Below are 72,089 nucleotides of genomic sequence, written 5' to 3' on the forward strand. Positions count from 1 at the left end.
GGAGAACTCTCCACTGAAACCGGGGAGAAGGCCCTACACAATTGGTAATGGGTATACTAAAGGCAAAACGTTTGCAATCATCAGGATGCAAAGGTATGGAGAAAAAGCAATCTTTTAGATCAATTACTAATTTGACATACCCTTTAGGGATGGCTATTGGAGAGGGAATTCCCGGTTGTAATGCGCCCATAGAGACCATAGTCTTATTAACCGCCCTGAGGTCTTGTAGGAGCCTCCACTTGCCTGATTTCTTTTGGATTACAAAGATTGGGGTGTTCCAAGGGGATGTAGAAGGTTCAATATGTCCAGCAGCCAGCTGTTCCTGCACTAACTCTATGGCTGCATTTAATTTTGTAGTGGTAAGGGGCCATTGATCGATCCAGACAGGAACATCACTTTTCCAAGTAATCTTGTCTGCCTGGAGTGCAGGAGGAGCAACGGCCCTTACGAAAAATGTTTTTCAAACCCTAAACCTGAGCGGTCTATCTTAGGCGTGGCCAGTATCGGGTTGGGATCTCCCTGTTTTAGTTTGCCCAACCCCTGACCAGGGAGGTAACCCTGTGAAAGCATCTGCTGTGTTACAACTTCACTAGGGCTACACATGATGACCTTCATTTGAGAAAGGATATCTCTTCCCCAAAGATTTACCGGCAACCCAGGAACTACGAAGGGTTGAATGAATCCGGTATTTCCTTCTTCATCTTCCCAGTTTAATAACTGTGAGCTCTGTAAGGTGTTTCTTGACTGCCCAATTCCTTGTAGATGGGTCAAGGAAGCGTGTAAGGGCCAGCTGGAGGGCCATGAAGCCTGAGATATGACCGTAGAGTCGGCCCCCGAATCTAAAATTCCTTCAAATACTTTTCCTTGGATCTTAAGTTTAAGAGTGGGGCGTTCTTTAGTAATAGCTTGGATCCAATATAAGTCTGAAGAACCTGGGGTAGAGGAGCCTCGCTGCTTATGAATAGCAGGGTGAGATGTACTTAAAGGGAGGGGGAGCGCCTGCGCAAGGCGCTGACCTTTCATAATGCTGACAGGGCACTGGGGGGCACTAGCAAGAATTTTTATTTCTCCAGTATAGTCATTGTCAACTAAGGAAGGGTGGACAATAAGGCCGTTTATTGTGGTGGAAGCTCGCCCTAAAATTAGAAAATAAGTATCTTTGGGAGGTGGGCCATAAATTCCTGTGGAAATAATTGTAATTCCCTCTTCAGGCGTTAATATTGTTGAGGAGGAGGCACAGAGGTCAAGTCCTGCACTCCCGGGTGTGGCCCGATAGAGGGCGGGAGTGCTACAGCTAGGCTGTTCCCCGAGGCCGGCTGAAATGGAATTGGCTGGGGGGCCCGGGGCTGGCCCCTCAGCCCGTTTCCCTGAAAAGGGGGGGTGAAAGGATTTGTGGTACTGTAAAAAGGATTTGTTGGATTGTTACGGCACTCTTTGGCCCAGTGCCGCCCCTTATGGCAGCGAGGGCAAATACCGGGGACTGACCCAACTCTAGGAGGAGGAGCTGTGGTAGGGCATTGGCGAGCGAAATGGCCTGGCTGTCCACATTTAAAGCAGTTACGCATAGGCGGTGCGCCCCTGGGGAAGGAAGGAGGATAAGAAGCCGGGGGAGTTTGAACAGCGGCACCTACAGCTAAAAGGGCTTGGACTTTGGATGTAAAAGGATCGACATCTCTACACATTCTCAGCATTTCATCAAGAGTTTTGTCTCGAGTCTTACCGCGGAGGACGGCTCGACATGCCGAATTGGCGTTTTCATAGGCTAGCTGTTTTACAATCTTATCATTGGCAGCCGCGGAACCAAGGGTCCTTTCGGCGGCCTCTAACAGTCTGCTAACAAATTCGCTATAGTCTTCTTGCGAGCTTTGAGTGATCTTAGTTAGAGGAGTGTTAGCAGTCCCGGAAGCAGGGAGTGATATCCAAGCGCCCAAAGCGGCATCTTTCACTTGAGATAAAAGACCAAGGGGAAGGCGCTGCTGCCTGGTTTCAGAGATATATCTGCCCTGTCCCGTAAGCTTATCAAAAGTCCAGGACGCTGTTGGGGAATGAGGGTCTTTTACATTGGCAGCAGCGATGGTCTGACAGCGGTCAGCAAAATCTGCCTTCCAAGTTAAAAACTGACCACGGGTAAGCACAGCCTGGACTATACGCAGCCATTCACCTGGGAGTAAATGTCCTCCTCGAGACAGCGAATCAAGAACAGAAAGGGTAAAAGGGGCATTGGGGCCATAAGCTTTAACGGCCGCGTTCAGCTCTTTTAAGCTTTTGAAATGGATTTTGTGAAATTCTCTAGGGCCATCAGCAGGCTCGGCCGGCTCTGGCTCAGCCTGCTCCTCTCCCTCACTTTCTATTTCCTGAGCAGCAGGGGCGTCTTCGCCGTCGCTTTCAAGATCGCCCTCCTCCGGGCTATGTGTTGTGGAGGTGGGGCCAGAGCGGGCGGAGGCCCGGGTAAGAACAGGAAAGAGCAGTTTTTTAGGTTGTTTTTTAGGTTTTGTGGCTGTAAGCGGTTTCTTAGAGAGGCCCCTTTGCGAATATAATGCGGGATGAACTGGTTGGGAGACAACTAATTTTTGGAGATGGCAAGTTATTCTTTGTTCTACTATCTGTGCTATTAGGTCTTCAGTGCTGGTAGGGGGGCTAACAGGACCGGGAGCCGGAGGGGGTAGCGGAGGGGCCGACGGGGGCAAAAAGGCCGGGGCGCAAACATTGGGAGGCTGAATAGAGGGAGTGTAAGAGGCTCTTTTCAAAACTGGGGGTGTGTAAGAAGGGGGGTTAAGCGACGGGGCGGCAAGAGGCCAATCTGGGTTGTGATACTTGGCCGCTTCGTCTTCTAGTTCAGCCGCGTCTCCCGGATCTAAAGGCTCGCCATTTTGGCTCTTAGTCACGACTGGAAAAACCTTTTGTGTATCGACAAAGTCCGAATCTCGAGGGAGAGGCGGATAAATGCAACATTTGGGAGGGGTATCATGGAGGGCACCGAGCAAAGATGGTGTCGGGCTAGGGGAGGGGGATTTAGCTGATTTTGGGGCAGGGGGATCACTCGAAAGAGACGATTTTGAGGCCGCCCGAGATAGGGGGCGGAGGCAATATTCTGCCACTGACAAGAGTTGACGTTTATCAGGGTCAGTATTTTCAACAATATCTCTGATAAGACCCCAATAGGAAAATACTGAAACAGGAACAGAGTCAGGGCCGTTTTTGATAAGATAATCATTTAAATCTCTACCTACTTTCTGCCATTTTTTAGGATGAATTTCGGGGCCATTAATGATAAACCACGGACAGACTTCATCAACAAAAATAAAAAACTTTACCAAGTCTTTCTTTTTAACTCGAACTCCTCTCTCCCTAAGTGAACTTTTTAGGTCTCTTATGAAGACCGCTTCTTTACTTAATTTAGTTCCCATTTTCTTGTAAGGCGGCCGGTACTCACCAGGGACGACGACCTCCGTGAGCGGCGAAAGGCGTCTCCTATTGTTTCATCAAGAAGGGGTCTGGCCAGACGATATCTTACTCGGGGGTCCGCCTGCGAAGGATCCGCGCCTCGAGCCCCACGTTGGGCGCCACTTGTCCCGTCCAGCGGGACCTAGTTATTTGTGGGGACGAGGGGGATCCGACCTGAAAGAAAATGGGGGCGAGAGAAGAGCGAAGGCAAGACAGTATTCTGATCAAGCCCTCAAATTTTATTGTAAGACGGGGGTAGATATACACCAGTGTTCAGGGGCAGAGTGGGCCATAGGATACTTGTAAGCAGGGGATTGGCTGCATAGCAGGGATGGCGCAGCGAGTTACATTCTGATTGGTATATGATAATGGGGAAGGAGGGGGAGAAGAGTATCTCTTGGCGCGCGCGGGCTTTCTTGTTGGCGCGCGCGGGCTCGCAGCTAATCTCCAGGAAGTGAAGCAGGAACCTCATGAACTGTGGCCATCTTGTTGTCTTTGTGTGGCTCCCAACAATTTGCTTTGCTCGTTGGTCCACTCACCCTTCTCTGAGGCGCCTTCCTGAGCAATCCTTCCGAACGGGGTCCACAGGTACTGCTTCAGGGTAAGAAGCTCTATGGCATCCGCGTCCACTAGTTTCTCCTCTGGGTGGTTGGAGAAAAACTCCCGGGTTTCGGCACCAGATACCGCGTTCGCCCCTTGTGGCAGTGAGGACAGCGATACGTACACAGACCTGGTTCACTTCAGTTCTTTATTGTTGCTCGGAAGGCCGGGAGAAGGTGAGTGAGAAGAAGCAACAGCCGGGGGGAGCGAATGAGAAGAAGAATGAGGGGAGAGAGGGAGACAGAGATTGAGAGAGTGGGAAAGAGAGTGAGTGCTTCTTTCCTGCTTATGCCTTATATAAAGGAAGCTGGCCTATGGTGATCAAGCCTATAGGAGCAACTTCCTTATGCTAATGCCACCAAACCAGGCAGGGTGGCGCCCAGGAAGCGTGCGCCATCTTAGGGCATTGGTCAACTACAGTGGAAGGGCGGTGTTTAGCCATAGTGGGACTCAGCCTCGGCCGTAGGCCGGCCCCTACACTAATGCCCCCAGTGGAGATCTCTCCACCCAATTACACTGAAAAGGAAGATTGGGCCATGGCTGAAGGAGCCACCCTAACCAAGAAAGGGTGGTGGATGCTGCCCAACGGATGCATCTTTGTCCCAACTGCAACCAGAAGGCGTCTAGTCAGCAAGTACCATCAGCTCACCCACCTAGAAAAGACTGCCCTAGTAGCCCTCCTCAAGAAGCAATACTACATCAGCCAGTTGCCAGCACTGGGCTGGGCAACAAGTGAGCAGTGCATGACTTGTACCAGGAATAATGCTTGATCTGCATGGTGACCCCTGCCAGGTGTCCAAAGGGCAGGAGTTGCCCCCTTTAAAGATCTAGAAGTGGACTTCACAGATGACCAGCCAAGCAGAGGATTCAGATACTTCCTTGTGATAGTGTGTACATACTCTGGGTGGGTCGAAGCCTTCCTGACCAGGACAGAACAAAGTTGAGAGGTAGCCAGAGTTATCCTGAGGGAGATCATACCCTGGTTTGGCCTACCATCTACAATCCACAGTGATAACAGACCTACATTTGTAGCAGACACAGTGCAGATTTTAACCAAATCTCTCAACATCACCTGGAAACTCCACACCCCCCACAGGCCCCAGAGTTCAGGGAAAGTAGAGCGAATGAATTGTACCCTCAAAGGAACCCTGGCCAAGTTCTGTCAGGAAACCAGCCTCCTGTGGCCAGATCTACTACCCCATTGCACACCTGGAGCACAAGGGTTTTCCCCTTTCAAACTAGTGCATGGATGCCCCCCTCCCCCATGTCTGGGGAACCTTCCAGGGAACCTACATCAAATAGGGGATAAGGGAGTAAGAGAACAGCTCCAAGCCTTAGGAGTCACCTTAAGTGAGCTACAACAACACACCATAGAAAGAGCCCCATCTCCTTGGGAACCCCAGTACATTCTTTCCAGGTAGGGGACTCAGTCTGGGTCAAAGATTGGAGAAAAGACCCCTCAAGCCTCAGTGTACTGGGCCCCACATTGTTGTTCTAACCACTCTTACTGCCCTCAAGCTTTCAGGCATCACTCTGTGGGTCCATCACTCCATACTGAAGAAGGCCCATCACCCTGACCTGACGAAGAAACACATCAGTGGAGAGCCTAGCTAGACCACAAGAATCCCCCCACCTCCATGTCCAACGAGAACCCACTGACTGATACACATCTGTGTGCCATGGTTCCTGGCCCTCGTCAGTGTGGGATCCCTCATCCTGGGGACCAGACTCTCCACTGTTGCCCCTTCTGATTGGACTATCCCCACAGAGTTGCCATTGCCATTACTCATTGGGTGGCTGTAGGATGCGTTGTTGTGTTTACTTGCTTACATACCTTCTTTCCCTTCCCTTCCTCCCCCTCACTCCTGGGGAACCTCAGTGTGCCTGCATAAAGTCAGACCAATGGGGAACCAGGTTCAGTCCTATATCTACATGCCCACCACATGTTATAATAAGAACAGAGAATACCATTTGCCTTTAAGATGGGAAAGTGTACGGGACTGGAACAATAAGTAAACAGGACTCAGACTGTGCAATTAGGGGAAGAAAGGGATCCACTGTCTGCTGGACCTACTTCACCCACATTGGTATGTCTAATGAGGGGGGAGTCCAGGAACAGGCATGAAGGGACAAGGATGAAAAAATCGAGCAGTCCCTAAAGGCACTAACTAAAAGAGCCACCTTACCACAATACTGACCTCTCAGGACTCCTACAACTAACTCAGACCCTGGCCCCTACCCACCAGGTCAAGCAGGTCATTACAGCAGCCTATGAGTTAATTCAAAACATCAGCAATCAAATAGAAGCCTGCTGGCTTTGCTTGTCCTTAACCCACAGGGCCTATATTGGAACCCCAGTGCCCCTATATGGGAGCTCAACTCAGGCAACCGAAAATAATACAGCCCAGATCCAGACGGAACTAACGGTCTGGTAGCCTACAACATCCAGCTCCAACCCACTGCAGACAACATAACAGGCCTAACCAACTCAAAAGCAGGTAACACTAGCTATGGCTCTGTCCCAACCCAGTTGTGTTCCAAAAACTACATCACCAATCAGTCAGAAACTTATTGTGTCCCCCCCAGGAATTTTTCCTATGTACAGAAGTACTGCCTTCTGATGCCTCCAGATAAACTGGACAAGTTTATTCATGCCAGTCTTCCTCACCCCCGACATGTCTATCTGATCTAACCAAAGAAGCTGAGCAAGCTCTTGGCCCCTTTCTAAGGATACAAAAGCAGGCAGCTCTAAGCAGGTTATGTTGGGCGTGGGAACACTTGCAGGAATTGGAGCAGGGGCAGCTTGCTTAGGCTCTTCACTCCACTTTATCACAAACTTTCTCAAGAACTAAATGAGGACATGGAAAAGGTCACAGACTCCCTCCTTTCCCTGCAAGGTCAGATTAATTCACTTACAGCAGTCATGCTCCAAAACCGACAAGCCCTAGACCTGCTCACAGCTGAAAAGGGAGGAGCCTGTGCAGCAGGGGAGGAGTGCTGTTATTATGTGAACCAATCATGAATAGTAGCCACAAAAATCAAACAACTATAAGAAAGAATATTAAAAAGAAGAAAGGAATTAGAGACAGGGGAGATGTGGGAACTTAGCCAGTGGTCCTCCTGGTAGCTCCCACTGGCTGTGTTAGGCAGAAAGACAGAAATGAGCAGGATGAAAAGGAGAAAAGGCCCTCCAAAGTTGACTCAGGGAGCTGATCAAATAGAATCAGAAAGCCAGAAATGACTCAGAGAGTTAATCAGATGAAGCCACAGGGTCCAAGAGTGATTCAGGAAATGTAAAAGTTCCCCCCAGATAAGAAACATCAGAAGCACAGGCACAGCACAGCCTCTGTCCCCATTTCACCAATCAGAACAAGCCTAGAAAGCTGACAGCTGTCAATCGAGGACGTCTCTGCCCTGCCAAAACCACATAAAAAAAGCCTTAGAATGAGCATCCGGGTCTGTCTTATCCTAGGCAAGCCCGCTCTGTTACTCTATGCAGGGTGTATTCAAACTTACTTTACTTCCTTGACTTTGGTCTCTGGTCTCACTATATCTGACTTCCCTGCGACACAAAGCTGAGTCCTTTCCTTCCTAACAGCTGGGCCCTTACCTCTATCCTCCTCATTACTTTTGGCCCCTGTGTACTAATTGACCTCATAAAGGTCATAGAAAACACTGTTACAAATTGAACCACCACTCGTATATTGGCTCTGCAAGGCTATCAGTCTATCATAGATCAGGATGATGCCCCCTAAAAACAAAATGTTTAAGATGAGCATCAGAGGGGGGAGTGATAAGAAAAATTACATTTCTCAAACATGACAGACAGGGCCAAGAGGAGAATCTCAGCTCCCTTCCCAACCTTGGGACCCTTTCAGGTTCTTCTTCTGCCCTGCTTGCCGCATGTTCCAAACTGCCACATATACAGAAGTAGAAAAGTATAAATTTCACCCCTTACCTTTTCTTGGGGCTCAGACCTTTGGAGATCACTCTCCTCTGAGCCCTCTGGTGTGAAATAAATCTCCCACCCTCCAAAACCTCCCAGTGCCACTTGGTTCTTCCATCAGGTGATCCAGATCAGGTTCCATAACAGATCTGTTACTGAGACAGGTTCTTGGTCTTATTGAGAGAAAGCATTCAAGAACAGACATGAGCATTAAGAGTTTATTTGGAGAATAAAGTTCAGATAAAGACAAGGGTACATGCCTGAGAGTTAGGGTGCAGGCAGACCCAGAGCGGGTTGCACAGAGAGCAATGGGGAGCTTTTTTTATATGAAGGGAGATGAAATTTCACTAGGTGATATCAGTTTTCAAAGGGAGCGAAGTCTTTCTGGAGTCAGGCTTGCTTCACCCTCATGTTGGGTTGTTAGGCAGAAAAATAGATATGAGCAGGGTGGGAAGATAATAAGGCCAGGAAAGCCCAGCATTAATCAGTTAAAGCTCAAAAAGCTAGGAGCAACTTGGCCTGGAATGTTTGAATATTCCCCAGATAAAGGAGGGTACCTCAGCATAGCCCATGTCTTTATTGTGTTAATCATGCAGGTCTAGCTTATTTTTTAACTTTACCTATATGCTGTTTTTTTTCTCCTCCAGCCCCAATCAAGTAGTTTGCAACCAAGGCAAGTAATTTAGCATGCAGGCCCAACCATGAACAACATAGTAAAAGTCAGGAAGGATTCCATCTTAAAGATTGCATTTGAATACCCAGGAAGTTGAAAAGTAAGATTTTTAACTTACTCTTTAGCAAACAGATAATAACTCAGCCCACCTTGGGGGCTGGGCAGGCAGTCTTGTTTGATATGCTCCCAGACCAAGACACCGGTATCACAGGGAGAAATCAGAGCAGGAAGTTCCTTGTGTTAAGTTAATTCTAAATATTCAGAGACCACTTGACAAGTCTGCACCCCCAACTCCAGTCACATTCCTAAAGAATCCTTAAAAGGGGGAACCCCCAACCTTTTAGGACACTCCTCTCTCTGAGGTCTCCCACACTTTATAAGTGTGTAACCTTTTAACTTTAAACTCTCTTTTCAACTTTTTAGGGTGCTCCTCTCTCTCTCTGAGGTCGCCTGCACTTTTTCTCTGAGTAACTTTAAAAAAAACTTTTACTCTGCTTCACTACTGTGTCTCTGCCCTTCAATTCTTTGTTGTGGTGGGGTCAAGGACTGAGGAAAATACACAATGCTCCCCAAACAGGATGTGAGTTTTTTTTACTATATTTGGTTCTCTTTGTAACTGCCTTGGTTGGAGAGACATGAATTTTACTATGTTAGTGAGACAGGGACCATGAGTGTAGTCAGAATAGGGTGAGGGCCTCTGGAAAAAAGCAAGGCAAGATAATTACAGTCAGAGCAGTATAACAACATACAAAGAAAACCCCTACCAAAACTAAATTAAACATTAAGTTCTAGAGTCATTCTTTAGTGAGCTCAGTTGATATTCCCCAGATAAAGGAAAATAACCCATGTTTTTTATTATGCTAATCATTTGTAATCATGTGTAAGATTCACTTTAGCATGCTAAAAGGCCCAGGCCTATGTGCTGTTTTTCCTCCTTCAGACCTGATGGGATGATTTGCAATCTGGGCAATTAATAATGGTAAGCAAGCCCTGCCATAAACAACATAGTAAAAGACAGAAAAGATTCTACCTTAAAAATAAGATTGCATGTTAATACCCAGGAAGTTAAGAAGTAAAATTATTAACTTACTCTTTAGCAAACAGACAATAGCTCAGCTCACCTTGGGGGCTGGGCAGGCAGTCTTGTTTGATATGCTCCTTGACCAAGACACTGGTATCTCAGAGAGAAATCGGAGCAATAAATTTCCGGTGTTGAGTTAATTTTAAATATTCAGGGACCAGTTAACAAATTCACACCCCTAAGCCCTTTATCACATTCCAGAAAATCCTCAATTGCCCATAAAATCCCTAGACAATGCATAACTGAGGGCTCTCTTCTCCCCTCCCGGCATAAGCCAGGAGCTCTGTCCTCTCACTTTGTCTTTAAGTAAAAGCCTTTCCCTGGGTCTCCTACCTTAAGTGTTTGTTAAATTCATTCTTCAACTCTGCAAACAAGAACCCTGGCATCATTAGTGAGTGTAGAATATACTTGAGGGTGAAGTTCAGGTCAGCTTCTCCTCCATGTTGGAACCAGCCAGTTTGGGCTGGTCTAGTATCTATAGCCTCCCTCCCCATCCCAATGAAACATTAAAATGTGAGTAGAAATGAAAGGTAACAGCCTTACAGGCAGCTGAAAGCAGAAAAGTGCAGTGGGAGGGAGAAGGAGCTCACTGACCTTCTCAGCATAGTAAAGTCTCACTCCTCAGCTCCTAAAGCCAGGGTCACTTGGCATCTCATCTCTTCTTGGATCTGCATGGCATGGGGACTAGCCTCTACTACTTCAGGATCTGGGGGGTCATGCAGCATTGGATGGAGTGAGATTACACTCTGAGAACTTCCCAAAGAAGTGAGATTTTTAGGCAGGCTATTGCAGCTGTGATTCTCTCTGGGTCACTTAGGTGATGGGAACTCATAGGCTTAGATCAGAGCTCTCAGCAGCCCCTCCGTTCTTATCAGGACTAAAATAGACACTAAGTGAAGACTTGTAAATAGAATGAAATAGCTAAGAATTAAAGACACTTACTACTGGAAAAGCACAAAGAGACAAAATACAATTAAGTTGAGCAGTGAGAAAGCTTTATTTAAGGGTATGCACTTAAAGAAAAAGTATGGGCATCCTCAGAAAGGAGGCCCACTAAAAGGCTGGGTTTTCTGTCTTCTAAGCATCTTTCAGGAATGTGACAAAGGGCCAGGGGGTGTAGACTTGTCAAATGGTCTCAAGGTGCTTATCTCTGGTGAGAAACACTATGTCTCTTCTCTATTATCAGTCCTCCAGCTAATTCTGCAAAATAAACTTAGCACAAGGAATTTACTGATCTGATTCCTTCCTGTGAGTAAAATTGTAATATTTCCAGAATATCTCGCTTGGCTTTAGTTCATTTGCATATCCTTAGGGGTGGAGAGAAGTTCATCTCCATATCAGTGGGTAATTACCTGGGCAACTGAGGGCTTATCTGAACCTGAGAAGTTAGGGGTGGTCCTTCCTTGCTTGCTTCTGCCCGAGTTGGAAAGAGATGGCCCCAGACTGCAGTAAGCAATAAATGAGTTTTAAACTTTATTTCTCTCTTTGACTGATTTTGGTTTTAGAGATATTTTGCCCTTGGATTTCCTCTCACCAGACTTATACTCCCCAAGACAGTAACTTCTCTCTAAGAATGTATATCAGTTAAGATTTTTGTCTTGTTTTAAAGTTAATTAAGTTACTGTATGTTTACTAAAGAATACATTTAAAATCTTACCTCCTAACTTCATAGTTTTTTTAATAAAATCTTAACCTTAAAACAGAATCCCTCTTGTTCTTACTAAACTGTTTATATCTCAGCTTTTTAGAAAATTAATCATAATGCTTGTCTCTTGTCTCTGCTCTATCTCACTCACTCACTCCTTCCCTCTCTCCCTTCCTCTCTCTCTTTCCTTTCTGTTTTCTTTTTCTCTTTTTATTTTGCCTGTAACAGATCTGATTCTCCAGCTGAGTAGGGATGTGTGGGTAAAATTGTAATATTTCCAGATTTTAGTGCATTTGCATATCCTCAGGGGTGGAGAGAAGTTTATCTCCATATCAATGGGTAATTACCTGGGCAACCGAGGGCTTATCTGAACCTGAGAAGTTAGGGGGAGGTCCTTGCTTGCTTGCTTCTGCTGAATCAGGAGAGAGTTACCCTAGACTGCAGTTTGTAAGCAATAAATGGGTTTTAAACTTTATTTCTCCCTTTGACTGATTTTGGTTTTAGAGGTATCTTGCCCCGAGATTTCCCCACCCCGGACTTGCAGGATGTCACTGGTGAGAACTGCCAGCTTGGACAAGGCAGTAGAGCAGCCTGGACTCTATTGCCACAAGGGCAGGTGTTGAGAAAGCAGTGCAGGATGCAGATAAGGGCAGTGTTGGAGGAGGGATGCTGCCCACTGGGTATTCCTGGAGTCCTTTCAAGTTTCCAGAACTGGACTTGCCCTGAGCAAATGTGAGTGCATGTGTTTTGGGTTGGAAAGAGGATAAGGTCTCTTTGGAGAAAGGTCTTGATTACGTTTTTTATTTTCTTTAAAAGATTATTCAACTTTGATTCCTGAAAGACATTTTGTCACCATTGTTTTCTCTGCTTTTTTTATCTTCACTTCTTTGGTATTTTGAAAAGTATTGTTTAAAAATTGGGAGGGTCTCTTGCAAGTCCTTTTGCAGAGACAAGTACATTTGCATATCCTCAAGGGTGGAGAGGTCTTTTCCTTACCAAAAAGACCTCCTGGGCATGCTCGCTAGGTTGGGATTCTTGAATGTGGGGGGAAATCAGCTCTTTCATGGTTAATGCTGGTAGCTGTGGGGTCAGATTTTGAAACTCTCAGTAAGTAAAATGGGCTTTTTTAAATTAAGCCAAGAGAATTGTGGTCCTGAAGCTCTGTAGTCTAAACTGGATCCTGCCCTAATGCCACCCCCACTTCCCACTGCCAGAAAGCACTTTGCACTGGGAGTGATGAAATAGTTTTTCTTTTTTTTTAACCCACGTGGCCAGTGCACAAGGGTTTAATAGTCCCTTTATTCCTTCCTACTTGCTGCATTTCTGATCCTGTGGAGAACAGAGAAAGTAAAATTCCAAAGGCAGTTAAACAAGAAGTGTTGAAATCCACAAGAAATCCTCAGGTAACATTTTTTCTTTCTCTTTGTGGAATTTTATGTATTGATATGAAATGAAGTATGGTAATTTTTAAAAATGCCATTACAAGTCATCACATGCTGGAGTATTGCTAATTTTCTCCCATGTGGCAGAGGAATTGAGTCAGCTTTTGAAATGAGGCTGAGATTGGAGAATCTGTTAAGCTTTATTCTTGGACAAATGTAGCATCTTCAGAAAGAGTTTGAGGTAGCCTAAATAAAAGCACCTATACAGCAGGGTTATTAAAATGCAAAAAGAAGTTTAAAAAAAAGAAAGACAAATCAAGTAATAAAAGAGAAAAGAGAAGAAAAAATGCTACCTAAAAGGGCTAATAGGAATACCAAGAGTGTATTAAATTTGGCCCCCAACTTCTAAGATAATGTGAAGAACTAGATAATTTTTTAATAATAAATAGTATACTCTTTACTCAGAAAAGACAAATTGTCCCCCAGGTACTAAATGCAGGACAGGGCTTACCATGTGGTATCTTGCCCAGTGTACAAGTGCAGTGTTCTTAGTAATGATGCCGGGGTTCTTGTTTGTGAAGTCAAAGAATGAACTTAGTAAACACCCAAGATAGGAGAGCCAGAGAGAGGCTTTTATTGAGAGATACAGTGAGAGAACAGAACTCCTGGCTCATGCCAGGAGGGGACAAGAGAGCCTGCAATGGTGTGTTGTCTAGGGGATTTATAGTCAGTTGAGGATTTTCAGGAATGTGGCTAAGGGCTAAGGTTGCAGACTTGTACCACCTGCCCTGCCCCCAAGGTGGGCTGGGTTGTGGTGTGTGTTTGCTAGGGCTGTTTATAGTTGAGATACAGTGAAGTCATGGGTTATGCTGAGATACCCTTTTTTATTTGTGGAACACTCAAACATTTCAGGCCAAGTTGCTCCTGGCCTTTTGAGCTTTAACTGATCTCACTGAAGATGTCTATATTCCTAGTCTGGTATCTTTACCCTAGAGAATTAGTGTGACCTTGACTTTGCATAATGCTTAACAGTTTCAATAGGGACTTCTTTGCACATTGTTACATTGTTCTGTCTATAATTATTTTGCTTTGCTTTATCCAGAGGCCCTCACCCTACTCTGACTACACCCACGATCCCTGTCTCGGTAAAAATTTTATTCCAAATGCAATTTTCCTCAGACTGTTTCGTTCCATTTTCTTCTCTTTCTTTTTTTTTTATCAGATGAGTGTTTTTATTTTACTAATTTGAGTCAAAAACACAGATCATAAGTGGACAGTTCAATGAATTTTCACAAAATTAACACATCTGTTAAAGCCACACAGGTCCAGAAACAACATCACCAGCACTACGACAACCCCTAGAATCTCCTTCAGGCATTGACCCCTTCCCATTCCCAAAGGTAAACACTAATCCGACCTGTAGCAACAGAGATTAGTTTTGTAAAACCTTGTATAAATGTAATCATATAGTGTGTGTTCATTTGTTTCACAATATTATGTTTGTGAGATTCATTCCTCTAATTGTATACAACTGTTAGGAAGGAAGGAACTCGGCTCGGTGTTGCAGGGAAGTCAGATATAGTGAGACAAGAAACCAAAGTCAAGAAAGCAAAGCAAATTTTAATACACTGCATAGAGTAACAGAGTGGGCCTGCCTAAGATAAGACAGGCAGGCATGGATGCTCATTCTGAGGTTTCTTTTATGTGGTTTTGGCTGGGCAGAGAGGTCCTTGATTGACAGCTGTCAGCTCTTGAGGCTTGTTCTGGCTGGTGAAATGGGGACAGGGCTGAGCTGTGCTGTGCCTGTGCTTCTGATGTTTCTTATCTGGGGGGACCCTGAACATTTCCTGAATTACTCTTGGACCCTATGGCTTCATCTGATTAACTCTGAGTCATTTCTGGCTTTCTGGTTCTATTTGATCAGCTCCCTGAGTCATCTTTGGGGGGCCCTTTCTCCTTTCCATCCCAGTCACTTCTGTCTTTCTGCCTAACATTCCCCCGTCAAGCAGTTGGGACCCAAATCATTGGGATGAGGGGCAATGACCACTCTGGCTGCTTCCTGCTAGTGAGGGATAGTGTGGTCATTTGGGTCCCTCTACTTGCTGACTCTTGGGATGGTGGAGAGTAGGACAGTAAGGGTGCCCATCTAGGGATTCCAGGAAGACAGCTGATTCATCAGTTGGCAAGGGTTTGAACCCTCATGACAACGGGACTTGGACCTCGATGGACCTTAGTCTGGAAGAAACAAATTTAATTAAGAGATTTAGTAAGCATGGTCCAAACAGTAGGGCTAGGAGAAGCATCAGTACGGGTCCTACCACGGGAAGCAACGAGGATGTCCAGCTCCAAATCTGGGACCAGTTGCCCCAGGATTCTTATAGTTGTTGTCGGATTCTGGAAGCATGTTCAGAAAACTTTTGGACAGTGTCTCTAACTAGGCCAGACTGGTTAGCATAAAAGCAACATTCCTCATCTAGAAAGAGGCATATGCCTCCCTTTTCAGCAGTCAGGAGGTCCAATCCTCTTTCATTTTGAAGAGTGACTGCTGCTAAGGAGTCTGTTTGATTTTGAACAGTTATAATACTTTGGGCAATTTGTTCTAGGCTGTCAGAAAAATCTTTGGACAGGCTTTGATAATAGGACAGTGAGATAGTCCAGCTATGCCAGTGCTTCTTTAGTCCTATGGTGATTCCTAAGCCTATTAAGAGAGGGGTGACTGTAGGTCATTTAGCTCTTAGTGGTAAGACAGAGGAATGGTCAGTGATTGTTTATTGGAGACTATGTCAATGTCTGGGGCCAGGTGGACTAGGGTACAAGTCCCAGTCCAATTAGCTGGGAGGCACAAGTAGGTATTTAATCTGCATAAGCAAAAGACTCCTTGGTTTTTGAGACAGAAATTAGTTTCAATGGAAAACAAGCAGGTGAGTTTGTTGTTTTCATTTTCCCAGGCAGATAGGGTCCCTGCTAATACAGCTCCAGTTAAGGGTTGCAAAGGGCCCTGAGGCGTGTAGCGGATTGCTCCAGAAGTTTTGTTTTCCCATTGTATGAAATTCCTTTTGGTATCTATTAGAACCCACTCGGAAGAATTTTCATAAGTGGGGACTAGTAAGCATTCATGTTGAGTAGGCTAGGAACATATTTCCTGAGGGAAAATATTTATACAAGAGACAGATCTGCTTTGGCTATATCCTGTTAGGCCTAGGAAAGCCCTGAGTTGTTTGTGGGTAGTAGATTGGGGAAGGATGGGGAAATAATGGCCTAAACTCAGTCTAGCGAAAGGCCTCTTTTTCCAGGAGTAAGGATTATTCCCAGGTAAGTGACCTTTTGTTTTACTAACTAAGCTTTGGCCCTTGAAACTGTATATCCCTGCTCAGCTAAGAAATTAAGGGTTTGAATGGTATGATTGCTGGAGTCTTGTTTTGTGGAGGAACAGATTAAGATCATCTACATATTGTACAAGTGTGCCCCCATTGTTCAGGTGCAGGTGGGCCAAGTCTTGGGACAAGGCTTGTCCAAATAGATGAGGATGGTCTCTAAACCCCTGGGGGAGGACAGTCCAGGTTAGCTGACCAGAGGTGTTTTCTGGAGTGGTCCATTCAAAAGCAAATTGTCACTGTGACTGTTTTTCTAAGAGGATGCACAAGAAAGCATCTTCAAGATCTAGAGTTGTAAACCACGGTGTCAGGTGGAATAGTTCCTAATAGAGTATATGGGTTAGGATCTGCCTCACTGCCAATTCTTAGATCATGTACTGGGCAATAAGTCTGGTCTTTCTTTCTGATGGCCAGGCCTGGAGTATTATATGGTGAATTAGTTGGAACTAGCAGCCCATGTTTGAGGTATTTGGAAATCAGAGGCTGGAGGCCTTTACGAGCCCGGGCTTTATAGGATATTGTTTTTGGCTGGGAAACTTAGTTGGATCTTTGAGCTGGTTGACTACTGGGGTGGCATGCTTAGCCCTTCCTGGGATTCCCTCATCCCAAATGTCAGGATTAACAAACTATTCCCAGTCCTGAAAAGCTGAACATGGGGTTTTGTTCGGGAACAACCAGAAGTTGGAGAGGAGTTTGACTAGCTGGGGGAAAGCTAAAAATCATCCTGGTGTGTAATTTTTCTAGTATGTCTCATCCCAAGAGGGAAATAGGGCATTCTTTTACAACTAAAAATGGATGTGAAAAATAAAGGCTATGGAGGAGACATCCTAGGGTGGAGAGAAGGGCTGAGTAGTAGGGGTCCCTGTCACTCTGAGTGCTATACAAGTTCAAGAGGATAGGGTTCCAGAATAGGAACTGAGGACAGAGTAGGAGGCCTCAGTGTCAATTAAAAAGAATATTGTTCTACCTGCCATGTCCATGGTTACCCTAGACTCAAGTCCAGTGATGTCGATGTCATGGATTGGGGCTGACCGGCCAGGGCCTCTTCCTTCCTGTGAAAGGAGCTCAAGGACCATGGGCAGCTCCAATAGCCCAGGGACCCTGCAGCCTATGGAGCAAAGGGCAGCCCAGTGACCCATTTCCTTACATTTGTAGCAGGGAGGTTGTGGAGGCTTATCTCTATTAGGACAGCTCTTAGCCCAATGCCCAGTCTCACGATAGATGTTACACTTATTATCTTTCTTAGAATTCTGGTCAAGACCTGGTGAGCCTCTGGACATGGACTGAGCCACAGGGGTGGCTAATAGCTGAGTATGTTGGGTCTCCTTCCTCCTTTCCTTTTCCTGAGCCCCAGCCTCCTCTTCCTGATCACGGCCATAGAACACAGTGTTGACCGTGGTCAGGAGTTCATCTACACTGCTATTATTAGGGTTTGTCTGGATCTGTTTTTTGTAATTTTCTTGTGATGACTGTGAGAGGAATTTATCTCTCAGAATTACTTGTCCCTCATATGTGTCTAAATCTCGTTTCTGTGTTTCTGCCTAACACAGCTGCAGTTCATTCCTTTTTGTTCCCACATAGCATTCCATCGCATGAACATACTGACAAATCAAAAACTATATAGACTAAGAGATCTCTCAAATAAAAGGGTTAATTGAGCTGGTACCAATGCAACTAAGAAAACAGAGTGAGACATGGGACAAGAAGTTTCTGCTTCATCAGTAGCAAGGCCAGTTAACAGAAACAACTTGTCCGCTAGACTCAATGAGACAGAGTACAAGTATGAGGGGTTTAAAGGAAATAAAGTTTATTAAGTTCACCCTGGCTATAGATAAGGAAGACAGGCTAATGAGAAGTGGTAGTTAGTCCACAGAGAAGGCTCATGGGTTGGCTGTTAATGGTGGTCAGGCACTATTCATATGCAAGGGGGATGTGGTGGTTCTGAGGACCTTCTAGATGCTTTTAAAATGACTTTCATTTCTTTTCCTGATTGCTATGGTTAGGACTACAAGTGCCATGTTGAATTGGAATAGTGACAGTGGGCATCCTTGTCATGTTCCTGATCTTGGAGGAAAAACTTAAAAGTCTTTCTCCTTTGAGTATGATGTTAGCTGTGAGCTTGTCAGGCATTGCCTGTGTTATGTTGAAGTATGCTCCTTCTATAACCACTTTGTTGAGAGTTTTCATAAAGGAATGTTGGATTTTGTCCAAGTCTTTTTCTGTGTCTGTTGAGATGATCATATGATTTTTATCTTTAATTCTGTTAAAATGCTGTATCATATTTATTGATTTGTGTATGTCAAACCATCCTTGCATGTCAGGGGTTTGAAACTAGAACTCTCCCACCCAATCACTAGGTCCCAGGGCATCTGCATCCTGTACATTCAAGTGCTTCCCTTCCTCCTCATACCCACTGCATGGTAACTTTTTCATCTCCTGTGTTCCTTTGCTCAGATGCTCTCTCAGCAAAGTCACTCTGGCCACCACATTTAATGCTGCAAAGTCCTCATGACCCTCCTTACTCCACAGTATGCATCCTCTTTTAACATATTCATGATGTCTTGTTTATTTTATTTGTTTAAATGCTTAATTGAGATATACTCACATATACAGTTTACCCATTTAAAGTATATGTCAGTAGTTTTTAGTATATTCACAGTTATTAATAATATTATAATCAATATTAGAACATTTCCATTACCTCAAAAAGAATTCCCTTACCCTTTAGCAGGCACTCCCTATTTTCCCCCAACTCCCCAAACCCAGCCCTAGGCAACCACTTCTCTACAACATAGAGACATTGGAGGAGAGGAGCCCTTAGTGGACCAGGAAGCCCCTGACATGATAGGCAGAATGTTGTGGGCATGAGTTAAGAGTCTCTGGGCCATTGTTTGGAAGTGAGGAGCATGGAGGTTGAGCTGATCTTGATTTTGGTAGGGAGGCAAGACATAAGCTCATCTGTGGAAGGAGAGCCAGCTGAACTTGAGGTTTTGAAATCGAGAAGGTTGGAAAAGATTTGGAACAGGAACTGGGAAAACATAAGGGAGGAGACAAATAGAGGCAAACAAAGTTTGCATTGCACTGGTGAAATTCCAGCCAAGACACAGTAACATCAATTTGTTGTACAAATAACTGAGTTTGCTGTCTGGCCTTTCTCTAGCCTTACTTGGCAGCTGGCAACTAGAGAATGGGGATGGTAAAGGTTTGGGGTACCAGTAAAACATCCCCCAAGTGGCTTGCTGTGAGATCCAGGGAGAACAGAGTGGTACATGAAGCCATGAAAGGACTGAATAAGAAATGGAGGAAATGGGGGGCACAGTGGGAGATGGGGGCAGGTGGATGTAGGGAATGGGGCAGGGACGGACCAAAGATGTGAGAGGGCTGTGGTCTGAGAGGCACTTTCAGCTTTCAAGCTCTGTATGGGAGAGCAGCTTCGAGCAGTGGTGAAGACCAAGGTAAGGGTTAGGCCTCAAGTAAACAGTAGAAGCCTTAACTTACACACTGCCATTTTCATGCAAGGTGTTTTCTAGGTTCCACTTCAAACCTCCTTAAAGAAAATTAACCAGGCAGCACCATGTGGATGAGAAGGAAAGAGACCAACAGTGCAGTGTGAGAAAGTTAAATTCTCCTTACCAGAACAGGGAGTCAGCTGAGAATGCCTAGAACTGATAAATTAAGAAATAGCATGGAAGTATATAAATCCTCTGGGTCAAAGGCAGGAACATAAGTGATTTCGCAGCTTTTGCAGATGCATGGTTATAGAAATAAGCACACACCAATTTGAGGCTTGATACTTAAAACAGTCCAGGCATCTTTAGGTATTTGATTCATGTTCAGGTTTGACCCATGTTTTGGAATTCCACCTGGCCTGGTATTATCTCTTCTGCAATCATAGTCCTCTCACTGCCAAGTATGGGATGGTTATATGGTAATATCCAGGGAGGCCGTGGGGCCCCAGCTTCTCCCTAATGGAAGAAATGGATTTCCATCTTTGACTGGCATCAGAAAATTAGCCTTTTAGTCAGTAAGCAGGCAGGATGAAGCTGTCTGTTACTACAGTGCACCAGAGAATGTCAACTGGGCAGGATTTAAGCAGCTGGCTAGAGAACACAGAGCTCTCAGATTGGAGAGAGGCAGCAAGCTTGGGGTGGGAGGGGAGTACGGGGAGGGGGAAAGGGAGGGGGAGGGGAAAAGGAGAAGAGGGGGAAGGGAGGGAGTAAAAATCTCTATCGGTTATTTTTTTCCCCCTTAGTGGCCTCTCCAGTTTTACTCCCCTACACACTTAATGGTTCTGGACCAATTACAATATGATGGTGGTGGTGGGTGCCTCCCTACCAACAAGCAATTCTCTGAGCTGGGTGCCCTGCAGGTCAACTCAGTTCAGAAACTGTCTGCCAGGATATAATGTGAGATTCCACAGGTTAAAGGCTCAGTCCTACCAAAACTACCCTTTTCCCCTCACTTGAGATGCCAGTTGCAAACCAGATTGTCACCTCTGCTTCCAACCAACTGGCTACAGATTGGAGGTTCCTGCAACCCCCTCCTCAAGCTTGATTAACTTGCTGGAGTGGCTCACAGAACTCACAGAAACATTTTACTTACCAAATTATTGGGTTTATTATGAAAGGATATAACTCAAGAACAGCCAGACAGAAGAGATGCAGAGGGCAACGTAGGGGGAAGGGTACAGAAGTGCCATGCCTTCTCCCTAAATCTCTGACCTGGAAGCCCTCTGAGTCCCATCCTATCAGGTTTTTATGGAGGCTTCATTGCGTAGGCATGATCAATTTAAATCATTGACCACTGGTGATTGTACTCAATCTCCATCTCCTCTCTCCTCCCAGGGTCAGATGGATGGGACTGAGAGGTCTCCTGGCAACCAGTCCCCATCCTTAGGTGTGTTCCCAACGTGACCTCATTACCACACCAAAAGACACCTTCATTACTTTCATCACTTAAGAAATTCCAAGTGTTTTAGGATCTCTGTGCTAGAAATAGACTAAGACCAAATATTTATTTCTTACTATAAATCACAATATCACAACCCTTTATTTCCCTCTAGCTACTGCCTTCTCTCCTCTCCTTCCCAGACCAGGCTTTGGAAAGAAGAGTCCCCACTTGTCTCCACTTCCTGCCCTCCAGTCCATCCGTCAGCCCAGTGCAGATGGGTTTCTGTGCCCTTCGTTCCCGGGAAGCCTGCTGAGTAAGACCACCAGGGATCTGCTAGGACTCAGTGGACCTCCCTGCTGCATGGCTGACCCGCACTAAGCCCCTCTTCTCTTGGCTTCCTTCCTCAGTCTTGCTCCTACTTCTGTGGCCCATTTTCCCTTTTTCTCCCTTTGTTTTTCCCATATTTTTGTTTTGTATTAATTTATCTATCTAACAAAATAGTCCTTGTTATGCACCAGTCACTGTACAGGTGCAGATAAATAACTAGCCTGGGCTCTCAGTGGCTTTATAGTCTACAAGTGGGGAGAAACAGTGGACATTACGGTGAACTCAAGTGCAGGCTCCAGGGGGCACCCAGGAGGGAGTGGGTAGCTTAGCTCCGGGGGTAGGTTAAGAGGGGGGAGGAAGTCACTCTTCCTCTTCTGCCCCATGCTGTACATATCCCTCAGTGCTCATCTGTAAAATAATGTGGCAGCCATGAGGTGTGTTGCTCAGATCTCCCTTCAAGAGAAGCTGCTTCAAGGAGCACCGCTGACTCACAGCGTCCAGGTGCTGCACCTGCAGGTCTGCCGTGGTACTTATACTGAGGCTTGCTTCTCCTGGGCAGCCACAGCTTATGACTGAACATAACCACAGCGCTAGAGCCCAGCCAGTTCTTCCCAGTGTGAGGCCCTGTTGGGCAGTCCTTGTTCAAGGCCTGGCTCAAACTTTCTTTTTTTTTTTTTTTTTTTTTTTTAGATAATTATTTTTTATTGAAGGGTAGTTGACACACAGTATTACATTACATTAGTTTCAGGTGTACAACACAGTGATTCAACATTTATATACATGATAATTCTAAGTACCAGCTATCACCATACCAAGTTGTTACAATATTTTGACTATATTCCTTATGCTATACATTACATCCCGGTTGCTTATTTATTTTACAACTGGAAGTGTGTACTTTTTCTTGGTTGTTGTTGTTAGGGCATCTCTCATATTTATTGATCAAATGGTTGTTAACAACAATAAAATTCTGTATAGGGGAGTCAATGCTCAATGCACAATCATTAATCCACCCCAAGCCTAATTTTCGTCAGTCTCCAATCTTCTGAAGCATAACGAACAAGTTCTTACATTGAGAACAAATTCTTACATAGTGAATAAGTTACATGGTGAACAGTACAAGGGCAGTCATCACAGAAACTTTTGGTTTTGCTCATGCATTATGAACTATAAACAGTCAGTTCAAATATGAATACACATTTGATTTTTATACTTGATTTATATGTGGATACCACATTTCTCTCTTTATTATTTTTAATAAGATGCTGAAGTGGTAGGTAGATACAACATAAAGGTAGAAAACATAGTTTAGTGTTGTAAGAGAGCAAATGTAGATGATCAGGTGTGTGCCTGTAGACTATGTGTTAATCCAAGCTAGACAAGGGCAATAAAACATCCACATATGCAGAAGATTTCTCTCAGAACAGGGGGGGTGAGGTTCTAAGCCTCACCTCTGTTGATCCCCAATTTCTCACCTGATGACCCCCCTGCGACTGTGCCTGTCTTAGGTTGTTCCTCCCTTGAGGAATCTTACCCGTCTCTGGCTAACCAGTCATCTTCCGGGGCCATACAGGGAAATGTTAAGTTGGTAAGTGAGAGAGAAGCCTTATTGTTTGAAATGGTTAGCTTTTTATTTCTTTGCATATTTATGCCCTGTGGCTTCTATGCCCAGCATTTGTCTTGAGGTATCTTTACCACTTGGAGGAGTTATGATACTCGGTAAATTTGATATGAGGCACGAATTCTATTTAAGAATTCGTTGTAATTAGGAAGGAAGAAGAAAAGCTATAGAAGTAGCAGGCGGGAGAAAACATGGGAAGATTGATTATTTCTTTGACATATCTTCTTGTAGAGTAACTTCAGCATGTATAGATTTTAAGCTACTACTTAAATTGCACACACACATTAACATAATAGGAGTATAGTTACATAACCAAAGCATACCTGTAATTACCAGCCATCTCCAGTGAAACCAAGAAAACCAGTTAGGCACCCTAGGCATTTGTGAAAACTTATCAATGATATGATGGTTATTATCTAACTGAATTTGAATAGTTTGAGAAAAATCAGACAAATTAAAACAACCCATTCCTGGGCACTGTTCACATCCCATATGTTCTTTTAACAGTAAATAGTCTGTAGTTGTAAGATTTTGGAGCGCTACAATTTGCACTTCTCCTAATTCTTGGTTGAGTTCCAACAGTATAGATCCAGTCAAATTTGTTGTTTTACTGTATGCACAGGCCAGCTTAGATATCTACTTCATTCCCATGGCAAGTCCAGGAGCTGGTGGGATGAGTGCATCTACAGCTGTAGCAGTGCGTGGATCTTTGTTGGGGTTTTTTGATGATCATCTTCTGGCATGAGTCTTCCCGAGAGTGCTGATGTTGGAAGTTCTCTTTCATATCGTTTCTTAGTTCATTTTCGGGGTAGCCCAATTAGGCTTTGATCCTCTGTATAAACACAAACAGACCCTTTGCCTACACTTTTATATGTCCTTTATATCATTGTGTAGAACTCATTAGAGGTCACCACATAGGAACTGCATTTTTTTTTTAAATCATTAATCTACACTTACATGACGAATACTTTGTTTACTAGGCTCTCCCCTATACCAGGTCCCCCCTATATACTCCTTTACAGTCACTGTCCATCAGCGTAGCAACCTGTTGTAGAATCACTACTTGTCTTCTCTGTGTTGTACAGCCCTCCCCTTTCTCCCACCCCGCTATGGATGCTAATCTTAATACCCCCCTACTTCTCCCCCCCTTATCCCTCCCTACCCACCCATCCTCCCCAGTCCCTTTCCCTTTGGTACCTGTTAGTCCATTCTTGAGTTCTGTGATTCTGCTGCTGTTTTGTTCCTTCAGTTTTTCCTTTGTTCTTATATTCCACAGATGAGTGAAATCATTTGGTATTTCTCTTTCTCTGCTTGGCTTGTTTCACTGAGCAAAATACCCTCCAGCTCCATCCATGTTGCTGCAAATGGTTGGATTTGCCCTTTTCTTATGGCTGAGTAGTATTCCATTGTGTATATGTACCACATCTTCTTTATCCATTCATCTATCGATGGACATTTAGGTTGCTTCCAATTCTTGGCTATTGTAAATAGTGCTGCGATAAACATAGGGGTGCACTGATCTTTCTCATACTTGATTGCTGCATTCTTAGGGTAAATTCCTAGGAGTGCAATTCCTGGGTCAAATGGTAAGTCTGTTTTGAGCATTTTGATGTACCTCCATACTGCTTTCCACAATGGTTGAACAAGTTTACATTCCCACCAGCAGTGTAGGAGGGTTCCCCTTTCTCCACAGCCTCGCCAACATTTGTTGTTGTTTGTCTTTTGGATGGCAGCCATCCTTACTGGTGTGAGGTGATACCTCATTGTAGTTTTAATTTGCATTTCTCTGATAATTAGCGATGTGGAGCATCTTTTCATGTGTCTGTTGGCCATCTGTATTTCTTTTTTGGAGAACCGTCTGTTCAGTTCCTTTGCCCATTTTTTAATTGGGTTATTTGTTTTTTGTTTGTTGAGGCGTGTGAGCTCTTTATATATTCTGGACGTCAAGCCTTTATCGGATGTGTCATTTTCAAAGATATTCTCCCATACTGTAGGGTTTCTTTTTGTTCTATTGATGGTGTCTTTTGCTGTACAGAAGCTTTTCAGCTTAATATAGTCCCACTTGTTCATTTTTGCTGTTATTTTCCTTGCCCGGGGAGATATGTTCAAGAAGAGGTCACTCATGTTTATGTCTAAGAGGTTTGTGCCTATGTTTTCTTCCAAGAGTTTAATGGTTTCATGACTTACATTCAGGTCTTTGATCCATTTTGAGTTTACTTTTGTATATGGGGTTAGACGATGGTCCAGTTTCATTCTCCTACATGTAGCTGTCCAGTTTTGCCAGCACCATCTGTTGAAGAGACTGTCATTTCGCCATTGTATGTCCATGGCTCCTTTATCAAATATTAATTGACCATATACGTCTGAGTTAATGTCTGGATTGTCTAGTCTGTTCCATTGGTCTGTGGCTCTGTTCTTGTGGCAGTACCAAATTGTCTTGATTACTATGGCTTTATAATAGAGCTTGAAGTTGGGGAGTGAGATCCCCCCTACTTTATTCTTCTTTCTCAGGATTGCTTTGGCTATTCGGGGTCTTTGGTGGTTCCATATGAATTTTTGAATTATTTGATCCAGTTCATTGAAGAATGTTGCTGGTAGTTTCATAGGGATTGCATCAAATCTGTATATTGCTTTGGGCAGGATGGCCATTTTGACGATATTAATTCTTCCTAGCCATGAGCATGGGATGCGTTTCCATCTGTTAGTGTCCCCTTTAATTTCTTTTAAGAGTGACTTGTAGTTTTCAGAATATAAGTCTTTCACTTCTTTGGTTAGGTTTATTCCTAGGTATTTTATTTTTTTTGATGCAATTGTGAATGGAGTTGTTTTCCTGATTTCTCTTTCTGTTGGTTCATTGTTGGTATATAGGAAAGCCACAGATTTCTGTGTGTTGATTTTGTATCCTGCAACTTTGCTGTATTCCGATATCAGTTCTAGTAGTTCTGGGGTGGAGTCTTTAGGGTTTTTTATGTACAGTATCATGTCATCTGCAAATAGTGACAGTTTGACTTCTTCTTTGCGAGTCTGGATTCCTTGTATTTTTTTGTTTTGTCTGATTGCCGTGGCTAGGACCTCCAGTACTATGTTAAATAACAGTGGAGAGAGTGGGCATCCCTGTCTAGTTCCCGATCTCAGCGGAAATGCTTTCAGCTTCTCGCTATTCAATATAATGTTGGCTGTGGGTTTTTCATAGATGGCCTTTATTATGTTGAGGTACTTGCCCTCTATTCCCATTTTGCTGAGAGTTTTTATCATGAATGGATGTTGAACTTTGTCAAATGCTTTTTCAGCATCTATGGAGATGATCATGTGGTTTTTGTCTTTCTTTTTGTTGATGTGGTGGATGATATTGATGGACTTTCGAATGTTGTGCCATCCTTGCATCCCTGGGATGAATCCCACTTGGTCATGGTGTACGATGGTTTTGATGTATTTTTGAATTCGGTTTGCTAAAATTTTGTTGAGTATTTTTGCGTCTACGTTCATCAGGGATATTGGTCTATAGTTTTCTTTTTTGGTGGTGTCTTTGCCTGGTTTTGGTATTAGGGTGATGTTAGCTTCATAGAATGAGTTTGGGAGTATCCCCTCCTCCTCTATTTTTTGGAAAACTTTAAGGAGAATGGGTATTATGTCTTCCCTGTATGTCTGATAAAATTCCGAGGTAAATCCATCTGGCCCGGGGGTTTTGTTCTTTGGTAGTTTTTTGATTACCGCTTCAATTTCGTTGCTGGTAATTGGTCTGTTTAGATTTTCTGTTTCTTTTTGGGTCAGTCTTGGAAGGTTGTATTTTTCTAGGAAGTTGTCCATTTCTCCTAGGTTTCCCAGCTTGTTAGCATATAGGTTTTCATAGTAGTCTCTAATAATTCTTTGTATTTCTGCGGGATCTGTTGTGATTTTTCCTTTCTCATTTCTGATACTGTTCATTTGTGTTGACTCTCTTTTCCTCTTAATAAGTCTGGCTAGAGGCTTATCTATTTTGTTTATTTTCTCGAAGAACCAGCTCTTGGTTTCATTGATTTTTGCTATTGTTTTATTCTTCTCAATTTTATTTATTTCTTCTCTGATCTTTATTATGTCCCTCCTTCTGCTGACCTTAGGCCTCATTTGTTCTTCTTTTTCCAATTTTGATAGTTGTGACATTAGACCGTTCATTTGGGATTGCTCTTCCTTTTTTAAATATGCTTGGAGTGCTATATACTTTCCTCTTAAGACTGCTTTTGCTGCGTCCCACAGAAGTTGGGGCTTAGTGTTGTTGTTGTCATTTGTTTCCATATATTGCTGGATCTCCATTTTGATTTGGTCATTGATCCATTGATTATTTAGGAGCGTGTTGTTTAGCCTCCATGTGTTTGTGAGCCTTTTTGCTTTCTTTGAACAGTTTATTTCTAGTTTAATGCCTTTGTGGTCTGAAAAGTTGGTTGGTAGGATTTCAATCTTTTGGAATTTACTGAGGCTCTTTTTGTGTCCTAGTATGTGGTCTATTCTGGAGAATGTTCCATGTGCACTTGAGAAGAATGTGTATCCTGTTGCTTTTGGATGTAGAGTTCTGTAGATGTCTATTAGGTCCATCTGTTCTAGTGTGTTGTTCAGTGCCTCTGTGTCCTTACTTATTTTCTGTCTGGTGGATCTGTCCTTTGGAGTGAGTGGTGTGTTGAAGTCTCCTAGAATGAATGCATTGCATTCTATTTCCTCCTTTAGTTCTGTTAATATTTGTTTCAGGTATGTTGGTGCTCCTGTATTGGGTGCATATATATTTATAATGGTTATATCCTCTTGATGGACTGAGCCCTTTATCATTATGTAATGTCCTTCTTTGTCTTTTGTTACTTTCTTTATTTTGAAGTCTGTTTTGTCTGATACCAGAATTGCAACACCTGCTTTCTTCTCTCTGTTGTTTGCTTGAAATATCTTTTTCCATCCCTTGACTTTAAGTCTGTGCGCGTCTTTGTGTTTGAGGTGAGTCTCTTGTAAGCAGCATATGGATGGATCTTGCTTTTTTATCCATTCTATTACTCTGTGTCTTTTGATTGGTGCATTCAGTCCATTTACATTTAGGGTGATTATTGAAAGGTATGAATTTATTGCCATTGCAGGCTTTAAGTTTGTGGTTACCAAAGGTTTAGGGTTAGCTTCTTTACTCTCTTACTGTCTAACTTAACTCGCTTGTTGAGCTATTATAAACACAATCTGATGATTCTTTATTTCTCTCCCTTCTTATTCCTCCTCCTCCCTTCTTCATATGTTGGGTGTTTTGTTGTGTGCTCTTTTTAGGAGTGCTCCCATCTAGAGCAGTCCCTGTAGGATGCCCTGTAGAGGTGGTTTGTGGGAGGCAAATTCCCTCAACTTTTGCTTGTCTGGGAATTGTTTAATCCCTCCTTCATATTTAAATGATATTCGTGCTGGATACAGTAGTCTTGGTTCGAGGCCCTTCTGTTTCATTGCATTAAGTATATCATGCCATTCTCTTCTGGCCTGTAGGGTTTCTGTTGAGAAGTCTGATGATAGCCTGATGGGTTTTCCTTTGTAGGTAACCTTTTTTTTCTCTCTGGCTGCTTGTAATACTTTGTCCTTGTCTTTGATCTTTGCCATTTTAATTATTATGTGTCTTGGTGTGCCCTCCTTGGATCCCTTGTCATGGGAGTTCTGTGTACCTCTGTGGTCTGAGAGGCCATTTCTTCCCCTAGTTTGGGGAAATTTTCAGCAATTATTTCTTCAAAGACATTTTCTATCCCCTTTTCTCTCTCTACTTCTTCTGGAATGCCTATGATTCTTATATTATTTCTTTTATATTGATCACTCAGCTCTCTTAAAATTCTTTCATTCCTGGAGATCCTTTTATCTCTCTCTGCATCAGCTTCTCTGCGTTCCTGTTCTCTGTTTTCTAGTCCATTAATGGTCTCTTGCATCTCGTCCATTCTGTTTTGAAGTCCTTCCAGAGCTTGTTTTATTTCTGAATTCTCCTTCCTTAGTTCTTGCATATTTCTCTGCAAGTCCATCAGCATGGTTATGACTTTTGTTTTGAATTCTTTTTCAGGTAGACTGGCTAAATCTATCTCCCCAGATTCCTTCTCAGGGGAAGATGTAGCAGATGCTGAAGCTGTCTGGGTTAGTCTTGTCTGGATCATATTTTTTTGCCTTTTCATGTTGACAGGTGCTATTGACTGTCAGCTGGGAGGGCCAAAATTTTCACTTACTACTGGCCTTTCTTTACTGGGGCAACTGTGACCCCTAGTGGCTTGTGTTGGGTAATTGCGTGTAGAGTGGGTCTTTGTGTCTTGCCTGGCCGGGAGGGAGAAATTTTCCTTTCTGTGGGCGGAATTTGTCTCAGGCTGCTTCTCTGCTTTCGCAGCGCCCGGTGGGGTGATGGATGGGGGGGCTGCTTGACTGTTTGCCTCCGTGAGGGGTCTCAGAGCTGTTGCCCAGGGGGTTAGTGCACCCGGTTTTCCCTGTAATTTCCAGCTGCTGTACTGTGACCTGGGTTGTTTCCGTCAAGCTGTTAAGTCCCTGTCCCTTTAAGACTTTCAAAAAGCCCCCGCTTTTCTTTGTCACAGGGGCATCAGCTTCAGCACCCGCTCAGAGGTCTTACTCCCTGTTCTCCCAGTATCCAGGGCCCCCTGGGCATGTACTGTGTCTGCGCTCTGGCCCGGATGGCTGGGGCTGGGTGTTCGGCAGTCCTGGGCTCCGTCTCCCTCCCGCTCTGCCTATTGTTCTCCCGCCGGGAGCTGGGGGGAGGGGCGCTCGGGTCCCGCAGGGCCGGGGCTTGTATCTTACCCCTTTCACCAGTCGCTGGGTTCTCGCTGGTGTAGCTGCAGTCTGGCCACTGTCCTGCGTCTTCTGGTCTCTCTTTTAGGGCTAGTTGTGTTTGTTGTATTTTCAAAAGTATATATGTTTTTGGGAGGAGATTCCCACTGTCCTACTCACGCCGCCATGTTGGCTCCGCCCCTCAAACTTTCTTAAGGTTGTGCTGCAGTTCAAGGACCTTCCTCTCAAATCCTCCTTCCTTCTCTCTCTCCTTTCTGAGGGATTTAACCAGCATTACCACCTCTTGCCTCACTCTTTTCCATTATCCTCTATAGCTGTTGTCCCAGTGAATCTCTTACAGGTCCAATCCTATGTTGGCATATGAACTGACACACAGAAATATCATAGGACCTGCCTTATAAGTGGGAATTGTAAATTAATATGAAAATGCTTAGAAGAGGGCCTGGTACACAGCAAGAGCTATGCAAGTGTTAACTATTATTATTATATTATCCTTTAGATTTTAACTTAAATTTTAGTCTCTCTAGGAAACTTCTCAGGTCTCTCTGGAGTGCTCCAACAGCATCCTGTCCTTCTATTATATTGAATTGTTTTCTTGTAGGTCTTTGCACTTCAACTGTAAATTCAATGAATAATAGAACCTTGTTTTGCTCACTGCTGTGTATCAGTGCCTAACATTGTGTCTGACTCATAGTAGATGTCTTAACAGATGAGTGTTATTTGCCAAGTGGATGAGGGCTGGGAAAGAAGGAACTATAGAGAGAATTGGGTACTGAGGAATGGCAAGCAGAGAGCTGCTTGTTTTGACTGAAGAATAGGGTGCAAGAGAAAGGTGGTAAAGAGAAGGCTAAGGAGAAGCCAGGGGCCAGAGCACTGGGAAGGCCTTATGCCAAGCTGAGAGAGTTTGCACTGCACAGACTCACCCCATGCAGGTATTGTGATACAGGCCTAATGATGTCCTAGAGGGCCCACACCTATCTCTGACCTTTACCTATATGTCTTTATGAGTTGTATGTTAGTTCAACCAACATCTGTAGATTGCCAGAGAATGGTGGGCACCTCTCCAGAACTACACAGAGAAGTATAAGCACCCGTGAGCACTCATCTCAGCAATGCACGATGGGTCTTTTCAGGCTGCTTGGGCTACAGTTTCTCACCCAAACCCAGGGTCTCTTAACTGATGTCTTTGTCTTCATCACACCACTGCCAAGTCTGTCCTCCATTCCCATTGTGAGATAGATCTTTCTAAAGCTAATCTGAAGGTCTTACTCTTCAGTTGAACACATTCTAATAGCACACTGTAATACAGGATAACATCCATATTCCGTAGTGTGGTCTGCCCACAAGACCCTTCATGGCCTGGCCCTTCACTGCCTCATCTCTCATCTCTTCCTCTGAGTTGCTCTGCTCTGTACGTGCTAAACTGCCTGCAGGTATGGGACGTTTTGTGCATTTACCATTCCATTCATGTATGCCTAGAATGTCCTTTCATCCTTGTCCACTTTGTGAAGTCTTACCTATCCTGATTTTGGAAGTAGTTCCAAAATCACTGCCTTTATGAAGCCATTCCTGACTCTGCAGGCGTGGGTCATCCTCCTTTGCAGCCTCCTTTGACTGTGTGCATGCCTGTTACAGCACCCATCACACTGCATTGGGTTACCTCCTTGATATCCCTTTCTAATCTGTGACTCCTTGAGGGCGAGACCAAGTATCAGTTAATTCAGAGTCCTGGCACCTAGTGCAATGCCTGGCACATAGTAAATACTCAGTGGATCACTCCTTAAACAATAAGGAAGGAAGAAACTGAAAGTTATTTTCTTCTTTTGAAGAGCAAGGTCTCCTTCACCATGTGGCTGTGCCTGGCAGTCCTCGTGGGCCTGTACTACCTCCTGCGCTGGTACCGGGAGAGGCAGGTGGTGAGCCACCTCCGAGACAAGTACATCTTCATCACGGGCTGTGACTCGGGCTTCGGGAACCTGCTGGCCAGGCAGCTGGACGCGAGAGGCTTGAGGGTGCTGGCTGCGTGTCTGACGGAGGAGGGGGCTGAGCAGCTGAGGCGGCAGACGTCAGACAGGCTGGAGACAGTGATCCTGGATGTCACCAAAACAGACAACATTGCTGCAGCCACCCAGTGGGTGAAGGAGCATGTGGGGCACAGAGGTGTGGAGAAGTATTTCCTTTCATTTACTTAGGCATGAAGATGTTAAAGTCCTATATACATATATCAGATCTCAAGGGCAGGGCCTGAAATGCTGGCCTGTCACTTGGACAGCTGGCTCTTTTGTGGCGATTCCTTAACAATGTTTACATTGAAAAATGAACCTGAGAAATAATCAAGGTGTCCTTAAGAAACTGGTTCTTCTTCCCTTGGCTGCCATTTAAAAATACAGGCTTTCCTTGAAATCAGCATTTGGTCTTCTTTTTAAAATTTTTTTCATTTCATTGTATTTTTTTCTAGTTGACTATTTCTTAGAGCAGTTGTAGTTTACAGAAAAGTTGAACAGAAAGTAAACATTTCCATGTAGAATCCCCTTTACACCTTCCCCTCTCAACACATTGCATTGGTGTGGTGCGGTGCATTCATTACACTTTGTGAGCCGGTTATGGATGACACATTATCATGAACTGTCTTTCACATTGTGGTCCACTTTGTGCTGTCTAGTTCTATATGGATTTTGCAAAATGTAAAATGTCAAGTGTCTACCACTGCATGTGATATAGAATAGTTTCAGTGCCCTAAAAATCCTCTGTGCTCCTCCTGCTCATCTTCTCCTCCTCCCTCTACCCCAAACCTTGGCAACTGCTCATCTTTTTACTGTGTCCATAGTTTTGCCTTTTCCCAAATGTCGTATAGTTGAAACCATATTGTTTATTGCCTTTTAGTCTGACTTGTGTCATTTAGCAATGTGCATTTAAGTTTCCTCCATGTCTTTCTGTGGCTTGATAGCTTATTTCTTTATATCACTGAATAATACTCCATTCTATGTACCACGGTTTGTTTATTCATTCACCTACTGAAGGGCATCTGGGGTGTTTTCAGTTTTTGGCATTTATGGATAAATCCCCTTCTCTTAAGTTCCATTTGCTCTGAATAGTATCCAAATCCTCTTTGATCCCCATCTTCTTCCTCTCTCTTGTTCTGTGATTCAATAGTTGGACATCCTAAATAGCTCTTCACCTTAGGAGTTGCAAACTAGCAATTAAATTTTTCTGTTGGGTTGCAGAATGTTTATTTATTTATTTTTTTTAGTTTACTTTAAATTTGAAAATTGACTGTAAAATTTACTTCAAAATACTACTTCCTGTCTGAGGATGTACCCCAGGCAGGGTCAGGGGTTATAGGTCACTATAGACCCTGTGCTGTGTGTGGCTGTCTATTCCTGTTGTGTTACTGCTTTTGTTATGTTCTCCCATTTGTGAGCTGTGAGCTCCTTGAGGGCATGGGCCTCTCTTACCCATTTTTGTATCACCATTTTCTGACATATTGCCTGGTACATGTTAAGGGTTCAACAAAGGCTGAATGGATCCCGTCTACTCATAGTTTTATTTATTATCTTTATGCCCTTGATTTCTGAATTATCTCTTGCTCCTTAAACCTGAATTTCCAACTCCTTGCTGGATTTCTTTTTTTTTTTCTTTTTAATTATTATTTTTTATTGAAGGGTAGTTGACGTACAGTATTACATTACATTAGTTTCAAGTGTACAACACAGTGGTAGAACATTTATATGCATAATTCTAGGTTCCAGCTATCACCCTACCAAGCTGTTAGAATATCTTGACTATATTCCTTATGCTATACATTACATCCCGGTTACTTATTTATTTTACCATTGGAAGTCTGTCCTTTTTTTTTTTGTGAGGGCATCTCTCATATTTATTGATCAAATGGTTGTTAATGACAATAAAATTCTGTATAGGGGAGTCAATGCTCAATGCACAATCATTAATCCACCCCAAGCCTAATTTTCGTCAGTCTCCAATCTTCTGAGGCATAACAAACAAGTTCTTACCTGGAGAACAAATTCTTACATAATGAATAAGTTACATGGTGAACAATACAAGGGCAGTCATCACAGAAACTTTCGGTTTTGCTCATGCGTTATGAACTCTAAACAGTCAGTTCAAATGTGAATACTCATTTGGTTTTTATACTTGATTTATATGTGGATACCACATTTCTCTCTTTATTATTATTATTTTTAATAAAATGCTGAAGTGGTAGGTAGATACAAGATAAAGGTAGAAAACATAGTTTAGTGTTGTAAGAGAGCAAATATAGATGATCAGGTGTGTGCCTGTAGACTATGTGTTAATCCAAGCTAGACAAGGGCAATAAAACATCCACATATGCAGAAGATTTCTCTCAGAACAGGGGGGGTGAGGTTCTAAGCCTCACCTCTGTTGATCCCCAATTTCTCACCTGATGACCCCCCTGTGACTGTGCCTGTCTTAGGTTGTTCCTCCCTTGAGGAATCTTACCCGTCTCTGGCTAACCAGTCATCTTCCGGGGCCATACAGGGAAATGTGAAGTTGGTAAGTGAGAGGGAAGCCTTATTGTTTGAAAAGGTTAGCTTTTAACTTCTTTGCATATTTATGCCCTGTGGCTTCTATGACCAGCATTCGCTTGAGGTATCTTTACCACTTGGAAGAATTATGATACTCGGTAAATTTGATACGAGGCACGAATTCTATTTAAGGGTTGTAATTAGGAAGGAAGAAGAAAAGCTATAGAAGTAGCAGGCGGCAGAAAACATGGGAAGATTGATTATTTCTTTGACATATCTTCTTGGAGAGTAACTTCAGCATGAATAGGTTTTAAGCTACTACTTAAATTGCGCACACACATTAACATAATAGGAGTATAGTTACATAACCAAAGCATATCTGTAATTACCAGCCATCTCCAGTGAAACCAAGAAAACCAGTTAGGCACCTTAGGCATTTGTGAAAACTTATCTATGATATGGTGGATATTGTCCAACTGAACTTGAACAGTCTGAGAGAAATCAGACAAATTAAAACAACCCATTCCTGGGGACTGTTCACATGCCATATGTTCTTTTAACAGTAAATAGTCTGTAGTTGTAAGAATTTGGAGCGCTACAATTTGCACATCTCCAAATTCTTGGTTGAGTTCCAACAGTATAGATCCAGTCAAATTTGTTGTTTTACTGTATGCACAGGCCAGCTTAGATATCTCCTTCCTCATTCCCATGGCAAGTCCAGGAACTGGTGGGATGAGTGCATCTACAGCTGTAGCAGTGCGTGGATCTTTGTTGGGGTTTTTTGATGATCATCTTCTGGCATGAGTCTTCCAGAGAGTGCTGATGTTGGAAGTTCTTTTTCATATCGTATCTTAGTTCATTTTTGGGGTAGCCCAATTAGGCTTTGATCCTCTGTATAAACACAAACAGACCCTTTGCCTACACTTTTATATGCCCTTTATACCCTTGTGTAGAACTCGTTGGAGGTTACCACACAGGAACTGCCCTTTTTTTTTTTTTTGCTTTGTTTTTGGTATCACTAATCTACACTTACATGACGAATATTATGTTTACTAGGCGCTCCCCTATACCAGGTCTCCCCTATAAACCCCTTTACAGTCACTGTCCATCAGCATAGCAAAATGTTGTAGAGTCACTACTTGCCTTCTCTGTGTTGTACAGCCCTCCCTTTTCTCCTACCCCCACATGCATGTTAATCTTAATACCCCCCTACTTCTCCACCCCTTATCCCTCCCTACCCACCCATCCTCCCCAGTCCCTTTCCCTTTGGTACCTGTTAGTCCATTCTTGAGTTCTGTGATTCTGCTGCTGTTTTGTTCCTTCAGTTTTTCCTTTGTTCTTATATTCCACAGATAAGTGAAATCATTTGGTATTTCTCTTTCTCCGCTTGGCTTGTTTCACTGAGCATAATACCCTCCAGCTCCATCCATGTTGCTGCAAATGATTGGATTTGCCCTTTTCTTATGGCTGAGTAGTATTCCATTGTGTATATGTACCACATCTTCTTTATCCATTCATCTATCGATGGACATTTAGGTTGCTTCTAATTCTTGGCTATTGTAAATAGTGCTGCAATAAACATAGGGGTGCATCTGTCTTTCTCAAACTTGATTGCTGTGTTCTTAGGGTAAATTCCTAGGAGTGGAATTCCTGGGTCAAATGGTAAGTCTGTTTTGAGCATTTTGATGTACCTCCATACTGCTTTCCACAATGGTTGAACTAACTTATATTCCCACCAGCAGTGTAGGAGGGTTCCCCTTTCTCCACAGCCTTGCCAACATTTGTTGTTGTTTGTCTTTTGGATGGCAGCCATCCTTACTTGTGTGAGGTGATACCTCATTGTAGTTTTAATTTGCATTTCTCTGATAATTAGCGATGTGGAGCATCTTTTCATGTGTCTGTTGGCCATCTGTATTTCTTTTTTGGAGAACTGTCTGTTCAGTTCCTCTGCCCATTTTTTAATTGGGTTATTTGTTTTTTGTTTGTTGAGGCGTGAGAGCTCCTTATATATTCTGGACGTCAAGCCTTTATCGGATGTGTCATTTTCAAATATATTCTCCCATACTGTAGGGATCCTTTTTTTCTATTGATGGTGTCTTTTGCTGTACAGAAGCTTTTCAGCTTAATATAGTCCCACTTACTCATTTTTGCTGTTGTTTTCCTTGTCCGGGGAGATATGTTCAAGAAGAGGTCACTCATGTTTATGTCTAAGAGGTTTTTGCCTATGTTTTCTTCCAAGAGTTTAATGGTTTCATGACTTACATTCAGGTCTTTGATCCATTTTGAGTTTACTTTTGTATATGGGGTTAGACAATGGTCCAGTTTCATTCTCCTACATGTAGCTGTCCAGTTTTGCCAGCACCACCTGTTGAAGAGACTGTCAGTTCGCCATTGTATGTCCATGGCTCCTTTATCAAATATTAATTGACCATATATGTCTGGGTTAATGTCTGGATTCTCTAGTCTGTCCCATTGGTCTGTGGCTCTGCTCTTGTGCCAGTACCAAATTGTCTTGATTACTATGGCTTTATAGTAGAGCTTGAAGTTGGGGAGTGAGATCCCCCCTACTTTATTCTTCTTTCTCAGGATTGCTTTGGCTATTCGGGGTCTTTGGTGTTTCCATATGAATTTTTGAATTATTTGTTCCAGTTCATTGAAGAATGTTGCTGGTAGTTTCATAGGGATTGCATCAAATCTGTATATTGCTTTGGGCAGGATGGCCATTTTGACGACATTAATTCTTCCTAGCCACGAGCATGGGATGAGTTTCCATCTGTTAGTGTCCCCTTTAATTTCTCTTAAGAGTGACTTGTAGTTTTCAGAGTATAAGTCTTTCACTTCTTTGGTTAGGTTTATTCCTAGGTATTTTATTTTTTTGGATGCAATTGTGAATGGAGTTGTTTTCCTGATTTCTCTCTCTGTTGGTTCATTGTTAGTATATAGGAAAGCCACAGATTTCTGTGTGTTGATTTTGTATCCTGCAACTTTGCTGTATTCCGATATCAGTTCTAGTAATTTTGGGGTGGAGTCTTTAGGGTTTTTTATGTACAGTATCATGTCATCTGCAAATAGTGACAGTTTAACTTCTTCTTTACCAATCTGGATTCCTTGTATTTCTTTATTTTGTCTGATTGCCGTGGCTAGGACCTCCAGTACTATGTTAAATAACAGTGGAGAGAGTGGGCATCCCTGTCTAGTTCCCGATCTCAGAGGAAATGCTTTCAGCTTCTCGCTGTTCAATATAATGTTGGCTGTGGGTTTATCATAGATGGCCTTTATTATGTTGAGGTACTTGCCTTCGATTCCCATTTTGCTGAGAGTTTTTAACATGAATGGATGTTGAACTTTGTCAAATGCTTTTTCAGCATCTATAGAGATGATCATGTGGTTTTTGTCTTTCTTTTTGTTGATGTGGTGGATGATGTTGATGGACTTTCGAATGTTGTACCATCCTTGCATCCCTGGGATGAAACCCACTTGGTCATGGTGTATGATCCTTTTGATGTATTGTTGAATTCGGTTTGCTAATATTTTGTTGAGTATTTTTGCATCTACGTTCATCAGGGATATTGGTCTGTAGTTTTCTTTTTTGGTGGGGTCTTTGCCTGGTTTTGGTATTAGGGTGATGTTAGCTTCATAGAATGAGTTTGGGAGTATCCCCTCCTCCTCTATTTTTTGGAAAACTTTAAGGAGAATGGGTATTATGTCTTCCCTGTATGTCTGATAAAATTCCGAGGTAAATCCATCTGGCCCGGGGATTTTGTTCTTTGGTAGTTTTTTGATTACCGCTTCAATTTCATTGCTGGTAATTGGTCTGTTTAGATTCTCTGTTTCTTCCTGGGTCAATCTTGGAAGGTTATATTTTTCTAGGAAGTTGTCCATTTCTCCTAGGTTTCCCAGCTTGTTAGCATATAGGTTTTCATAGTATTCTCCAATAATTCTTTGCATTTCCGTGGGGTCCGTCGTGATTTTTCCTTTCTCGTTTCTGATACTGTTGATTTGTGTTGACTCTCTTTTCTTCTTAATAAGTCTGGCTAGAGGCTTATCTATTTTGTTTATTTTCTCAAAGAACCAGCTCTTGGTTTCATTGATTTTTGCTATTGTTTTATTCTTCTCAATTTTATTTATTTCTTCTCTGATCTTTATTATGTCCCTCCTTCTGCTGACCTTAGGCCTCATCTGTTCTTCTTTTTCCAATTTTGATAATTGTGACATTAGACCATTCATTTGGGATTGCTCTTCCTTTTTTAAATATGCTTGGATTGCTATATACTTTCCTCTTAAGACTGCTTTTGCTGCGTCCCACAGAAGTTGGGGCTTAGTGTTGTTGTTGTCATTTGTTTCCATATATTGCTGGATCTCCATTTTGATTTGGTCATTGATCCATTGATTATTTAGGAGCGTGTTGTTAAGCCTCCATGTGTTTGTGAGCCTCTTTGCTTTCTTTGTACAGTTTATTTCTAGTTTTATGCCTTTGTGGTCTGAAAAGTTGGTTGGTAGGATTTCAATATTTTGGAATTTCCTGAGGCTCTTTTTGTGGCCTAGTATGTGGTCTATTCTGGAGAATGTTCCATGTGCACTTGAGAAGAATGTATATCCCGCTGCTTTTGGATGTAGAGTTCTATAGATGTCTATTAGGTCCATCTGCTCTACTGTGTTGTTCAGTGCTTCCGTGTCCTTACTTATTTTCTGCCCAGTGGATCTATCCTTTGGGGTGAGTGGTGTGTTGAAGTCTCCTAGAATGAATGCATTGCAGTCTATATCCCCCTTTAGTTCTGTTAGTATTTGTTTCACATATGCTGGTGCTCCTGTGTTGGGTGCATATATATTTAGAATGGTTATATCCTCTTGTTGGACTGAGCCCTTTATCATTATGTAGTGTCCTTCTTTATCTCTTGTTACTTTCTTTGTTTTGAAGTCTATTTTGTCTGATATTAGTACTGCAACCCCTGCTTTCTTCTCACTGTTGTTTGCTTGAAATATGTTTTTCCATCCCTTGACTTTTAGTCTGTACATGTCTTTGGGTTTGAGGTGAGTTTCTTGTAAGCAGCATATAGATGGGTCTTGCTTTTTTATCCATTCTGTTACTCTGTGTCTTTTGATTGGTGCATTCAATCCATTAACATTTAGGGTGACTATTGAAAGATATGTACTTACTGCCATTGCAGGCTTTAAATTCGTGGTTACCAAAGGTTCAAGGTTAGCCTCTTTAGTATCTTACTGCCTAACTTAGCTCGCTTATTGAGCTGTTATATACACTGTCTGGAGATTCTTTTCTTCTCTCCCTTCTTGTTCCTCCTCCTCGATTCTTCATATGTTGGGTGTTTTGTGCTGTGCTCTTTCTAGGAGTGCTCCCATCTAGAGCAGTCCCTGTAAGATGTTCTGTAGAGGTGGTTTGTGGAAAGCAAATTCCCTCAGCTTTTGTTTGTCTGGGAATTGTTTAATCCCACCGTCATATTTGAATGATAGTCGTGCTGGATACAGTATCCTTGGTTCAAGGCCGTTCTGTTTCATTGTATTAAATATATCATGCCATTCTCTTCTGGCCTGTAGGGTTTCTGTTGAGAAATCTGACGTTAGCCTGATGGGTTTCCCTTTATAGGTGACCTTTTTCTCTCTAGCTGCCTTTAACACTCTTTCCTTGTCCTTGATCTTTGCCATTTTAATTATTATGTGTCTTGGTGTTGCCCTTCTTGGATCCTTTCTGTTGGGGGTTCTTTGTATTTCCGTGGTCTGTTTGATTACTTCCTCCCCCAGTGTGGGGAAGTTTTCAGCAATTATTTCTTCTAAGATACTTTCCATCTCTTTTCCTCTCTCTTCTTCTTCTGGGACCCCTATAATACGGATATTGTTCCTTTTGGATTGGTCACACAGTTCTCTTAATATTGTTTCATTCCTGGAGATCCTTTTGTCTCTCTCTATGTCAGCTTCTATGCATTCCTTTTCTCTGATTTCAATTCCATCAATGGCCTCTTGCATCCTATCCATTCTGCTTATAAACCCTTCCAGAGTTTGTTTCATTTCTGCGATCTCCTTTCTGGCATCTGTGATCTCCTTCTGGACTTCATCCCATTTCTCTTGCGTATTTCTCTGCATCTCTGTCAGCATGTTTATGATTCTTATTTTGAATTCTTTTTCAGGAAGACTGGTTAGGTCTGTCTCCTTCTCTGGTGTTGTCTCTGTGATCTTTGTCTGCCTGTAGCTTTGCCTTTTCATGGTGATAGGAATAGTCTGCAGAACTGGGACGAGTGACGGCTGGAAGGACTTCCTTTCTTGTTGGTTTGTGGCCCTCCTCCCCTGGGAGAACAGCGACCTCTAGTGGCTTGTGCTGCGCAGCTGCACGCAGACAGGGTTTCTGCTTCCTGCCCGGCTGCTATGGAGTTAATCTCCGCTGTTGCTGTGGGCGTGGCCTGGCTCGGGCAGCTACTCCAAAATGGTGGAGTCGCGTTGGAGCAGGAGCTGCTGGGAGGCTATTTATCTCCGTAAGGGGCCTCCCTGCTCCCTGCAGCCCAGGGGTTAGGGTGCCCAGAGATCCCAGATTCCCTACCTCTGGATTAAGTGACCCGCCCTGCCCCTTTAAGACTTCCAAAAAGCACCCGCCAAAACAAAACAATGACCACCAAAAAAAAAAAGAAAAAGAAAAAAAATTTTTTTAATTAAAAAAAAAAAAAGTTTTTAATTAAAAAAAAAAAAAAAAGGTGGTAATTCGTTTTTCTTTATTCTCCGGTGCCAGCCTCAGGCCTCTGCTCACCGGTCTTTCTGCCCTGTTTCCCTAGTATTGGGATCCCTATCCCTTTAAGACTTCCAAAAAGCGCTCGCCAAAACAAAACAGCAGAAAAGAAAAAAAAAAAAATGGTCGCGCGCTTTTCTTATGCCCTCTGGCGCCCAGCCTCCAGTGCCCGCTCACTGTTCTTGCTGCCCTGTTTTCCTAGTATCGAGCGCCCTGCACTCTGGCCCGGATGGCTGGGTCTGGGTGTTCAGGAGTCCTGGGCTCCGTCTCCCTCCCGCTCTGCCTGCTCTTCTCCCTCTGGGAGCTGGGGGGAGGGGTGCTCAACTCCCGCGGGGCTGGGGCTTGTATCTTACCCCCTTCGCGAGGCGCTGGGTTCTCTCAGTTGCGGATGTGGTCTGGATGTTATCCTGTGTCCTCTGGTCTTTATTCTAGGAAGGGTTGTCTTTGTTATATTTTCATAGATATATGTTGTTTTGGGAGGAGATTTCCGCTGCTCTACTCACGCCGCCATCTTCCGCCCCTCCTATCCTTGCTGGATTTCTTATCAGAAAATTCTGCTGATGTCTCAAACTCACCAAATTTAAAGGAGTCTACCTTGTTATCTCCTCCCGCCAGTCTGTTTTTCTTTTTTGGCCCTTCTCTCACGTAGCACGTCACTATCCCATCAGTTACAAGGACCTGTTACCTCAGGGCCTTTTTCCATCCCTAGGCTTTCAACTTTTCTATTTCCCCATATTTTATCTGAATCTCTTGTAACTAGTACATGGCTAGATATAAAAAAGGATCAATTTCTGTTTTTTAACTAGAATATTTCCTTTACTTACATTTACAAAACTATTGATATGTTTGGATGTAGCTCCACCATCTTTATTTTGTACTTTTTATTTGTCCCATTTTTTTCCTGTTTCTTTCCCTCTTTTGAAAAGATTGAATATTTATTCTGCCTTTTCTGTTACTAAATTGAAACATTCAGTTTGTTTCTTTAGTGGTTCCTCTACAAATTTCACTGCATATTTAATCTATCAATTAAATGTGTAAAATTAGTATCTTGACCTTCTTTTTGTTCATCCAAGGCCCTCAGAATGCTTGAATTCCAATCAGCCCCCTGTCCTCTCTTAGTTTTTGGCCTGACCTTTCTGTACTTTCATGTTAACTGGTAGACATATTTCAGATTAAAAAATACACTTTGTCTAGCATTTTTAGTTGTTTTCAACAGAAAGATTGATCAAGGAAAACCATCATTTTTGCCTGAAACTGAACTCTTGCTTTGGTTTTTACTGTTTTAGGACTCTGGGGTCTGGTTAACAATGCGGGAACCTTCCACACAGCTTGCCCTACTGAGTGGCTGGCATTGGAAGCCTACATGAATACCATCAAAGTGAACCTCCTTGGTTTGATTGAGGTGACCTTGAACATGCTTCCCTTGGTGAGGAAAGCACAGGGGAGGATTGTCAATGTCTCCAGCATTCTGGGAAGAGTTGCTTTCCTTGGAGGAGTCTACTGTAGCTCCAAGTATGGAGTAGAAGGCTTCACAGATGTCCTGAGGTAACCTTCTTAAGTTAAAACAAAAGCAACTATTAAACACTCAAATGTGTCTTAGGCTTTGTGCTAGTTGGTTTCATCTACATTATCTTATTTCACTCTCCCAAAATCTTTATATGTGAGCATTATTACAAGTATTTCATATAAGAAACCGAGGCTCAGATTTAAATATCTTTCTGAAAGTTCATCTGCCACAATCAGGATATGGCAGAACTGTATTTTGACCCAGATCTTTGTCTGCTGCCACATCACCCTTTAAGTCTCAAGATTTATCCTGGACAAAACTTTGTTCCTGAAGATGGCTATCTTCTTTCCTCTTTTAAGGGACCTTGTCCATGTCTCTGCATGGTAACTCTCTCCAGTTGCTCATCTGCTTTACCCTGTATATCATCTTTTATCTAGTAACTTCTTTTTTTTCCTAATAACTTCAGTTCACCATGACCTCTAATGGTCCTGCCTCTCCTGGCTCTCTTTCATACATTGTTTCAGTTTCATGTCCCTCTAATAGCTGCTTCTTTCTTTTTATATTTCCCTTTACTTTTTAATTCCTGAAAGAGGACTCTACCAGCTGAGTTCATTTTTTTGTGTGCCAGCTGATACCACATTGTGTGATATATCTTTGTGCTTATTATGTGTCAGGCACTATTTTAAATACTTTACATCCAATAAATCACTTACTTTCCATAGCAATCCAATGAGGAAGTATTTTTATCCTTACTGTGCATCTGAGGAAACTGAGACAGAGAGGTTTAGTGATTTTCCTTGGTCAAATACAGGCAGAGCCGCTCTCCAGTCTTAAAAGGGACTCTCCTTTCACCCAGTATGCTCCCTTGTCCTGTCAGCTGTGGACATGAGGGTGCAGTCACGTGACATAAAATATTGCTGCACAAACTCCCCTTTAGCAGGGGCTGACCTTAGGGTGGTCTTAATTGGAAATGAGCTGTGAATATTTTAGGTACCATGTATTAGCTTCCTGTGATAGCTGTAATAAATTGCCACAGACAGTTTATGGTGTACATGTTTACTGTCTCACAGATCTGGAGGCCAGAAGTCAGCATTACTGGCTGAGATCAGGGTATTAACAGGGCCACACTCCTGAAGGCTCCAGGCAAGAACCACTCCTTGCCTCTACCAGCTTTTGGGGGGCACCAGCATTCCTTGGCTTGTGGCCACATCGCTCCAAGCTCTGCCTCCATGGTCACCTTGCCTACTCTTCCTCTCTTGGTCTTCACACCTGCCTCTGCTTCTCTTATAAAGATAGTTGTGATTTTGCTTAGGGCATACCTGGGTAATCTAGCACATCTCCCACCTCAAGGTCCTCAACTTAATCACACCTGCAAAATCTTGGCCATATAAGGGAACATTTACAGGTTCCCGGGGTTAGGACTTGATATCTTTGGGGGCCATTATTTGGCCTATCACACACTGTGACTGGTATACACCTGTTACAAGTGCATATTCTCTGCTCAGGAGGGGAATAGGGAAGTAATTGAGGAAATTACATGCATAACTACCATGTGACAGGCTCCACGCCTGGCCTCCTGTCTGCCTGAGGCCCCATTCAGCTCTACCAGGCTGCTGCCTGCTGGCTGGTTTACCACCACTCATGACTGATCTCTTAGACTCCTTTACTCATTCTCAGGCCAATAGCAGAGATAGGTTTTTCCAACATTCAAATCACTGCTTAATTCCCTTAGAAAATTCCAGTTTGCCTTAACTAGATAAGGATAAACAGGGAAAGGAAGTTTTGTCCCACAGTTGAGTTAAAGTTTTAAAGGTAATGGAGATGTGGTGTGGTGAGAATCAGTGAGAAAGCCACAAGGAAAGTGAACTTATAGGGCAGAGGCATAAACTCTACACCTTCGCTGGCACATACAGGCACCTGGAGATTCTTTTTCTGGGGCTCTTCCTTGGAAGGTGTTAGGTTTTGGTTTGATAGGGGGTGCTTTTCTTTAGAACAGTGGTTCTTACCCCACGTAATCTTCATGCCTCTAGTGTCTAGCACATGGTAGGTACTTAACTCTGTTAAGAGAATGGATGTAGAAGTGAATGGTTATGGTAGTTTGTATAATCATGCCCCATTTGTTGGACTAGGGATATTTCAGTTTTATTTATCTTCCTTTGCATTTCTTTATCCTTTAAAATAATCAGTAAAGGTAGCTTTATAACCTTTTTAATTTTGTTTTGTTTATTCCTCCCTGAGGACATTGAAATTGTGGTATCTTTCAATCAAAGGAGTTAACTTGGGAAATTTTTTTTTCAGGCGTGAGCTTCAACATTTTGGGGTGAAAGTCAGCATAATTGAACCTGGCTACTTTAGAACTGGAATGACAGACCAGAAGAGGATCACAGAGAAAATAAAGCAGGCCTGGGAGGAAGTCCCTGCTCATATTAAGGAAACATATGGACAGAAGTATTTTGATGCCTGTGAGCTTTTCTTTTGATAAGATAAACTTGTATGAGAGGGGAAAAGAGGGCTGGTGGAGGGTGATTAGAAGGTCCTCTGAGAAAAAAGCTCCTTCAACAAAGCCTTCCCAGGACAGGAGGAGTTTGGGAAAGTCCAGTGCCCCCATGGTTTGCTTGATGATGGCTGTTCTGGCTGAGCAAGAGGCCATATAGGCGCCTACGGCCAGGGCCTGCCCTCCTGAGTCACCCATGGGCCTGACCACCTGAGCACTAGGGAGGCATATGGTTAGAGGCCTGGAGCCTCTGGGGCTTGAGAGTGGGCCCCCTGTGTAGTGTTGCAGGGCGGGTGTGGCAGGACTGCACAGCAAAAGTCCAGCCTTCAACATTGTCTGCCCTTTGGTAACAAAGGGCCTAGCCATAAACTCTGTCTTATTGCAAAAGAAAAGAGAGAATAGGTGGGAAGAGGTTAAGGACCAGTTTTCAGGGCCCTGTTAACCATTCCCAGGCCTCATGTGCAGGCCACGGGAGCCTTGTTGAATTGAGATGGCTCAATTTCATGTAAGAATGTCACTCTGATTCCCTGGAGGAGGAGGCAGTTGGGGGTGGAGGCAAAGCAGTACTCTTGGTAGAAGTAAGCCATGTACACTGGTATGAGACTCCACCTTCCTAGGGGAAGGGATGCATTTTCTTCACACAAAGAAGTCAGCAGCTTGATACGGCTGAAGGGAGCAGCTCTTTTCCATCAAAAAAAGGCCCTATGGTAGGTAGCAGCAGCCCCTTTCCCTGGCTTTAAGTAATACTGCAGTCCAGAGAATATGCAGACAGAGACTTCTGACCTACATCCTTATCTTCTGGGTGCATCAGGCCTAAAAGGGTGACTATCAATGGAGTGGAGAGAGATTGGATCTAGGAAAGGCTGATAAGACACAGTGACCAAGCCTCTCAGAACTCATAGGTAGGGAAGTGCAGTTTCCAACATGCCAGAGGGCCAGCCACTGTTCTAAGTTCTTCTCCACAAAGCTTTAACTGTCTATTAGGGAATATTTAACCCTCTTGTAGGTACCTATAGTTTGAAAATAGAAATCAGTAGGAAAATAGAATTTACTAAGAAGTAACTATATACCTATCAAAAATGTAAATCAACTGAATGCACCAATCAAAAGACAAAGGGTGGCAGACTAGATAAAGAAACAAGACCCATCTATGTGCTGCCTATAGGAGACTCATTTCAGACCTGAAGATATATATAAACTGAAAGTGAAGGGATGGAAAAAGATATTTCATGCAAATAATAGGGAGAAAAAAGCAAGAGTAGCAGGACTTCTATCAGACAAAATAGATCTCAAAACAAAGAAGCAAGAGATAAAGAAGGATATTATATAATGATAAAGGGATCAGTCCAACAGGAGGATATAACCATTATAAATATCTATGCACCCAACATAGGAGCACCAACATATGTAAAACAAATATCAACATATCTAAAGGGAGAAATGGAAGTACAATCATATTAGAGAATATTAACACACCCCCACTTACATCAATGGACAGATCATCCAGACAAAATAATATAGAAACAGAAGCACTGAACAACACACTAGATCAGATGGACTTAACAGATACATACACAATATTCCATCCAAAAGCAGCAGGATACACATTTTTCTCAAATGTACATGGAATGTTCTCCAGAATAAATCACATATTAGCACACAAAAAAAGCCTCAATAAATCCAGAAAGATTGAAATTGTATCAAGCAAAACAGTATGGTACGGGCACAAGAACAGACCCATTGATAAATGGAAAAGAATAGAGAGCCCAACTAAAAACCCATGCATATATGGTCAATTAATGTATGATAAAGGAGCTATGAATAGACAATGGGCAAAAGATAATCTCATCAACAACTGGTGTTGGGAAAACTGCACAGCTATATGCAACAGAATGAATCTGAATCAACTCCATATATAAATGTAAACTTGAAATGGATCAAAGACTTGAATGTAAGTCATGAAACTATAAAATTCTTAGAAGAAAATGTAGGTAAACATCTCTTGAACATAAGCGTGAGCAATTTTTTTCTGGACACATCTCAGGCAAGAGAAACAAAAGCAAAAATGAACAAATGGGATTACATCAAACTAAAAAGCTTCTGTGCAGCAAAAGACACCAGCAACAAAAAAAAAGGCATCCTACAGTATAGGAGAATAGATCCATTAACAATTTATCTGATAAGGGGTTAATATCCAAAATATATAAAGAACTCATACACCTCAACACCAAAACAACATATAACCAATTAAAAAATGGGCAGAGGACCTGAACTGACATTTTCCCAAAGGAGAAATACAGATGGCCAACAGACACAGGAAGAGATGCTCCACATCACTAATCAAGGAAATACAAATCAAAACCACTGTGAGATACCACCTCACACCAATCAGAATGGCCATTATCTAAAAGACAAGATATAACACATGTTGGCAAGGATGTGGAGAAAGGGGAACGTGCTTACACTGTGGAAATGTAAACTGGTATAGACACACAGACACACTGGAAAGCAGTATGGAATTTTCTCAGAAAACTAAACTTAGATATACCATAATATGCAGTAACTGCACTTCTAGGAATATACCTAAGGAAAACAAGATCCCCAATTCAAAAAGATATATGTGGCCCTGTGTTTACTGCTGCACTATTTACAATAGCCAAGATATGAAAACAACTTAACTGTCCATCAGTAGATGACTGGATAAAGAATATGTGGTACATATACACAATGGAATATTATTCAGCTATAAAAATGAAATAAATCCTGCCGTTTGTGACAACATGGGTGGACATAAAGGGTATTATGCTCAGTGAATAACCCAGGTGGAAAAAGACAAAAACCGTATGATTTCACTTATTTGTGGAATCTAAAAACCACTGGGGAGGGGTTAGGGTGGGTGGGTGAGGAGGGTGAGGGGATAAAGGGGCACAAAAATTCTCAATGTAAGTTGGTCACAGGGATGGTAGTACATCAAGAATTTAGCCAGCGATTCTGCTCCTCTGTTGACAAACAGTGATTGCACTAGTTGGGGGGGAGGATTTAATAATACAGATAACTGTTGAACCACTGTGCTATGTACTTGAAACTAATGTAATATTGTGTATCAACTATACTTCAGTAAAAAAACACTTAAGTGACTATATCTAAAAGGAAAAAGATATGTATTGCATGATTTAAAAGGAATTAAAATTATTCATATATTTGTCCATGGATCAGAATAATCTAGGTCTGTATTGTCCAATAGGAATATAATGAGGTACACATGTGTAATCATACATTTTCTAGTTGCCACTTTAAAGGAAAATAAATGGGTGAAATTAATTCTAATAACACATTGTATTTAATCCAGTATATCTAAAATATTATTATTTTAACACTTTTTATGAATAGAAGTTATTTAAAAAGTATATATTTTTTTAGTTTGTCTTTGAAATTTGCTGTGTATTTTATACTTACAGCAGATCTCAATTTGGATGTTAAGTTTTCCTAGGAAATACCTCATCTATAGATTAACAAAGTTTATAGTTATCAGCAGCATTTTTCATAATAGCCCAAAAATAGAAACTACTCAAATGTCCATCAGCTGATGAATGGGTAAACAAACTGGTATTGCCATACAATGGAATATTTTCTTGCAGGAAAAAATAATGAAGTACTGATACATGTCACAATAGGGATGAATCTTGAAAACATTTTACTTAGTGAAAGAAGCCAGCCACAAAAGAGTGCAATGTATGAAATGTCCACAAAAGGCAATCCACAGAAATGGAAAGTAGATTAGTGGTTGCCTAGTGCTGGGAGGTTTGGCAGGAAATGGGAGTGACTGCTAATGGGTATGGGTTTTCTTTTGGGGAATTGTGACAATGTTTACACAACTCTGAATATACTAAAACTCAGTGATTTGTACACTTTAAATGTTTTCATTTTATGATACACAAATTATATCTCAAGATGTTAAGAAATGTCCCATTGAATTTTCAATTGAATGGATTCACATTCCTGTTATTCCAAACATACTTAAAAGTTTTCCAAAAATGGAATTGAGTTTTAAATTAAAATTAATCAAAATTGAAAAATTCAGTTTCATTCATCCTAGCTTTAAGTGTCCAGCAGCTACATTTGGCTAGTGGCTGTCATATTGGAAAGCATAAGACTTATCAGCTTAATCTGTGTAGAAATTTTATGTGTTTAAACTTCTGTGACTGTGTGCAACAGGATCTTAAGGTGAAAATAAAAGGAATTAGGTTGCTAACCACCATTTCTCTTTTTGTATACAGTTTACGATGACATCAAACAAGGGCTGTTGAACTGTAGCACAAACCTGAACCTGGTCACTGACTGCATGGAACATGCTCTGACATCTGTGCATCCCCGCACTCGATATTCAGCTGGCTGGGATGCTCAATTTTTTTTCATCCCTGTATCTTATTTACCTACATCACTGGCAGACTACATATTGACTAGATCTTGGCCCAAACCAGCCCAGGCTGTCTAACAAAAACTACTTTGGTGGTTTTTGAAGTGAAGGAGACAGAGTCTGAAATGGATCATCAATGTCTCTGTAACCCTTATTTAGAACCTAGACCTTTTGTACCAATGAGCTTTCTTGCCTAAACTCATTCATCTTCATTTATCATCAGAGAACCATTATGGCAACTCAAGCTTAGTCCTTCAGGTGCGCAGTCTTTACTGTCTTCATCATTTTTTGATGAGAACATTTACTTCCTTGCCCTATTAGAGTAGACTGAAAACAACATTGATATTATTGATTTCTGTAAATAAATAGCTGTTCTATACTGTAATGAACTATTGCTTGGGGTCTATTGAGAAATATGTGGGTCTGTTTATCTTAGTTCAAATGGGTCTGTACTCCATTATGCTTAATAAATACTCATTTTGTTTTCTCCTATTTGCCAGCTATTTTTTAAATATGTTTCTTTCTTACCTAAAAAAGTGACTTTTAACTTTTTTAATAAAAATAATATACACATGTATAGTTAAATATTCAGTTACTACTCAAAAGCTTAAAAATGAAAAGCAATACTTCTCACCCTTCATTGCTGTTCCTCAGAGGCAAATGCTTTAAACTTTTAGCTATTTCTCCTGGTATTTACCTCTGTATTTCTAAGTGATTTAATTATACTATTATTTCTTGATTTATTAATTTTAGACATGTTTGACTTCCTGTAAGAGTAAATGAGAGTCTGGCTTTTTTTTTACCACTTTCCTGTCCATTTGCTTTATCCCCGTATTTCTAATATAATTTTATCATATTTTCATTCAAGTTAATAGTATGTTGAATTGCTAAATATGTGAATGTTTCTTACTATTTACTCAAGTGCTATTCCAGTACAGTACAGATTTTCTTGTTTTTCTTATTGCGTTACTTTTATGCTTGCATTGTTCTTTATTTACTTCTAGTTTTTCAGTTGTTCTTTCAGATTCCAGAATACTCTCAGTAGTATTTTTAGATAGTTAACTAGATTATAGAATTATCCATTCCATTTCCACTAATTCAACCCAGGATCATGCTTTGATTTATCTGTCATGTCCATGCATTCTCATTTAATCTATTATAGTGTCTTAACTTTTTAAAAATCTTTTATGATTCTGACCTTTTTGAAGAGTATAGATCTGTTATTCTGTAAAGGGTAGCCCAATTTGGATTGTACCCTCTGTCCTCATGATCATCTCCAGGTTCTTTATTTTGGTAGAAATGCCACAGACGTGATTTTTATGTCCCTCAGTGCATCACGTTAGTAGGCATAGATGTCAGTCTATCTCATTATTGGTGATGTTAAGTTTGAACCCTTGGTTCAAGTACAGTCTGCCCACTTTCTCCATTATAAAATTTTTCTCTTTGTAATTAATAAGTAATTTGTGAGGATGTTTTGAGATTATATAAATGTCCTATTCCTCATCAAACTTTTATCCACCAGTTTTAGAATTTTTAATGACTCCTTTTAAAATTAGTTATTACCATGATGGTTACAAAGGGTGAGTTTTAACTCCTTCATTCCATCTACATTTAAAAGTTGAAATTCCCCTCTCCTTTATTTTTTATTTGTTATAGAAAGGGAGTCATGAATTCTTACTCAATTACTTATAAACCATTTCTGTCATGTGTTTCATATTTTAGGATTCCTATACCCATATAACTATTAAAAAAATCTATCAGTTGGAGTTCAATATTTACTTGTGGTTCTTTTTCTTTTTAAACTGAAAATACATAGACAAGGAACTGTTCCAAAGATTCTTTCTTTTTCCACTCAGCGTATTTTTATTATCATTTGAAACAAAGTTTGGTGTATTTTCTCTTTTTGGTAAATTATTTTGCCCTGTTAGTATTTAATTTGGCTTTCCCCCTGCATGCTTGTTCATCTAATTTTTTTTATTAATGTATCATTCATATACAATCTTACGATGATTTCAAGTACATAACAGTGGTTCAACATTCACCCATACATTTAATTTCATTTTTTTGAAGACATAAAACATTAAAATGGTTCTAAAGTCACACTTGGGTGATTTTGAAGCAAATCTCAGACATTATGTAGGAACTGTAATTTTTCTAATGTTATTATTTGCAATAGCACAACAAAAATACAAGCTACCTGGGAATAAATCTAACAAGATGTGCAATACCTTCACATAGAAAATTATAAAATCTGTTGCAATGCATTAAAGAAACCTAAGTAAATGTAAAAACATACAGTCTTTATGAATAGGAAATTTCAATATCAGAAAAAAGATAAATCAATTTTTTCCAAAATAATTTATAAATTCGATGTTATTCCAATCCAATCAAAATCCCATGACTGTTTTATTCAAATTGAGAAGTTGGTTTACAAATTCAATTAGATGATCAAAAGGGCATGCAGATTGAGGAGAATTTTGAAGGACAAGGTGAGGGAAACTTGCCTCCCTGAATATTGCTTTATTATAAAGCTATAATAATATAAACAATTAGATAATATAAACAATTGCAAAGCAAATGTAGACCAATATATGTGAAGAATAGAGTGGAGAGCTGAGACTTGTGGCAACTTGATATGACAGAGGTATAACAAAGTAGTGGGGAAACAATCCAATAATGGTGATAGGACAATAGTTTTTTCCTTATGGAAAAAATATTACAAACCTACCCCATCTCACATGAAAAATAAATTCCATAGAAACATAACCTAAGTGTGAAAAGCAAAACTTTAAAACTGTCAAAACATTGAGAACATATGTCTTTGGAGTAGGAAATACTTTTTAAACAAGATACACAAAAACAATCATAAAGGAAGAGTATTATATCTGACTACAATAAAATTAAGAACTTCCCTACACTAAATACACCTTACATAGGTCAAAAGACAAGCCACCAAGTGAAAGATATATTTGCATCATATATGATCACAAAGATTTTTTTAATTAAAATTTAAATCTAAAAAGTTTTATTTCCAATTCTATTGAGAAATAATTGATATACATTACTGTGTAAGCTTAAGGTATACAGCATGATGGTTTGTTTGATTTAAATTTATTGTGAAATGATTACCACAGTAGAGTGAGCAAACATTCATTGTCTCATAGAGATACAATAAAAAGAAAAGAAAAAAAATTATCCTTGTGATGCAAACTGTTAGGATCTACTCTGTTAACTTTCTGTATATCATACAGCAATGTTAACTAGAGTCATCATGTTCTACATTACATCTTGAGTATTTATCTTATAGCCAGAAGTTTGTACCTACTGACCATCTTCTTCCAATTCCCCCTCCTCAACACAAATCCGATCTCTCTTTCTATGAATTTCACATTGTTTATTTAGATTCCACATAAGTGAAATCATAGAGTGTTTGTCTACCTCTATTTTATTGCACTTAGCATAATACTCTCCCAGTCCATCAAAATGGACCACCCAGTATCTTCACATTGTTGTCATGAGACCCACCATGAAGTCCATTACAACATCCTCACAGTGTTGTCGCAAATGCTGGGGTTTACTCGATTTTTATGGCTTAATAATGCTCCATTTTATATATATACCTCAAACTCTATCCATTCATCTATCCATGAACACTGAGGTTGTTTCCAAGTCTTGGTTATTGTAAATAATGCTGCTATGAGCATGGGGTTATAGATATCAAGTTAATGTTTTTATTTCCCTTGGATATATTCTCAGATGTGGAATTGTTTGATCATATGGTAGTCATACTTTTAATTTCTTGAGAGACCTCCATGCTGTTTTCCATAGTGGCTGAACCATTTTATAATCACACCAACAGTGCACAAAGTTTCCTTTTTTTCCACATACACTGCCAGTATTAGTTATCTCCTGTCTTTTTGATAATGGCCATTCTAACATGTGATACTTCATTTGGTTAATTTGCATTTCCAAATGACTAGTAATGTTGAACATCCTTTTCATGAACTTGTTGGCCATTTGAATACCTTCTTTGGAAAAATGTCTACTCAGCTCCTCCATCCATTTTAAAAATTGGATGATTATTATTATTATGCAATTGAGTTGTATGAGTTCTTTATCTATTTTGGATAATACCTCCTTATCAGATATAAGGTTTGCAAATATTTTTCCCATTCTGTAGGTTCTCTTTTAATTTTGTAGATGGTTTCCTTTGCTGTATGGAAGCTATTTAGTTTCATGCAGTTCCACTTGTTTATTTCAATTTTGCTACTTGTGCTTTAGATGTGATTTCCAAAAAATATTGTCAAGACCCATGTCAAAGAGTTTTTTCCTGTTTTCTCCTAGGTGTTTCATAGTTTCAGGCCTTATATTTAAGTCTTTAATCCATTCCAAGTTAATTTTTGTGGATGGTGCAAGATAGGGATCAAGTTTTACTCTTTTACATGTGACTATCCAGTTTTCCCAGCACATTTTGTTGAAGAGACTGTCTTTTCTCCACTGAGTTTTTTTTGGATCCCTTGTCAAATATAAAATAACTGTATATGCTTCAGTTTATTTCTGGGCTTTTGATTCTGTCCCATTGGTCTATTTGTCTGTTTTTAGGCTGGTACCATACTGTTTTAATTACTATAGCTTTATGTTATAGCTTGAAATCTGAGTGTGATTTCTTTCTCAGGATTTCTGTGGCTATTTGGGGTCTTTGTGGTTCCATATAAATCACAAAGTTTTATTGTTAAAAAATAGAAAGAACTTCAAATTTATAAGCAAAGAAAACACCTTTAGACAATGGACAGAGGAAAAGAAAACCTGCATGGACAATAAATGTATGAAATATGTTCATTTTCCCTAGTAACCAGAGAAATGCAAAGTAAAACTACACTGAGATACAATTTCACATCCATAATGCTGCCAAAATTTAAAAGTCAGTCAAATACAAAGAGTGAAGCTGTAGATCAATGGGATATCCTACACTTCTGGTGCGAGGATAAACGTGTATAACCATTTGAGGATAAACAAATTTGGGGAGGTATGATAAGTTGAAATGCATTTGCCCTATTATCCAACAATTCCCCTCCTAGCTATAAATCATAAATATTGTACATGTTAACTAAGACCTGTACAAGAATTTTATTGCTCTATTGTTTGAATCATTATGCACTGGAAACAGCATATCTATTTATAAGTTGTTTATAAGAAACAAAGACCTATTTATCCTGGCTTGGGAAAAAAAGATGGCAGAGTAGGAAGGGAAGGCAGAAACCTCCTCCCAAAAATGCATAAAACAAGAAAATACAACAAATACAACTAAATCTGAAAATGACCTGAAGACTGCAGAACTGACTACCTACATCTGAGGAAGAAAAGAAGACCTCACAGAAAAGGGTAAAGTGGCAAAGCCTTCCCCCCACCCCAGCCCACAGGCAGGAGGAAGAGGAATGGATCAGGAAGAAGTTAGGAGCTCAAGATCACTGAAGACCTGGCCCTGGAGATCCGCTTCAGGAGCACAAGCCCACATTACATGGTACTCTGGTGATTAGTTGGGCTGGACAAAAAAAGGCAGGCAGAACACTCAGGGAGGTTGAGATTCTAGCCACTTGTGGAGAACAGGCACGCTCTACTGGCCCCACTGAGACAAAAGTAAAGTGGGCAGTTTGAAAGACTTCCCAACAGTGGGAGGAACCCCAGAAGGGCAAGGGTTATGCAAAGCTCTCTGCTCAGAAGAAAGGGCAGGTGGATGATACCTAATTAGCCTACCCTTGGACCAACAGGTTAAGAACTCTCAGGAACCCCAGATGCTCCATCCCTCACTGACAACACAGCCCTGAAGCACCTCCCTGCACACCCAACCTGCTTGGCCCAGCAGTAGTGTCACTCTTTGCTGCTGGGTAGGCAGAGGGACACCCTCCCGGCTTTCTTGGCTCTGTTTTGCCCCAGCCAGTAAAGTGTATGTGGGAGCCAGCCCCAGGAGCTCCTTCCTTTTGGCAGATGCCAGATCCTGCCCACCTGTGGCCCCCACCATTGCTGCAGGCCAGGCGGAGGGCAGCCTCACCCACAGCAACTCCATCGGCACAGCCCTGAGCCTTCTCCCTCCATACATGACCAGCTGACGGCCCGCTTGGGCCTGTAGTGGTGTCAGTCTGCTGCTGTATAGGCAGAAGGAAACCCTCCCAGCTTTCTCACCTCCATTTCAGTGCCTGCAGGAGCCAGCCCTGGGATCTTGTTCCTTTCCAGGGTCACCAGACCCACGCAGCAGGTCTAAGCAGACACACACACCAGCCCAGCCACCCTATTAATTGTGCAACCCCTGCCACTGCTGGCCAGGCAGAGGGCAGCCCTGCCTACAGTAACCCCAGCAGAAATTTCTGCACTGATCACAAAGGTACGGCTGAAGCAAACTGCCTGCCTGGAATCAGACCACTACAAGCCAGACAGAAAGGCAGCCCTGCCCACTGCACACCAACAGCTGGGGCTCCCACACTGAAAAGTAAAGTGTCTTGAGCTTCTGGGCACTAGAAGGCACCTCCTTCATAAAGTTATTACTCTATAGGAAGAAACACAGAACCTGGCAAAATGAGGAGGCAGAGGAATATGTTCCAAACAAAACTAAAAGACAAAACACCAGAAGAGGGCTAAATGAAAATGAAATGACCAATCTTCTTGATAAAGACTTCAAAGTAAAAGTCATAAACATGCTCACAGATCTACAGAAAAAAGTATTCAAGACCTCAGGGAGGACCTCAACAAAAAGAAGACCTGCAAAAGAGCCACTCAGAGCTGAAAATTACAGTATCTGAAATGAAACACACAATGGAGGGATTTAATAGCAGATTATTACATGTTGAAGAAGCTGTAAATGATATATAAATTAGGGAACAAGAAAATAATGAAGCCAAAAACCAGAAAAAGGATCTCTAGGACTGAAAGAATAATAAGACAGCTGTGTGACCAATCCAAACAGAACAATATTCATATAATAGGGGTACCAGAAGGAGAAGAGGGAGACAAAGGGACAGAAATTCTCTTAGAGGAATAATTGTTGGAAACTTCCTCTATCTAGGGAAGGAAATAGACACTCAAATCATGGAAGTTCAGAGAGACCCTGACAAAAAGAACCCAAGAAGACAACACCAAGACATATAATAAGTTAAATGGCAAAGACTGAGGACAAGGAGAGAATATTGAAAGCAGCCAGAGGGAGAAAAAAAGATTACTTATAAAGGAAACCCCATCAGGCTATCAGCAGACTTCTCAGAAGAAACTTTACAGGCCAGAAGGGAGTGGCATGATATATTTAATGTAATGAAACAAGGACCTCCAACCAAGAATTCTCTACCTGGCAAGATTAACATTTAAATTTGAAGCAGGGATTGAACAATTTTCAGAAAAACGAAAGTTTAAGTAACTCATCACAACTAAGCCAACTCTACAGAATATGTTACAAGAACTGCTGTAGATGGAAATGTTCTTAAGGCTAAATAGCTTTCACCAGTAAAAATAAACCCACAGTAAATGTAGTAGACCAATTAACGACCAAGCAAATACAAAATTAAATCAACTACTCCAAACATCAGTCAAGGGATATGCTAAAAGTGCAGAATATGACACTTAATACATAAAGTGTGGAGGAAGAAGAAGGAAAAAAATGTACATCTAGATTGTGTGTGAAATAGAGAAATCAGCAACACAAGATAGAGTGTTATAATATAAATCAAGTATAAAAATCAAACGAATAATCATATCTGACTTGATTGTTTATAGTTCATAATGCGTGATCAAAACTGAAAGTTTCTGTGATATGACTGCCCTTGCACTGTTCACCATGTAAGAACTTATTCACTATGTAAGAATTTGTTCACCATGTAAGAACTTGTTCATTATGCTTCAGAAGATTGGAGACTGTTGAGAATTAGGCTTGGGGTTGACTAATGGTTGTGCATTGAGTCCCCTATACAGAATTTTATTGTTGTTAACAACCATTTGATCAATATGGAGATGCCCTCTCAAAAAAAAAAAAAAGATAGAATGTTATATAATAAGGAAGCTATCCTTGAAACTTTGGTAAATACAAAACTAAAGCCTACAGTAGATACACCAAAAGAAAGAATGAATGAATGAAAGAAAGAAAAACTGGAAGAAAGGAAGAAAGGAAGGAAAAGAAAGGAAGAAAGGAAGGCAGGCAGGAAGAAAGAAAGAAAGAAAGAGAGAGAGAGGGAGGGAGGGAGGGAGGGAGGAAGGGAGAAAATCTAATCACAATACTAAAGAAATCCATCAAATAACAAGAAAAGAGTATAGGAGAAGAAAAAAGGAATAGAGAGGACATAAAAACAATCAGAAAACAATTAATAAAATGGCAGGAAGTATGTATCTACCAATAATCACCTTAAATATAAATGGACTAGATGAACCAATCAAAAGACATAGAGTGTCAGAGTGGATAAAAAAACAAGACCCATCTATATGCTGCCTACAAGAGACTCATTTCAGACCCAAAGACATACACAGACTAAAAGTGAAGGGATGGAAATAGATAGTTCATACAAATAATAGGGAAAAAATAGCAGAGTACCAGTTGTCATATCAGACAAAACAGATTCCAAACAAAGACAGTAACAAGAGACAAAGAAGGACATTTCATAATGATAATGGGGTCAGTCCAACAAGAGGATATAATCATTATAAATATCTACACACCCAATATAGGTGCACATAAATACATCAAATAAATACAGAATTAAAGGGGGAAATAGACTGCAACACATTCATTTTAGGAGACTTTAAAACATCACTCACATCACTAGACAGATCAACTACACAGACAATAAATAAGGAAACAGAGGTACTGAATAATGCAATAGATCAGATGAACTTAACAGACATCTACAGAACATCCCACCCAAACATCAGGATACACAATCTTCTCAAGTGTACATGGAACTTTGTCCAGAGTAGATCAAATATTAGGCCAAAAACAGAGCCTCCATAAACTCAAAAAGCCTGAAATTGTATCAAGCAGCTTCTCAGACCACAATGGTATGAAACTAAAAATAAAGACACAAAGAAAACAAAAAACCCTACAAACACATGGAGGCTAAACAACATTCTTCTAAATAATCAGTGGATCAATTACCAAATTAAAGCAAATCAAGCAATACATGGAGACAAATGAAAACAAAAACTCAACAGACCAAAACCTATGGGATGCAGCAAAGGCAGTTCTAAGAGTTAAGTACATAGCAATACAGGCTTACCTCAAAAAACAAGAACAATCCCAAACAGTCTAAACTTAAAATTAAAGAAACTAGAAAAGGAAGAACAAATGAAGCACAAAGTTAGTAGAAGGAGGGATGTAATATAGACCAGAGCAGAAATAAATAAATAGAGAACAATTAAACAATAGAAAAATCAATGAAACCAGAAGCTGGTTCTTTGAAAAAATAAACAAAATAGATAAACCCATAGCCACATTTATCAAGAAGAAAAGAGAGTGTATCCACACAACAATTCAAATAAGAAGAAGGAATGATTACAACAGACACCACAGAAATACAAAGAATTATTAGAGGATACTATGAAATATTATATGCCAATAAATTTTACAACCTAGAAGAAATGGACAACTTTCTAGAAAAGTACAACCTTCCAAGACTGACCCAGGAAGAAACTGAAAACTGAACAGACCAATTACCAGCAATGAAGTCAAATTGGTAATCAAAACTCTACCTGAAAACAAAATACCAGGTCCAAATGGCTTCACAGCTGAATTCTGCCAAACATTTAAAGAAGAGCTAATACCCATCCTCCTTAAAGTATTCCAAAAAGTAGAAGAGGAGGGCATACTTCCAAGCTCATTCTATGAGGCCAGCATCACTCTAATACCAAAACCAGACAGAGACACCACAAAGAAAGAAAATTATAGACCAATATCCTTCATGAACATGGATGCAAAAATTCTCAACAAAATACTAGCAAACTGAATTCAAAAATACATCAAAAAGATCATCCATCATGACCAAGTGGGATTTATTCCAGGGATGCAAGGATGGTACAATATTTATAAATCAATCAATATCATCTATCACCTCAACAAAAAGGACAAAATCACATGATCATCTCAATAGATGATCAAAAAGCATTTCACAAAATTCAATACCCATTCATGATAAAAACACTTAACAAAATGAGTATAGAAGGTACATACCTCAACATAATAAAGGCCATGTATGACAACCCACAGCCAACATCATACTTAATAGCAAAAATCTGAAAGCTTTCCCTCTAAGATAGGAAACAAGACAGAGATGCCCACTCTCACTACTTTTATTCAACGTAGTACTGGAGGTCCTAGCCACAGCAATCAGACAACACAAAGAAATAAAAGTCATCCAGATTGGTAAGGAAGAAATTGAACTGTCACTGTTTTCAGACAACATTATATTAAACATAGAAAACTCTAAAGATGCCACCAAAAAACTATTAGAACTGAGTTCAGCAAAGTTACAGATACAAAATTAATACACAGAAATCAGTTGTATTCCTATATACTAAAAACAAACTGGCAGAAAGACAAATCAGGAAAACAACTCCACTTATAATTGTATTAAAAAGTATAAAATATCTAGGAATAAACCTAACCTAACCAAGGAGGTGAAAGACCTACACTCTTAAAACTGAAAGCCAATCATGAGAGGAATTAAAGAAGACACCAATAAATGGAAATTTATCCCATGCTCATGGATAAGAAGAATTAATATTGTCAAAATGGCCATCCTGCCCAAAGCAATTTACAGATTCAATGCAATCCCTATCAAAATACCAACAACATTCTTTAATGAACTAGAAAAAATAGTTTTAAAATTCATATGGAACCACAAAAGATCCTGAATAGCCAGAGCAATCCTGAGAAAGACAGTAAAAGCTGGGGGGATTATGATCCCTAACTTCAAGCTCTACTACAAAGCTACAGTAATCAAAACAATTTGGTACTGGCACAAGAACAGAACCATAGGTCAGTGGAACAGAATAAAGAGCCCAGATATAAACCTATGCATATATGGTCAATTAATATATGATAAAGAAGCCATGAATATACAATAGGAAAAAGACAGCTTCTTCAATAACTGATGTTGGCAAAACTGGACAGCTACATGTAAGAGAATGAAACTGGATTATTGTCTAACTCCATAAACAAAAGTAAACTTGAAATGGATCATCCTGAATGTAAGTCATGAAACCATAAAACTCATAGAAGAAAACATAGGCAAAAATTTCCTGAATATAAACATGAGCAATTTTTTCCTGGACACATCTCCTTGGGCAAGGGGAACAAAATAAAAAATGAACAAATGAGACTATATCAAACTAAAAAGCCTCTGTACAGCAAAGGACACCATCAGCAAAAGGCATCCTACAGTCTGGAAGAATATATTCATAAATGACTCATCTGATAAGGTGTTAACATATGAAATATATAAAGAACTTATACACCTCAACATTCAAAAAACAAATAACTTGATTAAAAAATGGTAAGAGGACCTGAAGAGACACTTCTCCAAAGAAACACAAATGACCAACAGGCACATGAAAAAATGTTCCACATTGCTAATCATCAGGGAAATGCAAATTAAAACCACAAGTGAGATATTACTTCACACTGGTTAGGATGGACACTATCCAAAAGACAAGAAATAACAAATGCTGGTGAGGATGCAGAGAAATGGGAACCCTGTTACACTGTTGGTGGAAATGTAAATTGGGGTAGCCACTGTGGAAAGCAATATGAAGGTTCCTCAAAAAAATAAAAATACAAATACCATTTGGCTCAGCAATTCCACTCCTAGGAATTTACCCAAAGAAAACAAAATCCCTGATTCAAAAAGACAAATGCACCCTTGTATTTATCACTGCACTATTTGCAATAGCCAAGATAGGGAAGCAACCTAAGTGTCCATCAATAGATGAATGGATAAACAAGATGTGGTACATATGCATAATGGAATATTATTCAGTCATAGAAAGAAAAGAAATACTCCCATTTGCAACACCATGGATGGAGCTAGAGGGTATTATGCTCAGTGAAATAAGCCAGGTGGAGAAGAACAAATGCCATATGATTTCACTTATTTGTGGAGTATAAAAACAAAGCAAAACAGCAGGAACAAAATAGAAGTAGACTCACAGACACTAAGAAGGGACTAGAGGTTACCAAGGGGGGAGGGATTAGGGAGGGTAGGGGGGATGGTGAGGGGGATAAAGGGCACAATTATTCACAATCACAATGTTGGTTGGTCACAGGGATTGTAGCACAGCATGGAGAATACAGTTAATAGCTGTAATATCTTATGTAAGATAATACACTAGAGGAGATGAGGATTTAATAAAATGGGTAACTGTTGAACCACTGTGCTGTATATTTGAAACGAACATAAGATTGTATATCAATGACACTTTTAAAAAAAGAGATACTTGTCTTTTTCCACCTGGTTTCACTCATATGTGGAGTATAAGAACAAAGAAAAAAACTGAAGGAACAAAACAGCATCAGACTCACAGAACCCAAGAATGGACTAACAGTTACCAAAGGGAATGGGACTGGGGAGGGTGGGTGGAAAGGAGGGGACAAGGGGGGGGAAGGGATATTACAATTAGCAGACATAATGTGGTGGGGGGCACAGGGAAGGCTGGACAACACAGAGAAGACAAGTAGTGATTCTACAGCATCTTACTATGCTGATGGACAGTGACTGTAGTGGGGTATGTGATGGGGACTTGATGATAGGGGTAGTCTACTATCCATATATTGCTCATGTAATTGTAGATTAATGATACTAAAATAAAATAATAATAATAATAAAAAAGAGAGATCTATTTATCCTGTCAACTGATGATATCCATTCATAGGATAATGGGTAAATTGTACTGTGTTCATCCATTGGTTTGTGGTCATCTATCCATCCATCTTATGGTTAATATGAATAAGATTAAGCTACATGTATCAACATGGGTAAATTTTAACAACATAGTGAATGAAAAAAATAAGTTGCAGAAGATATGAATAGTAGAACAGTTTTTGTTTAAAGTGTTAAAACTTGAAGCAAATGCTTTATATTGTTTATGGATATATATGTACATAGTAAAAGTAATTAAGTGTTTATGAGAAAGAAACACCAAATTCCTGATGATAGTTACCTTTTGGGATGGAAGAAGGAGATACTGGAAACATCCATTGAAGTAATGTTGCATTTCTTAGGCTGCGTGTTAGGTACATAGGTGTAAGTATTAATATTCTGTATACTATTTTGTAGGACTCAAATATTTAATAACAAAAATTAAAAATTTTTAATGTCAGTCTATGTAATCTCAAACTGTAAGAACTACCTCTTTAAACACCTGTTACTACACTTGTGTAAGCAGTCAAGAAGCATTTGTTGAATATAAAATACAAACCACGTTTTTTTCAATAGGGAGGAGCAAATTGGATCTACTTTCTTATGTTCTCATTTTAGTGGATTTTTGCTGGAAATTTTACTGTGGCCAAACACTGTTTTAAATAATTTGTTCAGCAGAGGAGATAGAACAGATTGGAAATAAAACAATGATGATTTGTTTGTCTGTGAGATCCAAACACTGATAAAAGGAAAAAGGTAATAACAAGAGCTTAGACAGCCTGAGGGTTCTCCGGAAAGGACTGAGGCTTCCAGAAGCCAGCACCCTCCTGGCTGTCCCACGCACCCTGTCAGCTTCCTTGACAGAGACAGACAGCATTCCAGTCATCGAAGTGGGTTACAGTCATGATAAATGACAGAATCACAGCTGTGTTTCCCTTAATCCCAAATTTGACACATCTTGTTATCCAGTCTAGTTCTCTGTTGGGATCAGGGTGGTCTAACAGCACTCAATCAAGCAAACAGAGAAAATAATCATTCTGTGTTTGCCCTGAATCATTCAAAAGGAAGAATCACCCAACCATTCTCTCCATTCTATCTACTAAATTCCCGTGAGACTCAATGTGGAATGGCAAATCTAGCCCCAGCCTTTCTCGTATTTCTGTCTGCTGTGCCAAATGAAATACTCGGGGAGAGAGTAACCCTTACTGCATCTGTGGTATCTCTCTGGAAGGTGTCACCTTACCAGCAGTAGAGCCCACGTGGTGTGTGCCTTAACTGACTCCCCCAAGCCACACAGCGTCTCACAGAGAGACCATGTCTGGCTCTGCACTCTCAGCTCTGCACTTCTGACCATCACTCTGGGTTGTCCCAGAAAAAAGTGAGTTCAGCCTTGCCATCCGAGAAGAAGGAATGTGCTTTCTGTGTAAGATGAGATATGAAACAAATCAACCCACAATATGCAACTTGGACTCTACTGTAGAAAGTGGTGGACTTTAGAGCTTGAAAAAAAATTTTTTCCGAGTAGATCATTAGCAGAAAGACCTACTCGTCCTGTCAACTGATGTAAGTAAATTGGGAAATACTTAGAGGGCACCACCATTACAAAAAGCTTATCTTTGGGAAGGAAATTGATCAATAAATGAGTCAGTAAAATTTTTATCTCCACGACCTTGTGCCTAGTAGTCATTAAATATTCGCTGAAGGAAGCAAATACAGGAAATTAAAAATTATGGAAGTGTAAAGGCTCTTTTCTGATGCTTTGGGAAGGGAGTTTTCTTGAGAAGTGAGCAATCACAGAAACAAGAATTAGAATTTAAATTGCAGGCAGGAACTCAAAAGAGTGAGGGCTATCTGCATATTTAGGAGGCTTTCCTAACGGATGATGCTATTTTGTAATGCTGTAACTCTCTAAACATTCATTTAGCTCTGCTGGACAGGATAAATAAAACATTGATCTTCTGTTAATGATACACATCAGTAAAATCTCTAACTCATCAATATCTTATCTACATGGAAAGCTGCGTCTGAGATACATTATTAAGTAAAGAATAAAGAGTAGTGTATATATAGTATGAAACCTCTGTATAAATAAATTTGTATATGTCCATACACCTACAGGCGTGCATGTGGTATGTGTGTGGATGTGTGGACATGAAATAATCCCAGTTGTTGGTGTTTGTCTCAGAAGTGGGATGAGGGCTGGACCTACACTTTCTGCATTGTACATTATTGTAGGGTTGATGATGGGGGGGTATTTATATTTTTATTTCTGGCATCCAGAAAACCAGTCTGCTAACCAGTGTGGTGGGGTTCTTGTTCTTAGAGAGTTAGGGGGAGGTATTGCCCAAAGCCTCTGCAATAATTTAAGGGCTAAGTTGACACTCTTACTGCCTCTTTGCAAGAGGAGCCAGTAGGCAGCTTTTGACATTGTCACACTTTGACTTCCAGTTGAAGGAAGTCAAGCCCTGGAATGGTTTTCGGGGTTTTTCTTGACCAGCATCTTTGCCTCAGCGCCAGCAGCATCTACATCCTATAATGGGAACAGCAAGTCCTTAAGGGAGACTGAGGTGCTGCCTCAGTGGCTTTCCCCCACTGCCTTTGGAAGTGTAAATTGATTCAACCCTGTTGAGGATCAGTTTTATTACATATCATTACAATTTGTACTGCTATGAAAAAAATGTATAAACATAGTTGTAGAATTTAATAATGTGAATATCCTTGTAATTCCCACTTTGGTCAATATAAGGAATGTTGCCACTCCCATGCACTCCTTTCTCATTTGAAGGTCTAAAGGTAGCCACTATCCAGGTTTTTGTTAAAATAATTTCCTTGGTTTTCTTTTTAGTTTACCTACAATTTTTTTTCCTTTTTAAAATTTGAGATATGATTGACAAACAACACTTGTCTTAGCTTCAGGTGTACAATACAGTGACTTGATATGTGTATATGTATCAGGAAACGGGACAAGTCAACATCCATCACCCTACATATTTTTTCTTGTGATAAGGACTTTTAAGACAGCTCTCTTAGCCACTTTCAAAAACACAATACCGTATTGTTAACTATAGTCACCATGCTGTACATTCCATCCCCATGACTTACTTATTTTGTAACTGGAACTTTATACCTCTTGACCCCCTTCACCCATTTGCCAACCCCCAACCCCCACCTCTAGCAAACACTAATCTGTTCCTCTGTATCTATGAACCTGGTTTTGTTTTGTTTTGTTTTTAAAAGATTCCACATGTAAATGAGATCATGTGGAACTACCTATGGCTGTATTTCTAAAAAATGTCTTGTTTTGCCTATTTTGATTCTTATATATCTTGCTCTGTTGATCAGCCCTATGCTTACAAATTTGCCTGTGGTGTTATACATGGAACTAGTTTGTTCATTTTCATTACTGTGTATTCAAACACATAAGGATTGTCTAGCAACCAGTTAGTTTACTGATTTACCAAATAATTATCTTTTGATCAGAGAACATTATCAGCAGAGGACTCTGATATTTGTTGAGACTTGTTTTAGGACCTAGTACATGATTACGTTTTATACGAAGCATTTCTTTTTTAACATCAGTTCCACCACAACTTTATAGTTGTTACTCTGTATATAAATTTAAAAATATGTCACTTTTGACAGACAGGACCTCTAATTTGATCTGTAGAAGGTCACAGCTTGTTGGTAATAATGAATGATGTGTGCACCAGAGCCAAGGCTGTGAACATTTTTTCTTCCACAGAATTTTATTTTTTTTAATTTTTAAATTTTAAAAGAATTTTTAATTGAGGTACAGTTGATAGACACCACAGATTTTTAATTTAGTGAGAATACTGTTCTCATCATGATGCTGGGCTCTACCAATTTTTGTATTTGTAATTATTATTGACAAATCTAAATAATTTTATCTTTGTGTTGAACTTTAAAGCTGAATTGATATTTACAGGGTGTCATGTTTTTCATCTTTGGCAGCATTAACCTCAAAAACTTTACTTTTGTTTTAGTAACTGGATAAAGAGACCAAAGCATTATTGGAATTAACTCATTTTCTACATGAATCACATGATAATACTGACATAAAAGGCATCACTTAGCTCTCTGTGAAGTTCTGCTAATGGAGTCAACACATCGATGGCTTTGGCTTCATTCATTATGTGTACACAAGAGAACTTGGAGTCACAACTGTTCAAAGTGAAGAGTGATTCTTTACAGAGTGATATGTAAATGTTTCATCTGCCACTGCATGTGCTAAGTCTTTGTCTTTGGGTATAGTCTTCTTAAAATTATGACTAACTTTTGAAGTAGATGTAGATGCTTCTTCAGCCTTCCTGGAGTTGGCCAGTGGTACCAGAACGGCCCTCAGGTGTCAACAAATATTTGCATGTTATATTAACCTTCTAAAGAAATGGAAGTTCATTAGTTAATTTTAAATTAAATATGCACTTTTTAAGTTCATTGTTGCTAAAGATTTACTGCAAAATAAAAAAGCCTAAAATAAATAAATAGTTGTAGATTTGCTCCATACAAAATCACTGGGAGCAAGAGCATTCAGACTCCAGCAGTATCTCTTTGTGTTTCCTGTACATATTTCATGTCTGTATGACCTATAATTTCTCACCCCCTCACAGACTCTGAGCTCAGGACTTTGTGCATCTCACAGGTCACAGCAGGGGTCATTGAACAACTGACTGGCTCATTCCCCAAGACTCCAGAGTATGGAACACTCTTTCCCTGGCCATATAAGACCAGAAAGAGTTAGCTGTCCTTATCTGTGTCCAAGCACACTTCTTGCATTTTGTTTTATCATTGAATACCCCATAAAGGGCTGGGAAAAGAGAGAGGCATTAATGCTGTTTTTCTTGTAGACTTAACTATCTGGTTAAGTGAGAATCCTCTTCCATGCTACTAGGCAACCACGGCAGGAGGCTTAAGTAAAAGTGAAATCTTCCAAACCCTTCCTGGCTTATTTTAATATACTTTTTTAAGCAGAACACACAGTCTTCTAAAGTGCTCATGGAACATTCTCCACAATAGGTCATATGTTCAGCTATAAAACAAATCTCAATAAATCTAAAAAGCTTGAAAACACACAGGTATGTTCTCTGATCAGAGAAGAATGGAAACAGAAATCAGTAACAGCAACAAAAAAAAGCCATAAATCTTCTTGACTATGGATTAGCCAATGGCTTCTAGCTATGATACTGAATGAGCAACACAAGAAAGAATAGATAATTTGGACTTCATCAAAATAAATAACTTCATGCTTTAATCAGCACCATCAAGAGAGTGCAAAGACAACCTACGGAATGGGAGAAAATATTTGCAAATCTTGTTATTTGATAAGGGACTTGTACCTAGAATACATAAAAGACTCTTACAACTCAACAATAAAAGACAATCCAACTGTTAAAATGGGCAAAAGATTTGACATTTCTCCAAATTACATGTGCAAATTGCCAATAAGCACATGCTTTAACATCATTTGCCATCAGTGAGATACCACCTCACACTCACTAAGAAGGTTATAATCAAAAAGACAATAACATTTGTTTGTAGGATGTGGGACAATTGGAATCATCATATACTTCACTGCTGGAGGCCAGCAAAAGGTGCAGCTTCTTTGGGACACAATCTGGCAGTTCATGCACAGATGAATCTTCATCAATAAGGCACTTCCACCTTCAAGACAGGCAAGAAGCTCCATCCCAGACTAGGCGCCATGCCCCAAGCACTCAACTTTCCCTCCAGCAGTGGTCCGATAAGCCGTACCGGCCCTCAGCTGGGAGGTCTACCTTAATAATTATTAGTAAAACTCCACCAAGAAAGGAAAGATCCAGGATTAATGTTAAACCAGATGCAGCAATGGAACAACAGGCATAAGCTAGGACTGACCCCAGGCAAACCAGGATGTATAGTCATCATACAAATGTATTAGTTAAGGTTCTCCAGATGTGAGCAACAAAAATGAGCCAAAATGAGAAGATATGTGCCCTGTCCACTAGCTCTGTGCAACAAAGTTTTCCTAAACTTTAAGAGCCTTACTTTAAAACTCTGTTTCTGGACGACTTGTATCATGCTAACAACCAAGTAATGAAAGTTTGAAAGGCACAAGGAAAGCTGGAACACAGGAAGTACAGGATGTAATGATTTTGAAAGCAGGAGTTGCAGAGGTAAAGTTGAATGCATCCTCATCTGTCATTATTTAGAGTCTGGGTGTACCTTTATAAAAGCGCTTTGTTTATCCCTTGCAGTGGGTCTCAAGGGGAATTGTGGGGGATGTCGAAAGAGATTGTTCCTTGAACATAATAGTTGCTTAATAAATATTCATTGAATGAGAAAACAGATAGGCACATCAGAGCTTTGCAGACATGAAGAGTCATTCACTGGGATGCATTGCAGGTGTTGGGCGTGGGTGGAAGTGGTAATAAGATGGTGGTTTTATGTGGAACATGCAGGCACAGAGGCAGCTGGATGGAAAATAGGGCAATAAAAAATTTCTGATGTGATTATGTAATAAAGTTATCTAGAGCTGAGGCCTCTTTGGTCTAGAGCCAAGGAAATTTTATGTCTCCTAAACTTTTATTATATTCCTTTTGCTTTTTTTTTTTAATTGGTGTCCATTTTGTGAACATATTTTTGACTTTTTTCAGAAATCAAGATGGAGTTGCATTTGTCAGAAAATCAAAACAGAGCTGGGTGGACATTGTGGAGACAGGGCCAGGCACATCCTCACCCCAATGCAAACCTGAACTTCACCTGCTCAAAACCACAATGTCTCAACAACCAGTGTGATGGCATTTTGCTGATAACGACCTTTTAGTTTTTCAAAATACCAGTTGCAAACTATAACCTTGTAGTTCTAAGATTTTCTTCTGTCAATCCTTATCTTTTTTTTCAATTGAAACATCATTGATAGACAACTTAATATTGGTTTCAAGTATACAACACAGTGGTTCAACGGTTACCCATATTATTAAATCCTCAACCACTCCAGTGCAGTTACTATCTGTCAACATAGAAAGATGTACAGAATCGACTATATTCTCTGTGCTGTACTACCATCCCCATGACCAACTTATATTGTGATTGAGAATTTTTGTCCCCCTCCCTCTCCCATTATAACCACTAGTCCCTTCTCAGTGCCTTTAAGTCCACTGCTATTTTATTCCTACTGTTTTGCTTTGTTTTTATATTCCACAAATAAGCAAAATTGTATAGTATTTGTCTTTCTCAGCCTGACTTATTTTACTTAGCATAACACCCTCTAGATCCATCCATGTTGTTGCAAATGGCAGGATTTCTTTTCTTTTTATGTCTGAATAATATTCCATTGTGTCAGTCCTTATTTAATAAGCATTCTTGCCTCTTGCCAACACCAATCATAATTTTTGACGAACAACTTATGTGGTTCTCCTTAACCTGTGGCTCCGGCCTTTAGAAGCTACCTCCATTTTGTGGTCTGGTGGAACACAATTCATGTGCGCCTTGAATCTGTGTCTCCCAGGCTGTGATCCTGGCAAGCCCTGAGTAAAACTTTGTTGAACCTGACAGGATCTTTTTTTCATTTCTTGGTCCACAGGTTTAACACAACTGAGCTCCTTTGGACCAGGCACTAGGGCCACAGAAGAAAGGAGGTAGGATCCCGGCTTTGGAGAGCCTGTTGTATAGACTACAGCAGGCAGCTACCACCCTGTGTGGTGTGAAGGGCTGTACCGGGACACTGGGGCTCAGAGAAAGGAGTTGTTGCTTGGAGGGGTGAGAGGAAAGGAAAGAATTTGGGGGAAGTTGTCTCAGAGAATGCAGCAGGGGAGCTAGGCCACGAGGTGAAGCAGAAATCCACTACCAAGGAAATTGTGTGTGTGTGTGTGTGTGTGTGTGTGTGTGTGTGTGTGTGTGTGTGTGTGAGAGAGAGTTTAAAGAGAAAAGCCTTATAAGCAGTGACGGGCTGGGCAGGAAATGAGCAGTGAAACAAATGTGAAGCTGTCGAAGATCATTTTCAAGAACTTGCGATCAGGTACAAGTTATACTGAGTCACTCCCCCAGGGACCCGAGGTTCTTCAAGCTGGTGTATTGTTGGCAGGTCAGAAGAAAATAAGTGAGCACAGAGTCTCCCCTTGGAAAAGGGAGTAGGGAAGAGAAATTTCTACTGCTATGTGAAAGAATAGAAAATGATAGATGACAGTGAGGAAGGGAGACATCATCTCTCAAGTTAGCCAGTGCCTGCTGAGTCCCCTTGACCTGTGTCCACCCCCCTTCCAAGGCAGGGGGACTTCCTCTGCCAGACCACAGCTCCCACCCTTTCCTAAATTCTTGTGGTACTTACTACCGGCCGCATGCCCATGGCACTGTGCACGGGCATTTGCTGGCTGCCCTGGAGGACCGACCTGCATTTCTCAGTGTCTCTCTGGGAGTTCCTGTGGGCAATGACGGGGCAGCCTGGGACAGATGACTTACACTGGCCTCTGAAGAAGCCTCCACCTCTAGCTTCCTCCATCTCATGTTTCCTTTCAGACTACTTTTATGTGACAATTATCACTTCTCTTGCTCAAACTCTTCAGGCATCCATCAGCTATGACAGAATCAAAAACAGCCATTAAGTAGGTTATAGAAGGATGATGCTTAATGAATGGGGAAATGATCATGACATATGGTTAAGTAAGACGAAGATTATGTTTAGCATGATCTGCATTGTATAGAAACATAGGCCAAAAGGACTGCAAACAAAGGAATCACGATGCTAGCAGTGGTGAGATTTTCAGTGCTCTTTCTTCCTGTATTTTCGAGTTATCTACAATAAAGGTATCTTATCTTTGTACTTAAAAAGTCTCACAATATTTTTTTTACTAAAATATCATTGATATACAATCTTATGTTGGTTTCAGATATACAACACAGTGGTTCAACAGTTACCCATTTTATTCAATCCTCACCCCCTCTAGTGATGTTACTATATATCAATGTAGTAAGATGTACAGAATCATTACCTATATTCTCCATGCTGTACTACCACCCCCACTACCAACTTATATTGTGATTGCAAATTATTGTGCCCTCTTTACCGTCCCCCACCCACCCACCCAACCCCTTGGCTTGATAACCACTAGTTCCTTCTCGGTGTCTATGAGTCTACTGCTATTTTTTTTCCTTCTGTTTTGCTTTGTTTTTATACACCACAAATAAGTGAAATCATATGGTATTTGTCTTTCTTTGCCTGGCTTATTTCACTGAGCATAATACACGCAAATCCATTCATGTTGTTGCAGATGGGAGTATTTCTTTTCTTTCTATGGCGGAATAATATTCATTGTGTATATGTACCACATCTTCTTTATCCTTTCATCTACTGACGGACACTTAGGTTGCTTCCATATCTTGGCTATTGTAAATAGTGCTGTGATAAACATAGGGGTGCATATGTCTTTTTGAATCAGGGATTTTGTTTTCTTTGGGTAAATTCCTAGGAGTGGAATTACTGGGCCAAATAATATTTCTATTTTTAGTTTTTTGAAGAACCTCCGTGGTGCTTTCCACAATGGTTACCCCAATTTACATTCCCACCAACAGTGTAGGAGGGTTCCATTTCTCCACATCTTCACCAGCATTTGTTATTTCTTGGCTTTTGGATAGTGGCCATCCTAACATGTGAGGTGATATTTCACTGTGGTTTTGATTTGTATTTCCCTGATGATTAGCGATATGGAGCATCTTTTCATGTGCCTGTTGGCCATCTGTATTTCTTCTTTGGAGAAGTGTCTGTTCAGGTCCACTACCCATTTTTTAATTGGGTTATTTGTTTTGGGTGTT

General features: G+C 40.9%; 1 protein-coding gene across 1 annotated transcript; it reads left to right on the forward strand.

The window, feature by feature from the left end:
• The first annotated feature begins 12,641 nt into the window (after nt 1-12,641).
• On the forward strand, nt 12,642-49,893 carry HSD17B6 (hydroxysteroid 17-beta dehydrogenase 6). The gene is made up of 5 exons (XM_036894944.2): nt 12,642-12,792; nt 31,575-31,905; nt 42,270-42,528; nt 44,789-44,952; nt 49,262-49,893. Exons 2-5 carry the CDS (start codon nt 31,593-31,595, stop codon nt 49,477-49,479), a joined length of 954 nt encoding a protein of 317 aa, XP_036750839.2. The 5' UTR covers nt 12,642-12,792; nt 31,575-31,592; the 3' UTR covers nt 49,480-49,893.
• The last annotated feature ends 22,196 nt before the right edge of the window (nt 49,894-72,089 follow it).

The sequence above is a fragment of the Manis pentadactyla genome, chromosome 10, assembly GCF_030020395.1.
Source record: "Manis pentadactyla isolate mManPen7 chromosome 10, mManPen7.hap1, whole genome shotgun sequence".
NCBI classification, from domain to species: Eukaryota; Metazoa; Chordata; class Mammalia; order Pholidota; family Manidae; genus Manis; species Manis pentadactyla.

What these genes read in the sequence shown, in the direction of transcription:
- HSD17B6 (XM_036894944.2), top strand. Translation starts at nt 31,593, where the DNA reads ATGTGGCTGTGCCTGGCAGTCCTCGTGGGCCTGTACTACCTCCTGCGC. An exon ending in GGCTTCACAGATGTCCTGAG is followed by an intron (nt 42,529 to 44,788) that starts GTAACCTTCTTA and finishes TTTTTTTTTCAG; the next exon opens with GCGTGAGCTTCAACATTTTG. An exon ending in ACAGAAGTATTTTGATGCCT is followed by an intron (nt 44,953 to 49,261) that starts GTGAGCTTTTCT and finishes TTTTGTATACAG; the next exon opens with TTTACGATGACATCAAACAA.